General features: G+C 35.8%; 5 protein-coding genes and 1 long non-coding RNA gene across 9 annotated transcripts in view; 3 read left to right on the forward strand and 3 right to left on the reverse strand.

Moving 5' to 3' along the window:
- Positions 1-901, reverse strand: part of LOC145932886 (uncharacterized) — a 2,337-nt gene extending 1,436 nt beyond the window's left edge. The window contains exons 1-2 of the mRNA XM_083032112.1: positions 706-901; positions 292-460 (exon numbers count right to left, since the gene is read on the reverse strand). Of these exons, the coding sequence (XP_082888238.1) occupies positions 292-460; positions 706-830 (294 nt within the window). The 5' untranslated portion in view covers positions 831-901. The remainder of the gene's footprint in view (positions 1-291; positions 461-705) is intronic.
- Positions 902-5,875: 4,974 nt separating this feature from the next.
- Positions 5,876-10,164, forward strand: LOC145932887 (uncharacterized). The gene is made up of 3 exons (XM_083032113.1): positions 5,876-5,951; positions 6,038-9,834; positions 9,931-10,164. The coding sequence occupies exons 1-3, from the start codon at positions 5,876-5,878 to the stop codon at positions 10,162-10,164; spliced, it is 4,107 nt and encodes a 1,368-aa protein (XP_082888239.1).
- Positions 10,165-10,506: 342 nt separating this feature from the next.
- Positions 10,507-15,877, forward strand: LOC145932888 (uncharacterized). Its single transcript, XM_083032114.1, has 4 exons — positions 10,507-10,705; positions 14,953-15,129; positions 15,553-15,616; positions 15,714-15,877. Exons 2-4 carry the CDS (start codon positions 15,055-15,057, stop codon positions 15,875-15,877), a joined length of 303 nt encoding a protein of 100 aa, XP_082888240.1. The 5' UTR covers positions 10,507-10,705; positions 14,953-15,054.
- A 1,342-nt stretch (positions 15,878-17,219) lies between these two features.
- Positions 17,220-18,665, reverse strand: LOC145932499 (uncharacterized). 2 transcript variants are annotated; one of them, XR_014424711.1, is made up of 4 exons: positions 18,398-18,665; positions 18,024-18,201; positions 17,552-17,770; positions 17,220-17,371 (listed from the first exon to the last, which is right to left on the reverse strand). It is a non-coding gene; the product is annotated as an uncharacterized LOC145932499 (long non-coding RNA). The 2 variants fall into 2 exon arrangements; XR_014424710.1 differs by having other exon boundaries at positions 17,552-17,751; positions 18,398-18,505.
- Positions 18,666-21,023: 2,358 nt separating this feature from the next.
- Positions 21,024-29,827, forward strand: LOC145946177 (uncharacterized). Of its 3 annotated transcripts, XM_083055685.1 has the most exons (8): positions 21,024-21,199; positions 25,179-25,528; positions 25,625-26,050; positions 26,159-26,179; positions 26,757-26,980; positions 27,049-27,214; positions 27,418-27,511; positions 29,661-29,827. In XM_083055685.1, exons 2-8 carry the CDS (start codon positions 25,189-25,191, stop codon positions 29,761-29,763), a joined length of 1,374 nt encoding a protein of 457 aa, XP_082911811.1. In that variant the 5' UTR covers positions 21,024-21,199; positions 25,179-25,188; the 3' UTR covers positions 29,764-29,827. The 3 variants fall into 3 exon arrangements, 2 of the variants coding, with proteins under 2 accessions (XP_082911811.1, XP_082911805.1); XM_083055679.1 differs by having other exon boundaries at positions 25,625-26,179; XR_014427016.1 differs by lacking the exon at positions 29,661-29,827 and having other exon boundaries at positions 25,625-26,179; positions 27,068-27,214; positions 27,418-27,503.
- A 2,143-nt stretch (positions 29,828-31,970) lies between these two features.
- On the reverse strand, positions 31,971-36,656 carry LOC145932889 (uncharacterized). Its single transcript, XM_083032115.1, has 8 exons — positions 36,635-36,656; positions 36,502-36,516; positions 34,477-35,616; positions 34,012-34,257; positions 33,197-33,381; positions 32,839-32,972; positions 32,423-32,640; positions 31,971-32,260 (listed from the first exon to the last, which is right to left on the reverse strand). Exons 1-8 carry the CDS (start codon positions 36,654-36,656, stop codon positions 31,971-31,973), a joined length of 2,250 nt encoding a protein of 749 aa, XP_082888241.1.
- Between the last annotated feature and the right edge of the window lie 35,433 nt (positions 36,657-72,089).

Raw genomic sequence — 72,089 nt, forward strand, 5'->3', positions numbered from 1 at the left:
ATTCTAAGATAGCATTTAATTATATAGTATTGGCTGCGTTCAGCAGAGAAAGTTGCTTTACAATTATTGTATAGCAACTTTCTCTGCTGAACGCAACCAATTATCTAATAGGACAATTGATTGCTAATAGAGTGACATCTTTCTGCTCTAAGATAAATGACTAGTCTTAAAGAACAACTATCTTTCTTAATTTTATAAACTATTAATTTCAGCTTTATTTATTTGAATGCTTGATCCATTATGATATTTATTATAATATATGTCGTTGGATTAAAAGGATATTATAAATACCAATTCTTGCAGACGATCTGTATCAGTTTCTAGTTCCTTAAATTCTTCTACCGTTTTCAATGGAAAGCCATCTGGTCTTTTATATAAATTGTTTTGCATCGATGATATATGCTGCCCTTTTAAAGTTTTTATGTCAGATAACATTTTAGAATTTTGTTCCATCAGTTGCCTGTAACGTAGAAAATATATAATTGTACGTACATGTAATAAAATAAAAATAATACATAATACATGATTACTATAAACTTTTCACAGACATAAGATTTTTTATTGGTATAATACCATAAATAAATTTCAATAACATTTTATTTAAAAGCATGTTTGACATAAGAATTTTGAATAAACTTATATAGTCAACATTTTCAAATTATAATAAATTGAAAGAAATATAAGAAACTAATATTATTAGCATACCTCAAAAGTTTAAGAATTTCGCGTAGGTTCGCGACATCTTTCTCCAATCCATTGATACTTTCAGATGGCTCAACCGTTTTATTATTTTGACTTGATAATTTAGAATTGTTAGTATTACAAGACATACTCGAATCTCCTCCACTATATTTTTTTGATAATGAATGACTTGTATCATGTTCGATTGATCGTTTTAAGTTCTTATCATTAAATGACATATTTGAACCTGGTCTATTACAATTTTTTGATGATGAATCAGTTTTATCATATTCGACTGATTGCTTTAAATTCTGATCATTACATGACATATTTGAATCTGATCCACTATAATTTTTTGATGATGAATCAGTTTTATCATATTCGATTGATCGCTGTGAATTCTGATCGTTAAATGATGTATTTGAATCTACTTCAGTTAGATTTCTTGTCAATGCATGAGTGGCATCATATTTAATCGATTGTTTTGAATAATGATTATTGTGTAACAGATTAGTATCATCCATGCTAATACTACGAGGTAAAACGTTACTTGCGTGGGGTGTTTTTGATGTAATACGTTTTGATGTATACACTTTGTTTGATGAAGTGATATCTCTTAAGATATTTGGTTGTGATGCACATGACTGAAGATCGTTCAACTCATCATGCATATTTATAGATTTGCGTTTTAAAATCCTTTTTTTCGTTTTCAATTTTTCATCAGATGAAGTTGTAAGCAATTTCTTGGGTTTTATTATATGTCTTCCTTTTGAAGTCACTTTCAATTCTTTTATTTTACTGTTATGCTTCTTTATACGACTGTTTTCATTACCTTTAACGTTGGACATTATACTAAACAGGAAAAAGAGAAATACAATTATTTTTCATATTACACTTTATCGAACATTAATATTTTTGTAAATAAAATTTTATAAAAATGTTAATGTTAGATAAATAATAATGAACAATATTAATCTAGTAATTTTTATATTTAATTATAGATAATTATGAATACATTATATACATTATATATACATTTGTTCAAATCTCAACAAAACAGTATTATATCTACTCGTATATCTTTGATATGTCTGAAAACATTGTAGTTACTACCCATGTATTTTGAATAATATTTTCTTCTTCACCAATAATTCTAGACCATTTTGGAATTCTAAAACATTTAGTATAAACATCCGATAAAGCAATAATAAATCGTTCAGATAAATTATAACATTCAAACACTCCCATTAATTTTGATTCAATTACATAATTATAGAAATTGTTAATTTCCTTAAATTTTTTCACAATAAAATAATAATTTGTTGAGATTTGAACAATATTTTCTATAATACATATAATACCATTTTTTAAAATACAACAGTTGTCACGTTTATTACAATCATATGTAATATAACCAACTTTTAATAATTTGAATTGAGTACATGTGCAAGGAATACTACGTAAAAGAGGACTATTTTTATGAGTACAGGATGCATGTATTATATCATGAGAATTATTCGATTTTAAGGACACATCACATAAGTTTAACTCGTGCAATCTTCGTATAAATTGTTGCAATGGAAGATGAGGTTTACGTACAAAATTACGAAATTCTGGCATATAATTTTCAAAATCAAATGCGGAAAATGAATCTAATTTTCCTAAAAGTTTAACATCGTTAGCAAGATGAAGTAAACCGTGCAAATTATATGACAAAAATTCAATTCCGTATAAATTTTCGCTAAGAATTACAAATTTTCGCAATGCTTGTTCTGCAAATAAGATATCTTCGTCAGATGAAATATCAGACATAAGAATGCGAATAGCACAGGATAACAATAAAAAATGTATATAAACATTTTGTGTCACCATGTCAGGTAATACAGAAGGTCCTGTGTATATTAAAAATGTACGAAATTCAGTAACTTTAAAAGTTTTATATTCTACAATTCTACAATATCTCTACATCGACGAGAAAATTCACGTGGACGCTGCAAGAAAGCAATCTTGCTGAAAGTATGTTTATTTGTCTACCAGATAATTTTGATACAGCATACTTCCCTTCAAGCCATGCGATAATCAATTTTTTAGTCACCCCAAGCAAAACCAAATGCATATATTCGAAAGGAACATTTGAGACTAATTCCATTGGAAGTACAGATAATGGACTTTCACCATTATGATGTTCTGTATCTATACACATTTTATATTCAAAATCAGTTCGTAATGGTGAATCAAATACGTTAAATACCATTCTATTAGATGCTCTAAACCCTTCAACTTTGCATTTAGAACACGGATTTGAAGACATGTGACCTTTATGATTTAAAATAAATGCTCTTGCTGGTGCATCTGCAATAAAAGATCTAATACGTAAAGGAATTTTTTTATCATTAATAGATACTCCACCATTTTGTATCACTTGTACAATGTTACTAACAAATCGTTCCATAAATTTATGAGAATCGCATGGTTTTGATTTCCCTAAATAAACTCCAGCTATAATAGGTTTATTATTTATTATATTTGTTATTCTATATTGTATTGGCCAAAATTGAAACGATCCATTCAATGTTGCACCATCTGTGCTTATATCTATAACTATTTCAGTAGGTAATTGATTTATAGGTATGCATACTAATTTCTGTTGAATAGTTTTTTCGAAACCGATATGAACGTATTTACCTGAACCTAATGAAACAATATTGTAATTTGATTTTTGTGGTGTTTACAAAAAAGTTCTAGTTGAACGTGGTAAATACGAAAAACAATGATGTGATCTTAAAACACGTAAAATAGCATCACCTTGCACATGTTTTATATTATGTATGAGAAAAACATTACGTAAAGCTGAAGTAAATAAATGTTGATGATTAGTGATTGAACTGTCATTACAGTTGACAGCTAATTCTAGATCTGAGTCAACATTCAATTTTGATTCTTCCTCTATATTTGGATGTGTTACTTTAATACAATTAAAATTATTGTCTTCATCTGCAAAATTATTGTTTTTATTTGCAAAATTATTGTCTTTATTTACAAAATTATTGTTTTCATTTACAAAATTATTATCTTCATCTGCAAAATTGTCTTCAGATTCAAAATCGCATTGTTTATTAAATGTTTTGTATTTCTCTTTTAATCTTAAAAATAATATTTGTTTTTTCTTTTGCGATATACTTTTATGCATGAAATTTTTACTATATTTTAATTTATTACTTTTATTTTAATATGCCATATTATACTTATAAACACACTTATTGTATTCAGACTCTTCAATATTAATCTACGCAATAGAAGTTATTCATTTCTACAATTGTTTTTTTAATAACTATGAAATCTTACTATATGACCATCTTATTAACAGTACAAGTCATTCAATTCATAAATATAACTATCGACATTTAGATTCAATATGATCTCAGAGGTCTAGTTAGCACAAATCATTTTATAGCTGTAGTAAAAGCATTCTATGTTGCAGCAATCACGTATCATAGACATATCTGTATAAGCTAAGTTAGTTAATTTGATTTGTATTTCGCGCCGTACACGATACGAGTTGTTCGCGTCCGCATGACGCTCGTTGGACATTAACCGGATGGCGCTAGCGGAGACTTCCGTGCGCGTTCACGAGGCGAGACGGCCATTAACACAGAGACTCTCTCAAGACGCGGTCAACAACACGCGCGTTGTACTAGTAAAGAACGAATAAAGTGTATAAGTGATCAGATCTCCCTGTTGTGAATTTATTAAAGATAACCGAGAGAATCACAGAATTCTCGACCACGCAGCTTTCGAGCCAGAATAACCGCGAGCAAGTGTGGAGGACGGCAAAGTCCAGCGTACAAATACGCTTCAATACATTGGTCCTTCGAGCCGGATGTTCACATCCTCAAAAAAGGGGATCTGAGCACATCATCGAAAACATTCGACAGTTCCTCATCAGGGGATTCCCGGGCACGCTGGTGTTCACATCGAACACGTCGCCGAGGGCATTTGACGACTCACACTCATCAGAGGATCGCCGAGAACGTCAGTGTTCGCATCAAGGAGTTGTCGCCGAGAGCACTCGACGACACCCATCGTCAGAGGATCTCCGAGCGAACGCACCAGGGTCAACACCAGGAAGCCTACGAGGACATACGATGTTCCTCTCTCTCTCTCTTATCATCAGAGGATTACCGACCGAGCCTTTCAGCGCCCGCGCTAGGATATTATCATTAGGGCATTTCCCGCCCATTACATTCAGGTAAGGGTGACTATTCACAGTTGTTGCCAATCAAACCTCGCGTATAATTCAGACGATATTCATACAATATGTCGAACGAACAAAACGCGGTGGCGTTCAAGAGAAGGCGCACGTCCATTAAAGCGTCGTGCACACGAATTAAGACATATGTAGATTCAATACAGTCAGTAACACCCACAGTCATAGCTCAGCTTGAAGAACGTAAATTAAAACTAAACGAATATTGGTCGGAATACAGTGATGTGCAGTCGCAGATTGAAGTAATAGACGAAAACGAGAGTAATGATAGCGCGGTATTTGAGGAGGCATTTTATAACCTGTCAGCCAGAATTCGCGAAATACTACATCCAGCGTCATTAATACGTAACATAGTTTCTTCGCCATCATCTTCGCGCGCGTCCGATCAATCTCAAACTCAGCTTAACGTACGACTGCCTAAATTAAACTTGCCATCGTTTTCTGGCAAGTACGATGAATGGTTTCCGTTTTTCGATTCCTTCAATTCTATAATACATTCAAACGTAGCACTCAGTAATATTCAAAAATTGCAGTATTTAAAGGCTTCTGTGTCAGGTGATGCTAGTAAAGTAATCAGTTCATTAGAAATAGCTGATATCAATTATGAAGTTGCGTGGAATCTTCTCAAGGAACGTTATGAAAACAAACGCATCATTGTTCACACTCATATCAAGGCTATGATGGAATTACCAACGATGGTCAAGGAGAATTCCAGTGAGCTGAGACAAATTACTAATGGAGCGATCAAGCACATACAGGCTCTTCAAGCTTTGAGACGTCCTACCTCACAATGGGACGACTTACTCACATACATTTTGAGCTCAAAATTGGACGCGCTCACTCTACGAGAATGGCAGTCCTCGTTAATCGGCACGGATCCGCCCACATTCAAGCAAGTTTACTGAGTTTATCACGCGTCGTTGTCAAATGCTCGAGACCTCGGGCAAGGCCATTGAAGTCGCCTTAAGGAGTCACAACAAGCATTCGCAGCCCAACTCTAAGCGTCAATCCGCTGTGTTGCAACAGTCAAGGCCAAATGCAACTATTGCAGCGGAGATCATCCTATATATTATTGTAAGGATTTTTTAGCATTGTCGACGTCGCAAAGAATCGCCGAGGTTCGCAAACGTAAGATATGCAACAACTGTCTACGTTCTCCGACCCATCCACCAAACAAATGTACATCGAGTGGTTGCAGAGTCTGCAAGGAAAGGCACAATACATTACTACACGCAGGCGCGGACACCACGGAGGCTAACAGCGTTTCGGGTTCCGGACAAAATGTGAAAACAGAAAAACCACCGACGACAGTAGTTGCCCAGGCTTCAAATCATACTACTGGAAATCACGTCATGCTATCCACGGCTATCATCGATGTAGTAAATGGAGACGGGTCCCTAACTCCATGCCGCGCGCTTTTAGATTGCGGCGCTCAAGCAAATTTTATATCAAGGGAGTGCATGAACATTCTCAGATTAAAACCGCTACAGCGCAAGGTATCGATTAGAGGTATAAGCGATGCAGTCGTGAAATTGTCACAAGTAGTCATAATAATGCTGAAATCGCGCACAAGCGCATATTCCGCCACCATTGAGTGTGTTGTTTCAGATCAAGTCACGGGTAAGATCCCAGCATTCTCCACGAAAAAGGATGCTTATTTAATGCCACGAAACATCAAGTTGGCAGACCCGCAATTCAACGTATCGTCAAGGGTCGACATGCTCATTGGAGCGGAAATATTTTGGGACCTGCTGTGCGTAGGACAAATCAAGGCCACTAATGACCATCCTACATTGCAGAAAACACGTCTGGGATGGATCCTGGCGGGACGCATCGCTAATAATCAAAAAATAGTCCAAGGGCTACATACATTTCACGCCGCTGTCATCTGCGATCCGCTGCATGAACAAATAGCTCGTTTTTGGCAGCTTGAGGACGTTGTCACAACAACTAATCGTACAGCCGAGGAAACTTCATGCGAAGAGCACTTCTTGGAAAATGTATCTCAAACCTCCCAGGGTAGATACGTCGTCAAACTTCCAGTTAAGGAATCAATAATTTCAAAACTTGGAGAATCAAAGCAAATAGCTCTAAAACGCTTACAAGGAATGGAAAAGCGATTTATTCGGAATCCTGACTTAAGAAAGCAATACAATCAATTCATGGCGGAATATTTAAAATTAGGGCACATGAAGAAAGTGGACACATCGCACGAAGAAAGCAAGAGATCATTCTATCTACCCCATCATTCAGTCTTCAAAACCTCAGATTCATCATCAAAGATACGCGTCGTATTCGACGCATCGTGCAAAAGCAGCTCAAGAACGTCTTTAAATCAAGCCCTAAAGGTCGGACCAGTCATTCAAGAGAATTTAGTATCTATCATGATGCGCTTCCGTACATTTGCCTACGTTCTAGTCGCTAACGTAATAAAATTGTACCGGCAAGTTTTGGTACATTCTTCGCAAACCTGCTTACAGAGGATATTATGGCGCAGCGATCCTAAAGGAGAAGTCGAAACTTACGAGCTACTTACGCTCACATATGGCACAGCTTCAGCTTCATATCTCGCAACAAGATGCCTCAAACATCTAGCTGAACAATACTCTTTAAGCTATCCAGTGGGATCACTATATGTTCAAAGCGATTTCTACGTTGATGATTTGCTTACAGGTGCCGACACGGTACAAGAAGCATGCGAAATACGCGACGAATGCATTCGGCTACTGAAACTAGGGTCATTCGAGCTGAGCAAATGGGCGTCAAACTGTCCCGAGCTAGTAGATCAAGTAGACGAGGTAAAAAACGAATCAATTATCATCAAGGATGGATCAAGCTCACGCGTCTTAGGCATGCAATGGAACCGAAACCTGGACACATTTCATTTTGCATACGATCCAGACGTGGTCTGCGGCACTATAAACAAGAGGACTATATTATCAGAAGTTTCAAGACTATTCGACACCTTAGGCCTTCTAGGGCCGGCCGTCGTTATAGCCAAGCTCATCTTACAAGATCTTTGGCAGTCCAATCTCGACTGGGACGAATCCGTACCACAAGACATGCACACTCGTTGGACCAGGTTCAGATCACAGCTGCCCGAGCTGAATCAACTGGCAATCTCCAGAAGAGTCAGATTTAGTGCAGATCCTCAAGACATTCAAATACATGGATTTTGTGACGCCAGTCAACGAGCCTACGGAGCCTGCGTATACATTCGAACCAAGATCGGCCCCTGCGAATACCGTACTGAACTACTCAGCTCAAAATCACGAATAGCTCCTTTGAAGGCGGTCTCATTGCCGCGATTGGAGTTATCGGCGGCATTATTGCTAACTCGACTAATGTTGAAGGTCAGAGCAGCCATAAACACAACGAACATTCCAATATACATGTGGTCAGATTCACCCTCAACTGGATATCTTCACCCTCCCGCAAGTGGGCTACGTTCGTTGCTAATCGAGTGGGTGAAATTCAGAGATCATTCAACCCAGCCGGGCGATTGGCATCACGTGCCTTCTGCCAAAAATCCGGCAGACATGCTGTCTCGGGGAGTCGAGCCGCACGATTTAATCACCGCAAGCATGTGGTGGCATGATTCCGACTTCTTGGAATTAAGTGAAGAGCACTGGCCAAGCAATGACATCAATCAAAACCACGAGGACATGCCGGAACTACGAACGATCCATACCGCCGTTGCCGTGGTCGATCATAGCATCGTCGATGAGCTGTTAAACAAACACTCCAGTTTGGGCAAGGTATGCCGCATTATAGCCTACTGCTTGAGGGTTGGGAAGGCCAAACCCAAGCCAGCCACCGCGTTTGTGTCACACGAAGAAATCACTTCGGCGCTGCACGCTCTATGCAAGACAATACAAGCAAGCTCCTTCCCAGAAGAGTACAAGGCATTGAGCAGCGGTAGATCCATCAGTCCAACTAGCAAGATTCTCTCATTATCTACGTTTCTGGACAATCACGGCCTAATCAGAGTAGGAGGTAGGCTAAATAACTCAGATTTACCTTTCAGTGCCTGTCATCAAATTCTTTTGCCGCGGGATCACGAAATAACTAAGCGAATCATAACGCAGGAGCACGTACGAAGTATGCACGCGGGAACTCAAGCAACTATGGCAGCAGTCAGACAACAGTTTTGGCCTTTATCATTACGATCATCGACGCAAAAGGTCATTCAAAAATGCGTAAGGTGCTTCAGATGCAAACCTTCTTTGTCCGAGGCCATTATGGCACCGTTGCCTCCAGGCCGAGTCAAAATTTCGAGACCATTTACACATTGCGGAGTCGATTACGCCGGTCCGGTAATTATCCGAGAAGGAAAACGACGAAACGCGCGAAATCACAAGGCATATATCGCGATCTTTGTCTGCTTCGCCACCAAGGCAGCTCACATTGAATTAGTCAGTGATTTAACTTCGGACTCATTTATAGCCGCGTTAAAGCGTTTTGTCTCGCGGAAGGGCAAGCCATCACATATGTATTCCGACAACGGGACCACGTTCGTGGATGCCCAAAATCAGATCAAAGAATTTTACGAATTTATTCACGACAAACAAATACAAGAAAACGTAAGGCAATTCTTGCGCGATCAGGATACCTCATGGTTCTTCATTCCCCCCAACGCTCCCCACTTTGGTGGTTTGTGGGAGGCGGCCGTAAAATCCGCAAAACATTACATGAATAGAATAATCGGGAGGGCTCATTTAACCTTCGAAGAACTATCTACAGTTCTGTGCGAAATAGAAGCAATATTAAATTCGCGTCCGATTACTGCATTGAGCGAGGATCCAAATGATTTGAATTATTTAAGCCCGGGACATTTTCTGATTGGCACAACAATGAATAGTCTCCCTTGTCACGACTTAAAAGACGTGAATGAAAATCGGCTATTACGATGGCAGAGAATAGAACAGTTAAGGCAGCATTTTTGATCGCGATGGAGTTGCGAATACCTCCACTCGCTACAGTCACGATCTAAATGGAAAGTTAATAAAGGTACTCAATTAGAAACACACCAACTCGTACTTGTAAAACATCAGGATTTGCCTCCATTGTGTTGGTCGTTAGGCCGAGTCTTAGAAGTGCACACCGGAAACGATGGTGTTGGGCGAACAGCTACAATTAAAACTGCCAAGGATCAATTAGTGAGGCCGTTGTCAAAGCTTGCGATTTTACCCGTGGAAGTTGTTGCAGAACCCTAGTTTAAGTTAATATAGTGAGTACCTATCAGTTCGCGTTTAGTCATATAAGTTTTTCTCATATTAAGCTGTATTTAAGTGCATTTTATTTTATAATCAACGGTGCCAGCACATGTTTAGTTATTGGCACTAAGTTGAAAGTAAACCCTTTCAAAGGGGGCGGCTTGTATAAGCTAAGTTAGTTAATTTGATTTGTATTTCGCGCCGTACACGATACGAGTTGTTCGCGTCCGCATGGCGCTCGTTGGACATTAACCGGATGGCGCTAGCGGAGACTTCCGTGCGCGTTCACGAGGCGAGACGGCCATTAACACAGAGACTCTCTCAAGACGCGGTCAACAACACGCGCGTTGTACTAGTAAAGAACGAATAAAGTGTATAAGTGATCAGATCTCCTTGTTGTGAATTTATTAAAGATAACCGAGAGAATCACAGAATTCTCGACCACGCAGCTTTCGAGCCAGAATAACCGCGAGCAAGTGTGGAGGACGGCAAAGTCCAGCGTCAAACAAATACGCTTCAATACAATATCAGACATATAATCGTAAGAAATATATTGAATTACAAGATATATGTCAAACGACCAAAAATTATCAATACAAGTCATTCGTTTTTTCTTGTTATAACGTAACAAAAATCTGCAATGATTATAAACAAATTTAAAACTAATAATTATATATAAGTATTGATATCTAATCATTTTACATTAACCATACGTTTAATAATATTAAATTTAAAAAAGAAAAGAAAGATTACCTGTGATTAAAATGTCGTAAGCAAACAATTACGCAGAGGCGGTAGATAATAATAAGAGGCCAACGCCGACAATTACAGAAGCGGTAGAAGAGAGGCCAGCTCCAAAAATTTACGTATTGAAACTGATTTTCTTACATGGGAAAAATACTATCATCTGTGTGGCTATAAGATATAATAAAAATGAAAAAAGAATAACAGTTCATATTAAATATAAAAATCAAATATATATATAAGCTCACGATAAAATACCACAAATTTGCAATTAACAATTTTGAGGTTAATTTGCATTTCTAAATGATTCATCAAAAACTATCAAATATATGTAACAAATATTATAAAAAATGTCTTTCATGCAAAAATATCTTTAATATTTTTATGTTTTATAATATAATTTAAAAGAAAAAAAAAAGATTACCTGCGATTACAGTCACGTAAACTGTCGTAAACATATGGTGAACACACGCGCGATTACAACCGGTAGAAAAGAGGCTAGTGCCGCCAAAAATTCCGGATATTAACGTATGGCAAACGCCATATTAGATACGTAATTTCCGGCGCTATTCATATGTATCTGCTAATATATATTAGCTATACATACGCATTCTATGTATATACTCCAAAATTGAGAATATACGAGAAATATAAATACTATATATATATATACACTCACTCCAAAAAAAAAGCGGTACACTTAAAATTTGGGAAAAAATTATCAAATTTCAAATGACAATAACTTTGTAAATAATAAAGATAGAAAGGTTTATAAAAAACGAAAATGAAGCTTGAAATCTCTACTTTAAGAATCTATTCATTTTAATGTTGCGAGATAAATTTATTGAAAATGGCGGATGACAAAACGAGAGCATGCAAAATTGAAAAATAATGGTCCAAGTTCGGCACATGGCGTGAGTCAAATGTCGTAACTCAATGGGATAAAAAGCATATGATAGTACAGAGTCTCCTTTTTAAAATGCTTTTTTAATCATCTCGATACGATGATTTTTCGCTGAGATATTCAAATTTGATAATTTTTTCCCAAATTTTAAGTGTACCGCTTTTTTTTTGGAGTGAGTGAATATACATATATATATATTAGTAGACGCATATGCGTTCTCAGTATATATATATATTACATTTTCCTTTTCTACATATCGATATAAATAAAAAGTTGTGAACTTTATTATATGCAGATTATATATATATATATATATATATATATATATATATACACATGCATAGATTTTAGTACTTTTTTTTATTATATGTTTTCATATAGTAATCTAGTTTAGTAATATCTATATTTCTAATTACTAACTTTAAATGTCGAATGTAAATGCTACATTTTACTGATGTTATTATAATATCATCAATTTTGTTTCATAACATTAGCATAATAAACTAACATTTACTTGACATTTAAAATTAGTAATTATATATAAATATATACAGATATTATTAAATTAAATTACTATAAGTGAACATAATAATGAAAGCGCGTAGTAATATATTAAAATAAAAAATATTATTTAGTATTATTTAAAATATATTGCACCGTAATATTACCGTAGTATTACATTGTAATGTTACCATAGTATTACATTGTAATGTTACCATAGTATTACATTGTAATGTTACCATAGTATTACATTGTAATGTTACCAATAGTATTACATTGTAATGTTACCATAGTATTACATTGTAATGTTACCATAGTATTACATTGTAATATTTCCAAAGGCGGACATTTTCCCAAGTAGCACAATATTTTTTAAATGTATTTTTAATATTTATTTTTCATGAATTATACATTGTACAACTGATTGGAAAAAATAATGTTTATTTAATATTTATTAAATATTAATTTTACATTAAATATTTGTTTAAAATAGCAATTTATAAAAAAATATTAATATAATGATTATTTAACATTTATTTAATATTAATTTTCACATTAATTATTTATTGGCAATAATGATTTGAAAAACATTAACCTAATGAGCAGACAATATTTTTTAAATGTATTTTTAATGTTTATTTTTCATTAATTGTACATTGTACAACAGATTGTAAAAATAATATTCATTTAATATTTATTAAATATTTATTTTATATTAAATATTTATTTGAAATAGCAATTAAAGAAAATATTAACATAATGTTTATTTAACATTTATTTAATATTCATTTTTACATTAATTATTTATTGGCAATAATAATTTGAAAAACATTATACCTAATGAACAGACAATATTTTTTAAATGTATTTTTAATGCTTATTTTTCATTAATTGTACATTGTACAACAGATTGCAAAAATAATATTCATTTAATATTTATTAAATATTTATTTTATATTAAATATTTGTTTGAAATAGCAATTAAAAAAATATTAATATAATGTTTATTTAACATTTATTTAATATTCATTTTTACATTAATTATTTATTGGCAATAATAATTTGAAAAACATTTATGTAATATTTATTAAATCTCTATTTTATATTAATTGCATAAAATATAAGATTTGTTAAAATATTTATATATGTGACATATATATGCCTATATAAACTATATATATGTCTGATAAATCAACCGATTATTAGAGTATAATTCATATGGAATATTAGAATTAGAACATACATATAAATATTTTATATTTTTGATAAAGTGTAATATGAGTGAATATGATAAAGTGTAATATAAGTGAATATATGCAAAGTGTATTGATAATAATTGATTTTTAAAAATTCAAAAATATATAAAAAACTAAAAAGTAAGTATATAAAAAGCTAAAAAGTAAGTATATAATTAATACAATTTTTTGTATATAGAAAACACTTATTAACAACGTTTATTAACAACTAATTATAAAATTTATTTCCATATTAAAAATAAAATCAGTTTTCATTTCCCGCCTTTTATATAATTCGTCCGCCGTTGCGCGTTCGCCGCGTACACCACGGAGGTAAAGGAGGGAACATTAGGGCCAGCTTGGAGATGCGGGGATGAAGCACTGGTGGGGAGGGGGATTTGATCGTCGGCCATGTTTTTATGGGCCACTCATGCTGCTATCTATCGGACAATGCCAGCATTATTTGGCGCGCTAGGTGGAGGGTGAAGTATCGAAGTATTTAACATGGTAAATGACAAGCAGTCATCGCAGCATCGCACAAAAAGTCCGTTGTAAGCACGTGTTGTAATTTTGGAGCTACATATAAAAAACACAATTGAGACGCATAGAATATAAAAATGGTACATTGTATAGCGAGAGGATGTAACAACAGATCATCGAGAAAATCGAAGAAGCAGGAGGAAATAGAAAAAATACAAAAAATATCATTTTTTACGTATGTATAACAAAGGTATATGTATGTATGTCTATAATAAATAAAAATATATAGATTAAAATTTTTTTTGGAATCATTTTGATAACAAATACGAAACCTCCTCACCTTTTTATTTATTTATTTTTTTTTTTTAAATAGCTATCTGGTAAACAAAATTTATATATATATAATTACATATAAAATGAGAATATAATATATACTATATCTAAAATATGTTTATATATAATTATAGTCAACCAGTAATATATAAAATTATATGTCAAAGTCATGTATTAAAATGATATAATTATATAATAGCTTATTGTATATAATTATTTATATATTTCTATATAATTTTATATTTGTTTTATATAATAATATATAAAAGAATGTTTACCAGGATATACTTAAAAAATCTAGAATAAAATATAATCTAGAGAAAATGCGCGTATGTTATAGTTTTCCCAAAAATGAAATAAAAAGAATAAAAGCATGGTGTACAGCTATGAATATAACAGAAGCTTGCATAACATAAAATTCAACATTATGTTCTTTGCATTTCCAAAAAGAAGATTTCTATGGGTCTTTTGAAACACGCATATGTTTAAAAGAAGATGCAATTCCTTTCGTAAAACTTTTAAAAATTAGATTAATTAATTATTAAACGTAAAAGATTGTATTACAAAAACGTTGCATGTTAATATTTTTAGTTAGAGGAACCATCAACATCAACATTGTGCAAGAAACAATGCACCAGAAAATTAGAGACAGACGATGATAGCAGACCACTAAAGAAAAGTAAAAAAGATTCTATGACACCTGTACTTATGGATCAGATTGTTGATCAGACAAAAATAACAGAACAGGAAATTGTTGATGTTACACAGGTAAACATATAGGCTGAGGCAATTAAAAAAAATCATTAAAATGTCTTTTATTTAGAATACAGAAAATATTATATAAGCTTTAAAAGCCATTTATCTTACAAGCAAATAAAGCTAGCAAAAGAGTGTTATCTTAGAAAAAAATAATTTCTCTCATGATATTTGTTGATATTTGCTGCCTCTAAAACTATATATGCTTTAATTTTTCTTCTTTTTTATATATTATATATAATATATAAAATATAATATTATATATATATATATATATTATATTTTATATATATATATATATATATATATATATATATATTATATATAATATATTATATATAATATAAATTATTTTTTTCTAAGATAACTTTCTTTTGCTAGTTTTGTTTCCGTGTAAGATAAATGGTTTTTAAAACTTTAATGTATTATTTACAGTTAAAATTATCTATACCTGAAAAAACAGTAACTAAAAATACGGCAGAAAAAAGAACTCAAACACGTAAGTTTTTTTTAGATATGACATGCAATAGAAAAGAATATTTTTTGTTTACATGCGTTATACAATACACACAATAAATTTTTTTTATCTGTCATAGCACAATCTTTCAAAGTTTGTAAAGGTACTGCAGTATCTCCTCGCAGAATTCATAATTCACCGGAAAAGGTAAAATTAAGAGAAGACTTAAACAGAACGAAAAAACACTACCAATCGAAAATAAAAGTTCTAAAACAGAGAACAAGACGTTTGGAAAAAAGGTAGCAAAAATGACAACCATCTTCGCTCATTTAAAGGAAAAAAATTTTTTGCAAGAAGAAGAATTTTATAATTTAAAAGGTATTGCAGCAGGAAATGCAGATTTACTTAAACGAATAATTTATAAATCAAAAGGAATGCCACTCACTCGCAAGTTTTCACCTGCATTACGAACTTTTGCCATAACGTTGCATTACTATTCACCACGAGCGTATTCATACATTAGAGAAACTTTTGATTCATGCCTTCCGCATCCAAAAACTTTAAGCAAAGTATTGTTGTGTAGATGGTGAACCCGGTTTTAATCAGAAAGCCTTAGCATATATTAAAGAACGTGTAAAAAATTCGAATCATATATTACTTGCTGCTCTTATGTTAGACGAAATGGCAATAAGACAGCATATTGAATATGATGGCAAAAAGTTTTCCGGTTATTGTGATGTAGGCAATAACATTGCGAGTGAGGAGTGTAGTATTGCAAAAGAAGCGTTAGTATTTTTAATTGTCGGCATTAATGAATTATGGAAAATACCAGTTGGTTATTTTTTAATTAATGGCATGAGCGGTGAACGAAAAGCTAATTTAGTTAATCAATGCTTGTCAATGTTACATGATTGCGGAATACATATAAAAACTTTAACGTGTGATGGTGCAGCATGTAATTTAAGTATGATACGTCTTTTACAATGTAACTTAAATCCTAATAATTTACAGACATGGTTTGAATATCCTATATCCAAAACAAAAATATATGTATTCCTTGATCCGTGTCACATCCCACACAGCACATGTAAATTCCGAGAATGTTCTGAGAATATCACAAAAGTATATTGCGTATGTTCTAGGAACATTTGAAATACATATTGCGATATACTGAGTATGTACTAAGAATGCTACTATGTCCGATTTTTCCTGCTTCTTAGTACATACTGAAAATATCTTTTAGTATATAATAAGTATATCTATAGAATGTCTTGAGTATGACATTGGTATATACATATATGTACTAATAATGTACTAATAATATACTCAAGACATTCTATAGATTAACTTATATTTTCTATATTTTATATATAAATATAAATGATATATGTTACCGTAAACACCCCATATTTGTTTTTTCATATACTTACTAGTAAAAATATGCAAATTTTGACTACTAAGTATACGGAGAAACAGATTTCGAGTGTTTACGGTACATATATATATAATCCATTTATATTTATACTATAAATTTAACTATAAATTTTACTATAAATAAAAAAAATTTGTGTAAAATATTAACATTTTGTTCACACATAAAATCTTTTTATTCAAATTTCTTAAATATATGTTATAATTGCACATATATTATTTGAACGTATAATTGCACTTTTATATTTTTTTATATAAACATTTTACTTATTATTATTTATTATTATATATATGTATATAATTTTTCTTATTTCACAGAAAGTATTAGATCACAAAGTTGATAATAATGTTCTTTCTGTGCAAACGCTGTAACATATAATAATAATTTCACATAAGAATACATTTAATAATATCTAACATATATTTAATAAGCTATATGTTGTTACTGAAATTAACTTTTAAAATCATTTTAAAAATTAATTGCAGTAATAACTTAGCTCTTACTTAATCGCACACTATATAATTAAAATATGTTATAAAACTCACTTGATTTTTGCGAATCCAGAGTTTCATTTTTATTTTTTACATATCCCATCTATATATATATATATATATATATATATATATATATATGTGTGTATATGCGAAATACTTTTTCTTTAGAAAGATTCTGCAGAGATCACAAAGTGATAATTGATATAATAAACGACAATTGATAATGACATCCTTTTTTTGTGCAAATAACGCTGTAACATATAATGAGAACTTCATATAAGAATACATATATTAATATATATTAGTTGTTACTGCAATTAACTTTTAAAACGGTTTTAAAAGCCTAGTTAACATATTATTTTATATGTATGCAATATCTTTCATTCATTATCAATGTGTAATATACAAATATAGAGTATTGGCATACATTAGTCTTTTAAGATCGTTTTAAAAGTTAATTGCAGTAACAATTAGCTTACTTAATCGTACACACTATATAATTAAAATATGTTATAAAACTCACTTGATTTTTGAATCCAGAGTTTCACTTTTATTTTTCACATTTACATCTCATCTATATACATATGTATATATGTGTATGCGGAGAACACTTTTTCTTTAGAAAGATTCTGCAGAGATCACAAAATGATAATTGATATAATAAACGACAATTGATAATGACGTCCTTTTTTGTGCAAATGCTGTAACATAATAATAACAATTTCACATAAAAATACATATTTTTGATTGACATTATAATATTCGATTGTGAGGTTATAATTTGCATTAATGAGGTTAATTTGTGTGTTTATAATTATGAAGTATTAATAAATCATTGAATAGCTTTTATAAAATACCCTTTTTACATTTAATTTATTTGAAAATAAAAAGGATTACCTGCGATTAATCACAATCGTAATATAATTGCACCAGATTGCACATAGCACTTGCACGTGGTCAGTGAAGAAGAACAAGGAAAAGACAAATGACGGCAATAGCGGAAATTACGTATCCAAAATGGCATACATATCCGCTCATAAGTAAAAATGCGCGTAATTCAATAGTATATTATGAGAATATACGAAAAATAATATACTATAAGAGATATTAAAAGTACATTCTGAGAATATACGAGAATATACGAAAAATAATATACTACACAAGATGTTCTGATAATATCCTGAGAATATACGAAAAATAATATACTACACAAGATATTATAGAGATGTTCTCAGTATATTACGTACAGTACGTACATTAACAGAATGAATATAGAATATTCGTACGATATCATGTGCTGTGTGGGATGTTAAAATTGATACGGAACACTTTTGGAGATAAAAAAAGAATTATAAATAGGAATAACGAAAATATATTATGGAAATATATCGTATCTCTGCATGAAATACAAGAAAACGAAGGCTTACATATGGGTAACAAATTACGAATCGGACATATAGAATATCACAGAAAAAAGATGAATGTTCGCTTAACAGCCCAAATATTTAGTTTATCTGTTGCGAGTGCACTAAAAACATGCAGAAGTGTGTTGAATATAGATAAATTTGCACAATCTGAAGCAACAGAGAAATTTCTGCAGATGATCAATGATTTATTTGATATATTTAATTCTCGAAATTTGCGACAAAAATTTTATAAACGTCCAATAAATCCGGATAATTACGAACTGACTTTTAGCAAACTAGATGAATGCAAAGAATATTTCTCGAATTTAAGACTTGAAAATGGACAATTGTTAATACATTCTAATCATAAAATGGGATTTCTCGGTTTTCTAATTAATATCGAAAGTTTAAAAATGTTATATCAAGATATATGCCAAAAGGAACAAATTGTATCATACATACCTTTGTATCAAATCAGTCAAGATCATCTGGAAATATTCCTTGGCTGCATTCGAGCTTTTGGACGTCAAAATAATAATCCTACTGTTACCCAATTTAAAGCAGCATTTAAAAGATTATTGATTAGAGCAGAAATTAAAGGTGCCACAACGGGAAATTGTATATCTCTGGATTATATACCTATATTAAATGCAACTTCTGCCTTTAAACCAGACGAAATAATAAATAGAACTTCCACAATTGCGCGTATGATAGACGATTATGAAATTAATAATGAAAACTATATAAATAATTTTGCTTTGGATCATGATCATCCATATGTTATAGCTTTATCACATACTACTTATTTAACTGAATATGCTAAGGAAGTTATAACTTATATCTCTGGATTTATTGTTCGGCGTTTAAATAAAAGTATTATGTGTGACCTATGTACAAATGCCTTGATTAATAATACAAAAACAGGAAAATTAATAGAAATTAAAGATCGTGGCAGTTTAATATATCCATCTTTAAGCGTTATAAAAATATGTTTCGAAACTGAAAAAATTATAAAATTTATTATGAAAGAAAAACCTAATGTTATACTTAACTCAAAGTATACTTTGCATAATATAACTCAAAGTGTGCTTTTAAATTTACATAGACAAATTATATTTAAAGATTTGAAAGATCATTGTAACGATCAAGGTTTTTTAACATGTCACAAAACGCAATTAACAAAAAGCATTATTATTAAATATATTAATATTCGTTATTTTTATATTGCAAAGCAAACAAATACTGGCGGTGTTAGTCAAAGGCATCTTTTCAATAAGTTAATATTATTTAAAGGACAGTAAATTATATATGTACATATTATTTCTTATATTTGTTTCTTATATTTATTTGTTTCTTTTATTATATTGTATGTTCTTATATAATAAATTTCTCTGCATTATCAACATTACGCAAATAATACAACTAAATATTGATAGATAGCAGCACGAGTGGCCCATAAAAACATGGCCGACGATCAAATCCCCCTCCCCACCAGTGCTTCACCCCCGCAGCCTAATGTTCCCTCCTTTACCTCCGTGGCGTACACAGAAACCTAACTTTAGTGACAAAGCTATAACTACTACGATGAAGTCTTTTGTCTTTTGTCGTTTGTCGTTTGTCGGTTGGCTACTCATCAGAACCTTGTTGGCCACGTGTGTCGGGCATAGAAAGAAGAGAACGGAATATATGCGTAAAATCATAGATACACACGTTTATATATTTACAAAATATCAATATCAATAAGACACCACTGCTTAAGTAAAAGATAAGTCATCGGTATTCGGTTAAAAGTAAATTAATAGCAGATTATGTGATTTTTTGTAACCTATTTAGATTATACGCGTATAGGTTATGTATTTTTGATTTATCTACAAATTTTTTCTTTCAACAATTTTTACATATATTTTCTATTTATTTATAGAGCATTTACGACATAGAGTCTATTTATTAGAGTATACAATAAATTACTGTAACGGCATATGATACAATTTTTCGTGCTACCTTGTATGCAAATTAATAAATTATAAATATATAATTATAAATTATAAATGCAGCGTGCTATTTGTTCAAGTATTTCGTAAATATGTATTTTTAAATCGATTTAATTTTATAGTTTGTCGTTTGTCGGTTGTGTGTGGCCACTCATCAGAACCTCGTTCGCCACGTGTGTTGGGCAAAGAAAGAATAAGAGAACGGAATATATACATATACGGGAAATCACAGATATACACACGTGTATATATTTACATTTAAAATATCTCTCAATATCAAGACACCACTGCTTAAGTAAAAGGTAAGACATCGGTATTCGGTTAAAAGTAAGTTAACAGCAGATTATGTGATTTTTTTGTAACCTATTTAAATTATACGTATAGCTTATTAATTTTTTATTTATCTACAAATTTTTTCTTTTAACAATTTTTTACATATATTTTCTATTTATGTATAGAGTATTTACGACATAGAGTCTGTTTATTAGAGAATACACTAAATTACTGTAACGGTATATGATGCAATTTTTCATGCTACTTTGTATACAAAGTATTAAATTATAAATGCATAAATTATAAATATATAATTATAAATTATAAATGCAGTGTGCTATTTGTTCAAGTATTTCGTAAATATCTTGTATATTCAAATAGATGTTTAATTTTATGGTTTAATTTTATGATTTAATTTTATGGTTTAATTTTTATGATATTTAGGAGTATATTTGCTTAAGGAGATTAAAATAACAAACCTTATATTTATTAAATATATTTCTAGTTTTTTCAAGAATATGCCAAAAGATATACCTTTTTATAAGCTTTCCAAGAGAGCCAAAATACGGAATCTGAAGAATGCTGAGAATGTAGAATCAAATTCAACTGATTCTTCAATGGAATTTGATGAGCATATTCCGCAATCACATATTTCATTGCTTACAAGTAATAGTTCCGAAATACCAGATTTTCTTTCTCTTCAAGAAGAATTCAGACTTTCTAATGATTTTGAACCTTCTCATCATTCTCATCATTCTGAACTTTCTCAGTCTTCCGAACTTATTCATCATTCTGAATATTTTGATAATTGTGAATGCTCTGAACACTCTGAATGCTCTGAAGACTGAAGACTCTGAATGCTTTGAACACTCTCAATGCTCTGAATACTCTGATTTTGAATATTGGGATAATGAAAATTGTAGACAAGATAATACTTTAGATGACGACTCTGAAAATCTTCCACATTCACCATCTAATTCGAGCAGTTCTCAGTCTAACAACAATTAAAAAATACTAAAATTTCTTCACGGTTGGGCTTTAAAGCATAATATAACTCACAAAGCTATTTCAGATTTACTTCACGGTTTAAAAGAGAATCACGAATGTTTTGCCGATGAATCAGAATCCACATTCCCTGTCGATGCACGAACATTATTGAAAACAGAAGTAAAATTAATTAAAAAAGTTGTTGATTCTGGCTATTATATTCACATTGGATTACAAAAACAATTATTAAAAATTATTCCTAAGAATTTGAAAACCATTGATTCTTTTAAGTTATTAATAAATATTGATGGATTATCTCTGTTCAAAAGCTCGTCTGATCAAGTGTATCCTATATTATGCACTGTAGTATCCATTCCAGAATTACGTAACAAAGTGTTTCCTATAGGAATATATTACGGTCAAGAAAAACCTACAAATTTAGAAGATTATTTTAAAGATTTTATTTCAGAAATTATCAGTCTGCATGAGAATGGCCTTCATTTTGAGAATCACATTGCACAGTTAGATGGTGTATATTTTGTTTGCGATGTCCCAGCAAAAAGTTTGGTAATGGGAATAGTATCGCATACTGGTTTTTATTCCTGCACTAGGTGCACTGTTCGCGGTGTTACATCAGACAATCGACGAATCTTTATTGATTTAGAGAGTCCTGCTCGCACTTGTGAGGATTTTCTACAATGGAGAGATCCGATGTTTCGTCGTAGAGATACTCCTCTTACTAATATTGCAGGGTTAGATTTTGTACATCATTTTGTTCTTGATTATATGCATCTGGAATGTCTTGGCGTTATGCGTTCAATGATAATGAATATGTGGTGCAAAGGAGCAATTCCTCATAGATTTTCGGCTGCTCAAATTGAATTGGTATCAAATCTTCTTGTTCAATTTCAATGCTATATTCCTAGAGAGTTTGCAAGAAAACCTAGAGAGCTATACATTGTTTTACGGTGGAAAGCAACGGAATTTAGATTATTTTTTCTGTATATAGGGCATATTGTTCTGAAAAATGTTCTAAGCGATGAAAAATATATTCATTTTTTGGAATTTCATTTTGCAATGAGAATTTTATTAAATCCAAATCTTTGTAAAAAACAAGAACTTCGTCAATTTGCCAAAGCTCTTTTAAAACATTTTGTTCAATCGACTGCAATATTGTACAATCAAAATTTTATTACCCATAATTTCCATAACAACATTCATATAGTTGATGATACTGATTATTTTGTCGACAAATTAGATGATTTCTCCTTGCATACGATATCTGCATTTCCCTTTGAAAATTATATGCAGAATATCAAAAGAAAAGTCAGAGGAGTAAGCCACTTGAACAAATCGGACGACGAGTTGGAGAATTAATGTCATTTGAGTTTAATTATTCAACAGACCAAGAGAGTCAATTTCCAAAGTTCTTTAGCCCTCATTGTACCGGTCCAGTATTATCAGGTTGTACGCGTCAGTATCGTGGTATTGCTCTTGCAAAATTCAAAATAATAAACCAAAGTCCCAATAATTGCTGTGGTACTACAGCCGGAACAATTATTCAAATTGAGAATATAGCTTTTTGTAAGCATTTGCAGCTTCCAGTTGTTATTAGTAGAGAATTTATTGACAAATGTGATTTTTATACTATACCTTCGGAGAGTTCCTGCGTAGGGGTATTTAAAGTTAGCAAATTGTCTAATCTCAAGAAGTGGCCATTGTCACAAATTACCACAAAATATGTACAATTGCCATACAAAAATGGCAATGTTGTTTCGTCTATTTTACACTGTGACACGTTTTAATTAATCAACATGTATATTATAGATCTTCATATATCTTTTATTATATATATATATATATCTTATTTCGTTCTTTACTTTTCTTTATTTTCTTTTCTTATCTTTTCTTTTTTCTCTATTCTTTTCACTTTATCTGGTATTTCGTTATATATGCTTCCGTTTCATCGTTGCATGCAATAAAAAAACCTCAGGTAAAAATTCGTTATAAGAGATTCATTATCTACAAGTTGTGTAATCTTCATTTGTTTATAATAAGATTATTAAAATATGAACAAATTAAAAAGCTTTAGAAAATTTAGAGAAAATTATAAAATTTAAAAAAAGAAATTTATAAAATAAGAAATATTAGTTACTTAATTGTATTAAGCCATATTTTGATATTCTTTTTAAATATAATTGATTGAGGAAAATTGCTGCGCATATAATATATTTATGAAATTTTTATAAAGTAAATATATGTTTTATAAATTTAATTTCTAAATTTATTTAAATTTTACATGTCATTTTTGTTATTTACAAATCAACAAATATTAAAAATTATATTCTATATTTAAATTATAACTTTTAATAACCTTTAAATGGATGATTTTTAATTGCATTAATTACATAAATTTTTAGTTGTATTAAAATTGATGTAATTAATTAAATTCATGTTATTAATTAAATATGGTGTTCCATTTGGAAGCACTTTATCTAATATAAATCAGTAAATTTTGTCTATATGTTTTAGTTACTGTTGCATAAAATTGGAATATGATCAGTGAATTGTTTTATGTGTTTTATTGATATTACTTTTTGCTAAACTCAATGATGTATATCAATAATTTGTCAGTACTGCATAAGTATCCAAACAACACACGCATATGATTTAAATATATCTATGAAAATCGTCTAAAAGAAATCTGAAAAAATGATATCTTTTAGACGTCTTTCAGATGTTTTTAAAACATGCATGTTATTATATGGGTGTTTATAACAGGGCATCTGGTATATAACAATTTTTATACTTATAATTTGTACTTATAAATGACTCCTTATATAAATAATTATGTTTAACTTTTCCCATTACATAATACATATGTTAATATTATTACAAAATACTGTTCAGAATGTTATGTGTTCAATAATTAATGTAATTTATATGTAATTATACATTATATATGGTTTTTATGTCTTTAGGGCAATTACAATGGATTATATATGGTCTTTATATCTTTAGGGCAATTACAATGGACAATTCGGAGGAAACAATTACGAAAGAAAATGTAGATATTGCAAACGATAATATTATTATTAATGAAAAATTAATCCATACCGCAAGAAAGCATACTGAGAATAGTAGTGATGATGAGGCAGAGTGGTCTATAGTTTATTTTGAAACTGATATCGAAGAAGAAATTGATGAAGGTTTCCACGACCTTATTCCATCTTCGTGGATTACGAGAGGAACATCATGTTTCTATCCTATGCATGAAAGTCGTGCAATAATATGTAAATTAGCAAAACATTGCGCAAAACCTGATTTTAAGTGGAATTGTTTTTCCATCAAAAAGATAGAAGAAAATATAGGTAAATTTTATAACGCGCGAGATAATTTTTTGTATATAATTTTTCTTCTAATATTTTATTCTTGATATTATAACTGAAATTCATGATTTTTTTCAGAAAACTATAATCAGAGGATGAAAATGTTAGTAAAAATAAACAAGAATCCTAATGCCACATTATACTCAGATATTGAAGAAAAAGGGAAGGGAAAACGATTAAAAAGACCAATTAAATATTTTGAGGAATCTGATAAAGAAAATATGATAGAGAAAAGATATAAGGTGCAAACGTTACCACCCATTCCAAAATTAACAAATGTAATAAGCAAATCCGCACGTCAGCCATTACCTGATATAATGAATGAAAAAGTCAAACGTCAAACATTATCTTGTATTAATGAACAACGGTGTTCGAAAAGTGTTCCTCATGAAATAAAAAAGTACACACATAAAAGTTATAAAGAATGTAAGAGAATACCTTTACAAGAGAGTTCTCATCTTTTGACGGAAATGCCAAAATCAACGTCTACAATTGCTTCAGAAAGTAATGAAAAAAATTGTTTAAGTGGATGTAAAATAGATTCCAAGATAAATCATAAATGTGCTTACAACTCACAGTCAGAAGGAGAAGTCACATTAGAATCTCTTGCAGATGCAATTTGTTATCTCCATGGTATGTTGAAAATATCATTTACATATATATTATGTAAGATTTTATTATTTTTGTTATAATATATTATTATACTCATTAAAATATATCTCCAATTTAAAAAAGTTACTCTTAATGCAGATCAAAATTTAATATATTGCAACCAAAATTTATTTTCTTTACAATATTGTTAATAAACAAATTAGAATCAAATGTAAAACTCTAGAAGATGAATTAAATATATAAAAATCGACGTTTTTAATGTTTGTTATAATTATAGCTTCTTTTAACAATTACTCAAAATTGACAAACGTTAATATTTTAAATCCTATTTTAATACTATTAAATATTATAATTTTAAAAATAGGTCCTATAAGAGAATCGTTAATATTATAACAATGAAATTATTATTATTAAAGCAAATGTTTTAATATACCGTTATAACAAATTCAGCTCACACACACACACACACGCACGCACGCACACACACACACACACACACAACCAATAGAATTAATGCTGAAGATGTTATACAATTAAATCTACATTTAATTTATATTTAAGACATAAATAACAACATTCTGTTTTTTATCATTTTCAGCTGAAATATTATCAAGTAAATTGATTTTGCGCAAGACGGACAAGAATATTGAAAGTTTTTTGGAAACACAGAGAATAGTCACACCTGCTATTGAAAATTCTTCCAAAACTGAAAATCCTATTATCACATCATCAGTTTTGGACGAATTTCCAATAGCAAGTCTGGATGATTTAAAGAAAATAGAGCGTAAACTAAAGAAAGATGAAACTTTTTATTTGAAAGTGGTAAAATATTCTTGCTTTTTTTAAATTAAAAAAAATTTACATAAACTATAATATTATACAATTTATAGGTTGATGTTCTACGTTTAGGAATTATGGGAGAATCAATTCAAAAAAAAATAAATTCCGTACTTCGAATGGTTCTAGACGATAAGTTAGCAAGTTTTTTTAATTGGAAAGGTCAACGAGGCAACAAACTTAAATTGTCAGGACGTCGAATTACCAAAATAATGATCGGTAAGATATTATTTCACAATTAAATTTATTATAATAATTAAGTATAATTCTGCCTATATATGGATGGTAAATAATTTAAGTCAACTTGAGTTTCAGAGAAAAAAGCTAAATTAAAATCAATTTTATAAATCTGAGTTCTTTTTGAATTTATTCATAGATGTAATTGTGTGCTTATGTATGTTTTTATTTATTCTTTTGTATAGAAGCAGTAGCTAAAGAAATCCCAACAATAAATGAAGTTACATTTGGAAGAAAAGCGGGACCCTGGCTGGCTCAGGCCACCTTTCGCATAAAAAAGTAGATATTATCATATATAAATAAATATGATGTTTTTTAAAGTCGGCCAATAGAGCCAAGCGCGAAAATTAATTTTAATTTTTCGGAACTGTATCTCTTGGTTTGAGATTACTGAATTCCATTGATTAATTAACCTCAAACTTACAACGGAAAAATAGGCGAAAAAAATAGGCTTCAACGAAGCGACTTTTCGGACCAATATTTTTCTCTCCTATTTTTCCGTTGTAAGTTCGAGATTAATTAATCAATGGAACTCAGTAATCTCAAACCAAGAGACACAGTTCCGAAAAATTAAAATTAATTTTCGCGCTTGGCTCTATTGGCCGACTTTAAAAAACATCATATTTATTTATTAATATTGAGAGCCGATAAAAATATTTCTTAATTATCATATATACTAGCGTTTCGGACCACGCTTCGCGCGGTCCTCAAAGCTTTTATAATTCGGACCGCGCTTCGCGCGGTTCTCATAAAGCCTTTATAAAACCTGATTTAACACAAAAGATTAATTGTTCTGTCTGTTTTACCGCGAACTACTTCCATATTTTTGGACCGATTTTCACGAAATTTATATCAAATGTTGCAAATTTTTCGAAGATGACTACTATTATTTTTTTTTCACTCCCTGATATTGTATTTTGCGTCTTGTTTTGCATAAACTTAAATATTTATAATTAAAATTTTGTTTGCTTATATTAATTTTTTTTGTTATTTTAATTTCCACACAATTTAATATGTTTTAAATCTGAAACATTAGTTTAGTAAATATATATACATACAAATTTTAATTTTTTTTTATTATTTAATTATTATACCCATTTTTTTTCTTACTCAAATATTTTTTGATTACGTCTAATGTACCCACCGCTAACCCGCTATTATTAGCTCTCATACAATTTCATAATTCTTCAATTTACAAAATTTCTCTGTATATTACATTTTTTGTAAAACATTTTTCACTTCCTTCAATTAGATGTCCTTGATTGCTAAATTCATCAATCTTAATTTTTACACTTTAGTAGCCATCCTCGAAAAAATTGGAAAATTTTCTTAACAATTTCTATAAAATCAGTAAATATATTTTTGAATGCGTGGGTAGATGCGTGGGTGGGTTGATCGTAGTATAAAAATTTAAAAAAAAGTAGTCAGCCCCAAAAATTTTAAAAAAATTTAATATCTATTTTGATAAAATCGGTCAACAAATATATGAATTGATGGATTGCTGCGTGGATGGATGAGTGGGGATATAAAACTTAAAAAAACACCACAAAGGTACTTTTATATATATATATATATATATATATATATATATATATATAGATTATATAAAAATCTGTCAATGAACATGTGAATACACCAATTTCGAGAAAATCGGTCAACAAATATATGAATTAATGAATTGCTGCGTGGGTGGATGAGTGGGGAAAAACCACAAACGTACTTTATATATAGATTATATAAAAATCTGTCAATGAATATACGAATATGTGGGTGGGTGCGTGAGTGGGCAAAAGTTAAAAAAAACAACATAGTAGCCATCCCCGAAAAATTTGCGAAATTTTGGTACCAATTCCGAGAAAATCGGTCAATAAATGCGTGAATGCGTGGGTGGGTGTGCGTGGGTGGGTGTAAACTTAAAAAAACCTTTAAAAAACCACAAATTAACGATCCCCGAAAAATTTGCAAAATTATAGTACCAATTTCGTGAAAATCTGTCAATGAATATGTGAATATACGTGGGTGGGTCCGTGGGTGGGGGTATAAAACTAAAAAAAACACATCGTCGTCATCTACGAAAAATTTGCGAAATTTTGGTACCAATTTCGTGAAAATCGGTCAATAAATGCGTGAATGCGTGGGTGGGTGTGCGTGGGTGGGTAGAAACTTAAAAAAAACCACATTAGTAGCAATCCCCGAAAAATTTGCAACACTTTGGTACCAATTTCGAGAAAATCGGTCCATAAATGTGGAAGTAGTTCGCGGTCAAACAGACAGACAGACGGCACTTATATATAGAGATTTTGTTATATAAAATTTTTGTAAAAAATTCGGCTACGGCATGCGTATATATAAATTAAAAATTTATAAAAGTAATTACATTATACTGTATTAACGTTTATTAATATTGATATATTTTTAACATTAACAGACCAAACAAGAATGAGTCTAATGTGGATGACTTAAGTTCTGACAGCCAAGACGAAATCGATGAGGAACACAATAATGAGAACGATGCAGAACAAAACATATAATATAAACATAAAATATAAACAAAATATAATATAAACAAAATATATATATATATATGTACGTATACCTATGTAAGATTTAATTTTTTTAAATATTAAAAATACATTTTTTAACATTAAATGTTTTTATTATTAAAAAAACCTATTTTCAAATATAAAATAAATAATTTTTTAATAAAAAATACTTATATCTCAAACATTTAAAAAACATTTTTTTAAATATAAAACAAATATTTTTTTAAATAAATAATTAATTATTTCTTAAATATTTAATAACATTTTTTAAAATATAAAACAAATATTTTTTAAATTAATAATTAATAATTTCTCAAATATTTAAAAAACATTCTTCAAATGTTAAAATTAATGTTTTTTTAATGAATAAAAGGGGACTTAACCCATTATTTAAATGTTTTTTACAATGTTTTAAAAAATATTTTTTTAATGTTTTCTAAAAACATTTTAGAAATATTTGTCTGCTACTTGGGTTACTGTTGCTGCAATCTTGCAGTAACATTGCAGAAACATTTCGCAACTTCCATGCAATATTACAATGTTTCAATGTTACATCTATGCAATGTTTCTGCAATTATTCGGTGCTGTATGGGATGCGTTTACACAATATTTTAACATTGCTTTTACATTAAAAATTCATTATGCAAGTATCTTACACATAACCTCAAACTAGTCTGCGTCAATTCAACTTTTTTTTAAAATTTGTTAATTATATATGTCACACTCTTTTGCATTTAAAATAACAAATTTAAAATATTTATATTTACAATATTTACGCGGAAAAATATAAAAGTAATAAAAAATAGAGGAGAAATATCAAATTGTATTAGACCTTTATATCATATAAAATTCTTTACAAGGAAACAATAATTTTTGTTAAATATCTTTTTAATGCATGTGCAATTCTAAATTGTCAAGTGTTTAAACCAAATATTACGACAAATATTGTCTCAATGTAATTAATGCAATAAATAATTTGATAATTTGTTTGAAAATATTCGATCAACGTCTGGTACTTTTAATTATTAGAAGCAGCACTGCAATATAGATTTGCCGACAAACGTGACTGCAAACGTATCGTTAAAATATAATATTAATTAATTTCAAAGCATATTATTTAATTCCGAAATGTATTATTTGTATTAATAAATGATAAATGTAGCAAATTTTACGCAGCAAGAAATAAATAAAATTTATCTTGATACTTAATAATTATAATTTATATTTATAAATAATATAAATTAGTGTTTTTTATCATTTGATTGTTTTTCTACATAAACATTTTCAATAATTACGAAACTAGATGGACTACGCGTTTGTATTACTGTTTTTGATATAATTAAATCTACTAGACGCATTACTTTGCAATTGGTTCACTTTCATAATTTCATCATAAAACATGTGTGTCAACACGATTATTTTGCATTAGGTGTAATTGACGAAAATATATTAGTTATTCATTTACCAACAGTTTTGTAATTTGACGATAAAATATCATTATAATCGATAATGAGAAAAAGTAACATTCAAAAATAAAAATTTGTAAATTACACACGCCCGCACACTTACACACATAAACTCGACGTATTAGAGCCATCACACACAAATTGACATAGCTGCATATGCATAACATAAGACTGTCTGGACCAATGAGTATCGAACATAAAGTTGCATAAAATTATTAGATTGAACGAATTTACCTGTAAAGTTCGATCCTAATTATGCCCTTTGTCTCGTCCGGATGGAAAAACTATGTAGTCGTGCTCCTGCACGCTCCACGACAACAGAATTCAAAGCCTCGTTTAAAGCGAAAAGAGGGCGCTGCGCGTGCCCCCGATCTTCATAAGTTCAAAAGATTAAGAAGCAAATCGCTATGTTATAGGGAGGGAAAGAAGAGAAAAAGAATGGTGGGCGTCCATCCGGACGAGACAAAGGGCATAATTAGGATCGAACTTCACAGGTTAGTTCGTTCAATCTAATAATTATGCCCGATTTTCTTGTCCGGATGGAAAAACTATGTAGTTGTTCATAGATGCGATTTGCTACGGAGAATCATATAATATGAAAAGAAAATAACATACATTTTTTACAAAGTTGTTAACATAAAGTATGTGATAAATAAAAATTTAACGTGGCGCAGAAAAAACGCCGTCATAATAACTATAAGAAAATTCATCTTTTCTTTCTCTTTTTTTTTATGGTAGCAGAATCGCGTTACTAAATTCCTCTGGGTTAATGATAGGCCTGTTATAGAAATTCGTAAAGACGCGGGATTCACCGGTCCAACCTGCCGCACGCTTAATTAGGTCAAGCGCAACTCTTTTCTTCGCGGCACATGAAGTTGATGCGTGTCGGGTACTATGCGCTGTAAACTTAGTAGTATCTATACCGCATTGCTCTAACCCCTGACGAATGCAACGGCTCACGGTTTGCGCTGTAACTACTTTATAAGGCTTGATACAAGAAATAAAGAGGGAATCGCATCCTGAAGGCCGCAGGTCTTTCGTTTTATCTATATAATATTCTGCTATACTAACAATACAAAGTTCCTTGTGATCTTTAAACCGGGAAAAATAGAAAGAACGATGGGTACGGCCTGGAGCTGTGGTTTTAATACGGTCAGGGACTCGCATAATTAATTTCTCACCTATGACTGTCTGCGATATTCTCAGGGACGCGAGCGTCTGAGCACGCTGACCCGTTGCAAGGGCGAGAAGAAGAACCATTTTCCTGGCGATGGCATTTAGAGGGTACGAGTCGTACGGGTAAATGAGAGCTAACTTCGCGATTACGGGCGCCGGATCCCAGACCCAATCACATCTCGGGTGCAGTGGTTTGAGTGCTGCCACGCCCCTGCAGAAGCGTCTGACCGCGGGATGCTGTCCTATTTTGTTTTCAGAGATTAGCGATATTGCCGATCTCATCGTGTTTAGAGATAAATACGATGAAGTAGATTCTAGTTCCTGTGCTAGAAACTATAGTGTTTGAGGAACTGACGGAGAAAAAAGGGGTAACCGTCTGCGTTGACAGAAACTCCACCAAAGGCGAAGAGGGCGAGCATACTGCTTAATAGTCGACTCAGACAACGAAGCCAGCATTGTAGGAATGGCTGGAGGTGGTATTAGGCGGTCTTTAAACGCCTCGCTGATACTCTCCCGACAGCCAGGGAAAGCGACCTCCACGTTGGATGGTGGTTCCTGAAAGGCGAAGAGAGCAAGGATTGACTAGGCAAAAAAATTATCGGATCCGATATTAGCAGACGTTGGAACAAGGGGAACCAGGCCTGAGAGGGCCACCAAGGAACTACAAGAGTTCCCGTTGCCCCCTCGTCCACTATTTTTCTTAATACGCGAGGCAGCAGGATAAAGGGGGGAAAAGCGTAAAAATTCAATTCTTTTCATGAGAGGGTAAATGCGTCTACCGTAAATGAGCCCGGGTCTGGGAACCATGAAACGTATATACTGCACTTGGCATTGAGTAGGGACGCAAAAAGATCTATATCAAATGGGCCAAAGGCTCTAACCACTCGCTGGAAAGCTCTGTGCGACAGGGACCATTCGGTATCGGGATCTGCGATGCGAGATTCGGCATCGGCAATATAGTTTTCTAAAGATGATATTACGATGCGAAAACAAAGATATTACGTTCTTCACACCAGCGCCAAATCTGCCTTGAGATCTCTGAAAGATGAGGATACTGAATAGATCCGAACTTGTTAATGTAGGCTATCGCGGTTGTGTTATCGATACGAAGGAGGACATCACAGTCCTGCAGGTCGGCTGCGAAGCAGCGAAGGGCTTTAAAGACTGTCTTCCTCTTACCACCCGCCGTGTGTGCGCGACTCGCCGCAAGCCGCTCCCCAACTGTTCAAAGACGCATCAGAAAAAATTTCTCGAACAAATCTGCCAGAGCGGATTCGATTGGACTGGTCGGAATTCGACAGAATATTAATCCACCACGTGAAGTCTGATTGAAGATAGGAGGGGATTTCCATGAAAGCTGAGAAGTCTTCGTTGCACCTGACCAGCGCTAGAAATTTTTCACGTTCAAAATTCTTAGTATATAGGAGACCATATTGAACGGTTGGGCAAACTGAGATGAGCGATCCTATCATGCTAGCGAATTCTCTTATGGAACATCTGGACTTGTGGGCCATGTCCGATATTAAGTTTAACAATTTTTCTCGGCGGTGCAGAGGAATTGAAATAGATTACTCGTTGGAATAAAAAACAAAACCTAAGTATTTGCAAGTATTCGATGGTTGTAATTGTGATTTCGAATAGTTTATCCTGAAGCCCAATGATAGAAGTAGATTAAGGGAAGCGTTTACGTTAGCTCGACATTCTTCAGGGGATGAGCCGAGGAAAAGAAAGTCGTCCAAATAAATGACCGATTGAAAACCTTTTTGACGAAAATAAGAGACGACAGGACGCATGACCTTCGTAAAGACATATGGAGCTATCGACAAGCCAAAAGGTAACGCTGTGTATTCGTAGGTTATATTACGCCATTGAAAACGGAGATATTTTCTATGCTGTTCTTCTATGGGGACAAGCAAATAGGCATCCTTCAGATCTAGAGTAGCCATCTGGGATCCCGGTAACATAAGGCGAATGACCGTACGCCAGTCCTTCAATTTAAAATGCGGCGGCTTAAGGTAAGTATTTAACTCTCGTAGGTTTAGAATAAAGCGTTATTTACCACCTGATGGTTTGTCAACTAGAAAAAATGATGATAGAAACTGATCCGCACGGGGTTCGACCGGTTCTATCGCTCCTTTGTGCAAAAGTCGTTCTATTTCCGATTGACAAAATTCCCTAGTAGATCTCGAAAATTCCATCTCTTTCAGAGAGGCTCTTGGCGGGGGTGAAGATATAAAAGGGAGGCGATAGCCCTGTATAGCTTCCAAAATCGATCGGTCGGCGGTAATATCTGCCCACTGTGCCACAAATTTATGGAGGCGACCTGCGGTATTTACGTCACTTATCGATGATATCGTGGCCGGGATCGAGAGCGAATGTGACGGCTCCTGGTAGGCTCCTGTCTTGCGAGCCGTCGATGGACGAGCAGGAGCCTTCCGGTTTCCCGGGACGTGCGTTTTAGGCGTTGGTGCCTGAGAACGTCTTTGAGGGATTTGCTGGCGTATGTGCTGCATGGTCTTCTTTTCTATCAGAGATGCCGCCTTGGACATATCACGTCCGGCCTTCTCACATACCTGTGCTGCGTTGAGGGTCTCCGCAAAGTTTTGACCAAATAAGAATTCGTCAATGGTTGCTGCCTCCGCGGCATTTTTGCCAATAATATTAAAGGAGAGCCGAAAGTGATGATCCGCGAGTAAATGCATGCCCTCTGAGAGGAATAACAAGGCGGAGCCCGCCTCGTCGTTGAGCTCGTGTAAGATTTCTGGTTTTAATAAAATTGATATGCCTGAGCCGAAAGCATTAAGGCAAGCTCCCACCTGAGCTTGTGACCGCGCCTGGTACTCGTCACGTTTAATAACTGAGGGAGCTAAGGCGACGACTAATTCCTTGTTGAGTTTAGGCGGGGCCAGTGCCGCCAGGTCTGCCTTTACTTCGTATTTGGAAAGCAGGCCGGATTGTATGTCCTCGCTCAGACCAACTCGAGCCTTAGTTTGAATCGAGTTTAACATGACAGGATTCCAGGCGGATGAAGTAGTAAGTGATTGGTCTCCTTCGAACAATTCTCTGGCTACGGCCTGTGAGTTTGAAAAGGTCTCGGGATCCTGGGAATCCGGGACTATAACGACGGGCGGATCGGCGAAGGATACTGTACCCAGGCTCGGCGGACGGTTGACCTCCCCATTGGTGGGTTCTAGTACTACTGAAAAGAATAACCAAAGCAGAAAGAATATAACAGTCGGTTATGTCCACTCATTGCCACGAAAACAGCCAATAAGAGGGTCGACAAGTGGACATACCTGATACAAGCCCCGGTCAGCTTGTGCGACCGTCTGTTTTTCTGCTGTTGGCTTTATGGCCGGTATCATGGACGGTGCCGTATTTTCATCGCTGGGCGAAACGGATGCCCTAGGCGACCTAACCTCTGAAAAATGTCCTTGAAGGTTATGAGTGACAACTTCGGACCTGCTCGAGAATCCGAGTGCAGCTATCTCTAGAGTAAGTGTCCCGAACTGATGACTCCCTCGACGACACACCTCTGTCCGAAGAAAGAGCACTGTGTGATCTTTTCCTACGTCGCGAACACTTTCGAGATTTTCTGTCACGGGAATGAGCGCGCGAACGGTGTCTGTATAACCTTTCCCTTCTTCTGAATGTTTCGAGGATCTTCGCTTACTGCTCTTATACTTCGGCATCCTAATCGATAATGATCTTATCGATTAGGATGCCGAAGTATAAGAGCAGTAAGCGAAGATCACATATTTTATATCTTATCGGATAAAATAGAATAAATAAACAAATAATAACAGGAATGAGGCGAACACGTGTTGTACGGGTTAACGAACAGAACACAATAAAGATCGGGGGCGAGCGCAGCGTACGGGCGCGTAGAGTCCCTATATAAGAGTCTGGACAGACTTTTAAAATGCAACAATATGGCGTGGATGTCACGTATATAGAGACTCTACTCCAAACTGGAGTCTGGACAGCTAGACAGATTGAAATAAAACAGTATGGCGTCACGTTTACAAATACACATTTAAAATACAATATTGTAATAATTTTACAATGGCCGGTTGTTGCATACCTGGATGTGCTAACACTAATAAAAAAGGGTATTCTATGAGAAGATTTCCAACAAAATTAAAAAGAAAAATAAAATGGATAAAAAATATAAATCAAATGTGGCCTAATTGGAAGCCTCCTGAATATGGACTTACCCAGGTAGCAAGGTATCGTCATTATGACGTCATTTTAAGGTCATTCCTCGTCATATAACGTCAGTCGACTAAATAATGACGTATTATATACGTGATATTTTTGACGACATATTGTCGTCATAGAAATAACGTCATTTAATCGTCTTTTTAAGGTTACTTATTTATCAATTAATTAATATTGTTAATTAATACATCAATATTAATATTAACGTACTTAGATAGTGAAAATAATAAATATTTTATGATACTTATAAAGTTTATATTTTCTGTTCAAAATCCTTGAAAATATATATTTTGTAATCAATACTTCTTTCATTTACCGCTATGCGACGCGCAATGCGCTATTTATCTCGTATTTAAGTTTCAGTCATGAGAATTATATAAAGCAAGCAAAAAGTGAACATTAAGATGTCATAATAATGACTACATTTTGACAAGTACAATATATATATATATATATATATCCATTGAATTTTGAACTCCTTATCAAATAAAATAATAAAAATAAAAAATATATATATATGTATTATAGAACATATATTAAAATAAAACTACAAATGTAATATAATTTTTATATACACATATTTTATATATACATATATACATATATACATATATATATATGTATATATATAATATATGTGTGTATATAAAAATTATATTACATTTGTAGTTTTATTTTAATATATGTTCTTTAAAAGTGGCTAAATTCCACCAATTGTATATGTTGTATGTACGTCATTTTATATTCGAGAAATGTCGTCATTTTGTCGTCATAAATATGACGTCAATGGTCTGTGACTTAGGACCGTCATTTTCCCCCCCGTTGTCCACCACCTTGGCGTGGTGGGGGGGCTCACCCTTCGCAAGGGGATAGCCTTGCGAGGGGTGCCAAGAGTGGACAGTGCCTCATATCTTGAGGCACACTTGCCCCCGGTTTCTGGGGGCTCCCCCTAGTTTCTGGGGGTTCCTCCTTGACTGTGGGAGTCTTCCCGCAGTCTTCGGGGACGGGGCCCACTTCCCCGTAAGAGCCTCGGCTCGTAGATGGTAAGGGATGGCGACCCGGAATTCAAACGCCCGGTGGCATGGCACCGCTAGGAGAGGACACTGCACGGCGCTTCGGCGCTTGTCCTCCCGCCATGCAGTTTGCGGCCTCGACCGCTGGGGTTCCGTTTCGTGTCTCCGGGGGGGTGTTTTTCGGGGTCTTTCCCGGGGGATGTCCCCCCGGGGTCTCGGGGTGGGATTATTGGCGGCGGTGACCGCAGGGGGAGGGGACCAGCCGTGACTACCCGAGGGGCTTTGCCCGGAAGGTTTACCCAAGGGGCATCGCCCGGAGGGAGTCACGGCGGTCAGTCGCCGGGGCCACTCGGACGTTTCCGAGGCGGGGCCCGGCGACGAGAGAAGGACCTCAGGGTGCTGGTTGGGGGTCTCCAGGCTGGGTAGCCTGGGTCCCCGTCACAGTGTCCCTGGGATCAGCCGTTCCTGGGCCACTCGGGCGTATTCCGAGCTCGGGCCGGGACGGCGGAGTAGGCCACGCGTGGTTACCCGGGGGGCTGTGCCCGGAGGGGTGACCCAAGGGGCATTGCCCGGAGGGTGCCACGCGGGTCTGCCGCTGGGGCCGCTCGGACGTTTCCGAGGCGGGGCCCAGCGGCGAGAGTAGGTACTCCTGGCCGGTCGGGACCGTTTCCCCTTCCGAACCGGCCGGCCAGGAGAAGGTGTGTCCCTCTCGCCGGCAATGATTCACCGGCGGGGGGACGGCTGGTCGCCACGGCGTGTAGGACAGGGCCGGGGAGCGGCGACCCTGTCCGAAGCGTCCGTGGGGCCCCCCGAGTGGCGTCACCTGCGGAGGTGCCCCCGTTGTCGGAGGCGGGGGACCCCCGAAACCCCATGGGGGAGTCAAACCCCTCATGGGGGAGTAAGGGGCTCGGAGTCCTGTGCCGGGGGTGCGGTATCCCCCCGGCCCGCGACATAAGCCGGCCCTCCGGGAGTCCCCGGGGCACCGGTTTGGGGGGCGATTCCGGTCATGTTTCGGGTCGTCCCCTGGCCGGTGGGAGATACGCCGGCCGGTCGAGCCTCCGCAGGGAGTGGGAATAAGAAAGAATGAGCAGCACAAAAACCAAACTAAATACTACTAAGGGGGAGGCGGAGATCGAAAGCCCCAAGCCGGGTCCAAGATCTTCGAAGATAAAGATCAAGGATATGAAACAGATATCTGTTTCAATCGAGCGGGTAGGTATTATACCCTGGATAGATCCTGCGCAGAAGCCTCTACCGGAGGTAAATGACGCGGAGCCAGAAGGGGAAAGGATGGAGGTCACTTCCATTGGGGACAGCGCGAACGTCTCTGACTCTGAGGAGGAACCCCTTCCAAAGAGGAGGAAACGGGGACGCCCCGAATCGACCGGGGATTATAGGAGACTCCTGGTCAGGAAGGAAGTAAAGTTGGCCGAAAAAGAAGCCCAGGAAGGGAGGGCCATGTTGGACCCCACCACGCCACTGACCGAAAGGCAGGCGTGGCAGAGGATGGATCTCATGACTGCCGAGATCTCTGAGGAGATCTCGCAAGCGCTGCCACTTGATATTGCAGCAAAGGGGATGGAGAGTGCCACGGTCCTGAAGAAGTGTGCTCTAATGAGCAAAAATCTCAAAGGGACCGTGCAAAGAGAGATGAAGGAAGCGGCCTGTTATCTACAGGCCGCAATAGCCGCTCTGGCCGCGCTGTCTGCGACGGCCACGACGAACAGCAATCAAGAGGGTGGAAAGGAAATGGAGGCACTCCAATGCCGGAACAAGGCACTCCAGGTTAAAGTGCTTAACCTGGAAAATGAGATGAAGCGCCTCAGGGAAGGAGGAGAAAGAACCAAAGGGAGAAAACCCCAAGGTCCGCCTCCGGGGGTAGTTAGTGGCGAGGAAAACCTCAACAGGACAGGGGAGACCATTCCCCTACCCCCACCGGCTCCGACAGTGATGGATATGGAAGTGGATGAGGCGGTGGTAGTTACACCGTGCCCAATGCCACCACCAGTTAACAGACCCCCCGTAAAGGGGGCTGTTAAAAAACTCGAAGAGTATCCTCCTGGTATTAGACAGGAGAACATGAGTGAGTACGACGAGCTCACAGCCAGGATACAGGAGCTGCTCGATGAAAGAGAAGGTCTAAAAAAGGGGGCCAAGGCTCCCTCAGTAAGACCTCCCCCGAGAAAAGCAGCCCCCCCGACATCGACCGGCAGTACGCCGTGCCCCCTAAGGGACCGGTCCCTGCCAAGACCAATGCCGGGAAGAAGAAGAATAAGGGTAACTCCCAAAAGGGCGCCAACCCACAGGGAGCCCCACAGAAGGATGGGCCTAAACCTGTTAAGGCAAAGGCCCAAACTAGGGATCCTCCCTCTAATAATCCTCCCCAGCTCCCGCGACCTTCGGGAGCCCAGGATAACTTGGTGAAGGTCGTCGGGAGGAAGGAAGCGAGGAAGAATCGGGCGCCACCACCAGCGCCCGCAAAGACCTCCTCTGGAGGCAGCAGCGGGGCCAAAAATGCCTCCCCCCCTCTCAACAAGGAGAGGGCTGAAGGCAAGGCTGCCCCAAAGGCTGCTGCAAGGAGATCCGGGAGGATCCCCCGAACTGCGGCGGTCACAATTTCCTGTCCCGAGGGACAGTACGGTGAAACCATCGCGCTGGCCCGCCAGAAGGTGGACATCGCGAAACTGGGCATTGAGGACGTAAGGGCCCGCCGAACAGCCACCGGGGCTATTTTATATGAAATCCCCGGGGAGAACAATAGGCAAAAAGCCGACATCTTTGCCGAAAGGCTGAGAGAGGCGCTAAGCGAGAAGGAGGGGTCCGTGTGACCCGCCCCTGCAAGAGGGGCGATTTAAGGGTCCACGGACTCGATGAGTCTGTAACCACCGAGGAGGTAAAAGTGGCGGTTGCCAAGATTGGAGGGTGCCAGGCCTCCGAAATTGGAGCGGGTCAGATCCGCTTCAATAAGGGGCCATGGGCACCCTCTGGATACAGTGCCCTGTTGCGGCCACAGTCAAAGTGGCCGCAGTGGGTAAAATTAAGGTGGGATGGATTGTGGCTAGGGTCGAGCCGCTTAAAACGGGCCCCCTGCAGTGTTTTCGCTGCATGGAAAGGGGGCACGTGAAAGAACAGTGCAGCAGCCCGATAGATCGAAGCGGCTGCTGTTACAACTGCGGCTCCCCTGGCCACAAGGCCAGAGAATGTAAGGGAAAAACGCGTTGCATTCTATGCGTTGAGGCCGGCTTGCCGGCGAACCACCGCGTTGGAGGAGAAACATGCAACGCGAAAAAGAAGGGCAGGAAGGCCACTAAAGGGGGCGGCAAGAAGGAGGAGAGAGGAGGAGCCAGGGGGGGTTCCGGGGATGGCTCTGCCTCCCCCGGGCCTTCCCAAGGCGTAAACGGAAAGGAGAGAGGAGGGGCCGGAGAGAGCTCCGGGGATGGCCTAGCCTTCCCCGGGCTCGCCCACAGCCAGACAACGGAGGCGCCCAAACCCCAACGCCCGCGTAGGGGAAGGGGCGCCGCCAAGAAACAAGAGAAGGAGACGGGAGCCAGCACTCCCGCAGCTCAAGTTGAGCTGCAGGAGGTGGTCATGGAGGGGGCCTAAACAGCGTCTATTATGACGCAAATAGGCCTCCTCCAGGCTAATCTAAATCACTGCGCCAGGGCCCAGGACCTGTTCCTACACATCCTGGCGCAGTGTAAATGCGGACTTGGGATCGCGGCCGAGCCGTATCGCGTTCCGGCGGACAATCCATGCTGGGCCGCGAACGACAGCGGCTCGGTCGCGATCACCTGGAGAATGGAGGTGGGCTTTTCTCCGTGCACGAGGATCGGAGGAGGGCGAGGACATATAGCCGTCGAATGGGGCCCACTGTGGGTAATAGGGTGTTACATCCCCCCCAGCGTAGACCCTGCCACATTCGGGGATATCCTTGACGAGATATCGCTCGTCGTCCAGAGGAGACTCCCCGAACCAATTGTGGTCGCCGGGGACTTCAATGCCCATTCGGCGCATTGGGGTTCCCGGCGAACGAACCGCAAAGGCAGGGTCTTGGAGGATTGGGCAGCGGTTCTCGGCCTCTGTATCATAAATCAGGGGTCGAGCAGCACCCTCGTCCGGCCGCAGGGGGAGTCCATCATCGATTTGACGTGGGCATCTCCCTCTGCGGCGGACAGGATTAGGAACTGGCGGGTGATGGATGAGGAGACCCTCTCTGACCATTTTTACATTCAGATGAGGGTCGACATTACCCGCCAGGGGGTGCTGAACCGCGCCCAAGGGGGGGACCTACCCAGAAGGTGGGCCCTAGCCAAGTTGGATCCTGACAGGTTGGTGGCAGCCATGCTCTCTGCCACCTGGCCCGGTGCAGAAGCACCACTAGGGATTATGGACCAGGTGGCATGGCTCGGGGAGACCATGAGAGATGCTTGTGACATCTCCATGCCCCGAGCCAAGCCGAGGCCGCAAAGAGCGGCGTACTGGTGGACGGAGGAGATTGCAGAATTAAGACGCACCTCCGTCCAGGCCAGACGCCGCTTTAAGCGGATGAGAAGGAAAGGCCTCAGCGACGATGACGAGGGCGTGGCAGAGGCGCTCGAGCGTTACAGGGCAGCTCGTAACGCATTGAGCGCCGCCATCAGAGCGTCTAAGGCGAGGTCCTGGGATGAACAGCTCCAGGGCCTCAATGCGGACCCTTGGGGGCGTCCATATATGGCAGTGATGAAGAAACTGCGGAGATGGACGCCCCCGTGACGGAGGCATTGGACACCGAAGTGTTGGAAAATATTCTATCGACCCTCTTCCCACAATGCGATAGGGTTCCTGAGCTACACGTTAGGGAACCCGTCGCGTGGGAAGAGGAATATGAGATGTCCAGTGCTGAGTTGGCCGGGATTGCCAAAAGGCTTAAGGTTCGGGGAAATAAAGCCCCGGGGCCTGATGGCATTCCTGGAAGGGTCTGGCTATATGCCATGACGCACCTGTCAGGACCAATGAGACGGCTATACACCGACTGCCTCAAGTCGAGAGAGTTCCCCCCAGTCTGGGGTAAGGCCAACTTGGTCCTTATCCCAAAAGGGAGCAGAACAGACGGAGCGCCTTACGCGTATAGGCCCATCTGCCTGCTCGACGAGGTCGGCAAAATATTCGAACGAATCATAGCCGACCGACTCGTCAGGCAGATGAAGGAAGTGGGGCCGGACCTCCACGAGGACCAGTTCGGATTTCGCGAACACAGATCGACGACGGACGCAATTTTTCGCGTTCGTCGGTTCGCGGAATCCGAAGCTGAAGAGGGCAGGGTGGTTGTCGGCGTTGCATTGGATATAACCAACGCCTTCAACACCCTGCCCTGAGGAAAGGTGAGGGGCGCCCTTGAAGAACATGGTGCCCCTCAATATCTCGTGGAGGTCGTAAAGGCCTACTTCCGGGAAAGAAGCCTAGAGTACCGGGATAAAACCGGTACTCAACGCGGAAGGAAAGTGTCATGTGGTGTCCCACAGGGGTCAGTTATAGGCCCGCTGCTGTGGGACATCACCTATGACAAAGTGCTCCGTTCTGCCCTCCCCCCGGCTGCCGTGTCGTCTGTTACGCAGACGACACAATAGTCCTGGCCGGGGGGAACGACTGGGGGGCCGCGAAGGGGAGGGCGAATCTCGCGGTAGTCTGCGTGGTGCGCGCTATAAAGGAACTGGGCCTTAAGGTGGCTCCCCACAAAACGGAGGCCATCTATTTTCATGATGGCTCCCAGGGGAAGCCACCAGAGGCCCAAGTCATCGTGGACGGCATCCCCGTCCGGCTGGGGCCAAGTATTAAGTACTTGGGGCTCTGGCTGGACGGCACTTGGCGCTTTGGCGAACACGTCTGACTGAGAAAGCCAACGGGGTAGCGGCGGCACTCAGCCGCCTGCTGCCCAATCTTGGCGGGCCGGACGACCGGGTTAGGAAGCTGTATGCGGCAGTGGTGAATTCGGTGACCCTATATGGGTCACCGGTGTGGGCGGACGGGGCGGTGGCCACTCGACGTATCAGAGACATTCTACGTCAGATACAGCGGAGGGTGGCCATCCGCGTCGTCCGCGGATATCGTACCGTGTCGCATGCAGCGGCCTCGGTCCTGGCGGAACTACCACCCATGGAGCTCCTGGCGTGCGCCTACAAGAGGGCGTACGAAAGGACCAGGGAGCTCCGTGGAATGGGTTACAAACTTACCGAGAGGGACCGAGGCATCGTCAAGGCGCAAGCCCGACGACACATGATGGAAGAATGGGGGGACTGGCTGAGAAACATCCCCCCATCCAAGTCGGGCAGAAGAGTCGTCGGGGCCGTGGGACCTGTGTTAGAAGAATGGGTGGACAGGTCCCACAGCTGGATGTCGTATCACCTTACACAGGTATTCGCCGGACATGGCTGTTTCGGCGAGTATCTGTGTAGGATAGGTAAGGAGCGCACCACGCAGTGCTATCACTGTGACGGGGACGAGGACATGGCGCAGCACACGCTGGAATTCTGTCCAGCGTGGGCAGAAGAGCGCCATGTAATTGTCCAGAAAACGGGAGAGGATCTGTCACTCCCGGCCATCGCCGCAAAGATGGCCGGGAGCGAGGAAGTATGGGAGGCGGTCTCCTCTTTCTGCTTCAAAGTTATGACGCAGAAGGAGGAGGCCGAAAGAGAGCGGGAGAGACGGGGAAGAAGGGGGAGACTCCCTCTCTCCCCTGAATCCCGGGAGGAGAGGGACGACCCCTCCTGGCTGCCTGGGCGAAGAAACCGCCGTGGTGGTGGCAGGGGGCAGGTCGGGCCTGGGGGACCGTGGCCGGGAGAGCGCGAGGGAGAGAGGCGGAAAGGCAACGGGAAAGAACCCGCGACAACGAGGAGGGAGATGGCGACGGGGTTCAGAGAAGAGGAAGAATTAGGAGACCCCGTCACCAACAACACCGAGCCCGGTGACAACAAAGGGGAACTTAGGTTCCCCCAATTGTCGCCGGGAGGGGCCGCCTCTTAGAGAGAGGCGGTCAAACAAACTTAGCGAAAGGCGCGGTGCCCCCCTCGCCTGGTGAAGTAGAAAGAAGTGGCCCGTGAGGGCGGAGTGGTTGGGCGAGGGGCGCTATGCCCCCCTCGCCCGACGCCAGGGAGAAAGGGCCCACAAGGGCGAGATAGTAGTAGTCCCAGGAGGAGGATGGGGGCGGGTGTCGCCCGGCCGGCGGTCGCACGGCATAGGCCTTGCGGCCGGGGGTCGGGCGGCATCCGTCCCCGCCCATGCCGAGTTCCTCCCTTTGGGGAGGGCCTCGGCGATGCCCACGGGCCGATGGTCGAATCCCGCAGAGGGAAGGAACCGCGGCCCGGGGGCACGGGGACCACAGGCGCTCTGTAGAAGTCCCATTGCACGTGGTCCCCCGGGTAGGGACGCGGCAGGGCGGCCCTCTCACCGGTGCCTTAGAGCGCCGATGGGAGGGCACCACTGCCTGCGGCGAGGGCTCCTCCCCTTCTGGGGGGAGCCCCCGGGAGAAGGGCTCCCGGAGCGTCGGCCGAATCTCCTTTCCCTTCTGGGAGCGAGAGGGAGCCCCGTTCCGGGAGCGGGGGGTGGCGGCTCGAGCGGGATACTCGAGCCGTGACCCCGCCCCCCAAACTTTTTGGGAGGGCGCGGCGTGGGGGTGGTGCCCCCCTGCGCCGCAATCGGGTAGGTTCCGCACGATGCGCGGGGGAGAGTATCTTCCTCTCGGGGAAGATGCTCTCCCGGGAAAGGTAGGGCCAGAGGATGGCGGGAGGTGATGCAACGGTTAGTTCCCCGCCATCCTCGTAAGTGCCAGCGTAGGCACCCGCTGTGCTTTTAGTGCGGTAGGTCTGGGACCCCATCGCCGACCCATACGTGGATCGGCGATGGGGGACAAGGAGTCCCACATAACCCTTATCCCCTACCCGTGGGGTGAGTGGTACCATGAGGTTTCCACAGCGCAAAAAAAAAAAAAAAAAAAAAAAAAGGACCGTCATTTTAACGTCACTCTTACGTCATTGCAAAGGTGAATTTAACGTAACCAATGACTAAAAAATGACGTCAAAATGACGATACCTTGCTACCTGGGAAGTTTTACTAGTCATGTAAATATAAAAATGTATTTTCATAATAAATATAAAATACATTAAAATATACAGTATAATATATTTACAGTCACATTTTTCTGATACGATGTGGGAAAAACCTCGCGTGGATGGAAAATGTAAATTAAAAGATGATGCTGAGCCAACTATTTTTCATCCTCTTAAAAAAAACCCCCAAAAATTTATATTAAATTGTCGAAGCACATATGAAAATAACTGCGATCCGGTATGTATTAAAAATAAAAATATTATTTGACATTAAGGAGCCTATTCTGTAACTTTTAACGATGTTATTATGCATCACTGCGCAGATTTTTTGTATCATGTAATAGCTGCGCAATGACACATAACGACATCATTAAAGGTTACAGAATAGGCCCCTAAATTACTAAAAATTTTTTAATATTTTTGTGTTCTTCTTGCCAGATAAAACCTGTAATTTCTTCAGTTCCTTCACTGTCTGACTATCATCAATTATCACCAGAACATAATACCAATAATGCAACACATGATGATCAACAAATAAATTCAATTGAAGTTCTTACTAGTAAATTATCGAGTACTGAAACTAATGAGATTTGTGAAGAAACCAATTTTATGGATAACGAAAATCCATATACAACAGATTCTAGAACTACATCAACAACATTAGATGAGGCATTGAAAATTGCTGTTCTAAAAGCTGAAAATTTGGATAAACAATTAAAAGAAGCAAATGCTAAACTTCAAGCTGCAGATGTAAACACTTTCGCAAAGTATTAAGATCAAATAATACTTTATTGAGACGTATTAGACAGCTGAGAAGTAAAAACAGAATACGTGTTGAAAAAAGTTTATTAAAATCTTCAGAAATTTTGCACAAAGTATTCAATGATGACCAAATCAAATGGCTTCAACGTGATTCTACTTCCAAACGCTTACATAAATGGTCTGAACAAACCATAAAGAAGCACTTCGATTAAAAGTATCATGTTCTGAGAGCGGTTACAAAGAACTTATGAAACAGAATATTCCTTTGCCATCTTCCAGAACACTTCGTAGAAGATTAGAAACAATTAAATTCGAGCCTGGAATTTGTGATGATATTTTTTAGCTTTAAAAGAAAAAGTTGAACAATTTGAAGATGATAGACAAGGAGATTGCATGCTTGCATTAGACGAAATGGGTATTGAGAGTTGGAATCAAGTTGATTTATCAACAAACTCACGCTTTGGTAATGCTACTATTTGTAACACTGCTGGTAACTTGAATGCATGTTTTCTCAAACAATAAAAGTTTTATTTATTTCTTAACATTTTTTCATTTATGTTAATATCCTTTCTTTTTTTTTCTATTTTTTTCTTAAATTTTATGGTGCATGAAATTAAATATAAATATATATGTACATTTTTCATATTTCATAATTCATTTTTGCATTGTTTTAACTTATTTGCACATTTACATTTCAAAGGAAACAAAGTAGAGGCAACGCATGGTTTGATTTTAATGCTTGGTGGCATTTTTACTAGATGGGAATAACTTGTAGGCTATTATCTTACTCCAAATGGATTTAATGGCGCCAAATTAAAACCTATAATTGAAAAAATTATTAGAAAAACAGAATCAATTGGTCTTTATATGCACAGTATTACATCAGATATGGGTGGAGTCAACCAAGCAATGTGGAGATCTTTTGAAAATATATCTGCTAGTAGGTATGGTGAAATTATAAATTCAATATCTCATCCAGTTGACATTTCACGTAGATTAATTTTTTTTGCTGACGGTTCACATCTATTAAAAAATCTCAGAGTCTGTCTAATTAATAATAAAATTTTAATATTACCTGAAAAATTTATAGAAACTTTAGAATTATCGTCTGATATTGTACAATTTGAACATCTTAAAGAATTAGTAGCTGAACAAAAAGATTATCACTTAAAACTTGCACCAAAATTAAATGAAAATGTTATTAAAACAACAACGTTTAATAAAATGAAAGTCAACTTGGCAACGAATATGTTAAATAGAAATGTAAGTGATGCATTAAATTATTTGGACCAAGAAAATAATAATAAAAACTATGAAACAACAGCAAAATTTATTGAAATAATTTCTAAATGATTTGGGTTAATAAGTGCACGAAGTCCTATGATGGCTTTAGGTAAAAAAGAAAACGATGAAAGAACACAAAATAAATTTAATGAAAGCATTGAATTCCTAAATTCGGTAATTGAGTTATTTCGTGATATAAAAATTAGTTCAGATAAGCGTTTTAAACCAGTCGAAAGAGGTATTATGATAACTACAAAATCTGTAATTGAACTTACTAAATATTTAATTAATGAACGAGGATACTTTTACGTTCTTGCTGGTCGATTTTCTCAAGATTGTGTAGAAAATGTTTTCTCAAATATTAGAAAAAAATATCCAGTTCCAAACGCTTTACAGTTCAAACAAAGTTTAAAAATTCTCATGGTATCTCAGTACTTACAAACATTACAAAATACAAATTATGAACAAGATGAAGGTTCTTTTATTGCTGACTTTTTACGACGGCCAGTCAAAACTAATAATCCTGATCAATTTGAAGAAATTTTTCCTGTTCTTCCTCCTGGAATAAAAAATAAAATCATAAATATATAAAAAAAAAAAAAATTAAATTCATTGTATGGCATATGTGGGTACATTATTACTAGAGTTTCAAAATTAACAAAAGATTGTAAACAATGTATAGATTCTGCGGGATCCACAACATATAATGCTAGTTCACGATATTCTAGATTACTTCGCCTTAGATGTTATAAACCAAATATATTATTTTTTGTGTATGATGAAATTTTTACATTTTTTTATCGTATGGAAGTTGAAATAAGACATTATTTACCTTATTTAAAATATGCAAAAGTTGATTTCGTTAAATTTTATGCAATTAAAATGAAACACATTAAATGTGATATATTGTTAAATTGCCACAATATTTTTGATAAAATAATGAAACGTTTTATTTTATATAGAGTTAAAATTGAATGCAACAAAGGAAATTGAAATACTCACAATAGCAAAACTATGACTATGCATGCACTCATTAAGTAGTTATATTAATATATTGTAATACATATATAGTTATATTGTAATAAAGAGATTTTAACATCAATGTAATTTTTTATTAATTTTGTATTTCTTTATTTTCAATTCTACCGCTCGCTATTCTATCGCTTGCGATTGGTTCCGCCATTTTGTTGCACATCCAATAAAAAATAGGACCAGTCTGTCCAGACTCTTAAGCCTAGTCTACAATGGCAGTAAGCAGTATAGAGTAAGCAGTAAGCAGTAAGCAGTATGAAATGGGAATTGCCCATTTCGTTACTTCCGGTCTTTACATCCACTAAAAACAGTATACAATGGCAATAACAAGGCTGTAGGAATAGAGAGTATACTGTTTTTAGTGGATGTAAAGACGGGAGTAACGAAATGGGCAATTCCCATTTCATACTGCTTACTGCTTACTGCTTACTCTATACTGCTTACTGCCATTGTAGACTAGGCTTTACATAGGGACTCTAACGGGCGCGCAGCGAGCAGCGCCCTCTTTTCGCTTTAAACGAGGCTTTGAATTCTGTTGTCGTGGAGCGTGCAGGAGCACGACTACATAGTTTTTCCATTCGGACGAGACAATCGGGCATAATCGCCATATTGATTTACATAATATATTCATTGGTCCAGATAGTCTTATGTTAATACATATGCAGCTATGTCAATTTGTGTGTGATGGCCATGAAGTAAGAGAGAAGAAGATTGAACTCCGTAAATAAAAGTGGTCCTGATTTGTGCCCCCTAATTGAGAGAAAGTCCGCTGAAGGGAATAGTTTCTGATGGATGGACGCCATTTACAATATCAACCTTACCCGGCCAGTCCGGCTTTACCTCAGTTGTTTACCTGTGGTTTATGCATATAAAATGGCATGTTGGATATATGGATGCATCGCCAAAGCAGGAAAAAAGATACTTCAAGACAGAAAAGCTTTTTTACAACTCGCACGGAAGAAAATGTTCAATAATTAGCGTGACAGTGGAATTGCTGCAAGAGGCATCAATTGCTGCAAGAGGCACGAATTCAGCAAAAAATTTATTATTAATTTTTACTTATAATCAAGTTTACAAAGAAACTTTTTATAATGCTCTCTCCGTTTATTTAGCTTTATAATCTCACATCAGAGCAACAAACATGTGCAGCGACGCAGCGTGTACAGCTGACACACGGCTGCGTTCGCTTTGACGCTTTCAGCATCTTCTGTCTTCGTTGCACATCAAATATCAAACGAAGACAGAAGATGCTTATAAATGGCGCCCATCCATGAGAAACTATTCCCTTCAGCGGATTCCCTCTCAATTAGGGGGCACGAATCAGGACCACTTTTTCCACTTCCGCGCTATCAAGTTCGGTCTCCTTATCTCTTACTTCATGGTGATGGCCTTTACAATGAATCTGCAGCGGGACATAAAGACACATCGACACCATTCTATATCGTTGTGGAACACTGATAGCTGTTGGTCACTCATTGTCAGTCGAGAATTACCTAAAAGCGGTTCAAGTACAAATATCTACAAGAGCAAAAAGTTATTATGTTAAGGACGTTAAAAATAAAAAAAAATAAAAATATTATGTATTTTACTAAAAGTGTTAATGCTAACGAGAGCAACTATCGAGTTCTCTTCGAAAAATCAGAATAATCGTAAAGCTTAGATCAGTCTCCAGGAAAAGTATTTTTATGTGCTTCAATTTACTTCGTGTAGATGAGATTTTTTCATAAGAAATGTAAATGTTATATTACATAACTAAGGAATTAATTTTTGCACTTAAAACTGTATAATACACATTTTCATAAACATGAAAAATATAAATTTTATTCGAAAAGATAGAGAAAGAGAAGGAGAAATGCAAGCACTACACGCAAAACAATTTTAAATAAAATCAATTTCATTCTTTTGCTAGCTATGTCATTTCCAAGTAGTTGCAAATTTTACATTTTTATATTTTTAACCAATAGAAAATTTCAAGAAATAGTAAACACGCTCTGTAATTGTTAAAAGATTTTTAGATAAGATATTTGCGTTTTATTTGAATTTCAATGAACCAATAAAACTCAAATATGAATGGTAGTGCTTCAGTTTCAAGGAAGAATTAATTTTCCTAGAAACTATGATATACCGGGAGGCAATAATTATTAGCACCTAAAATATCTTTATAAATATTGATTTTAGACAAAAATGTTTCAAACAAAAGTTGTAGGGTTTCGAGAAGGACATAACATCGTAATCAAGAATTGCCCTTGAGTGGTGTTTTTCAAGGTCATTTGAAGGTCATTTATGTTTTTTTAAATGGAATTATCTAAATTTTTTTATATAAATCGATTCCCCGCAATATTCACTATAAAAAGTTATAATGGCAACATGGCCAAAAAATGAATAGTTTACGAGATATTTTATAAATTAATGCAAGCATGTCAAACACGCGGCCCGCGGGCCGCATGCAGTTCGCCAACAAAAAGACTGCGACCCGTCGAGACTTTTTGAAAATCTTTCGAAAAAAATATTAATTAATTATTTTTAAGTAAATAATATATTAAATTGTAATTTTTTTTATTTTTTATTACAGTTTCTATTTTTATTTTTTATAAAAAAAGTCGTAAAATATTTTTAACTTGTAAAGGAACATAAGATGTAAAAAAGACTATGTAGGTATAATATTGAAACATTAAATATAATATGTTTTTTATTTTTTATATATCGCTAGTAAATTAATCAACAGGGTAGTTAAATATAATATTAAATATAATAATTTTAAAAATCGTATTTTATTTATTTTTGAACATTGAAAACATGTGGCTCTCAGTTTAACATAAAATAGATCATGTGGTCCGTAATGCAAAACGAGTTTGACATGTCTCCCAATAAGCACAAGTACGTCCTATGTACATACAACGGATGTCCATGCTGGACATTGTGTACATCCACCGGACGTCCATTTTAACTGCAACGGACGTACAAAGGATATCCACTGTACGTCCGTTTGCAACTGGGCAGGACATCCATAAGACGTCCATTATTGGGCATTTGTGGACAAATAATGGATCTTAAATGGCTAAAATAAGAATGTAATGGGTGAATTTTGGACCTTTAATGGATCAATTATGTACCTAATGGATCAATTTTGGACTTTTTATGGACGAATTATGGATGTTAAAGGGATAAATTATGAATCTACTGGACGAATTTATGGACCTTTTATGGATAAATTATGGATCTGAAATGGATAAATAGTAAATCTAGTGGACAAATTTTGGACCTTTTACGGACGAAATTCAAACATTCACTGGACATATTTTGGCTCATTATATATATGTATAATTTATAATTAATTAGGTAATAATTAATAACAATTTTGTAAAAAACATTTTTATTTTATATGTATATATAATATATATAATTATATATATATATATATATTATCACAGTACATAATTATCACTGCAGTATTTATTATATTGCACTACATATTTATTACTACGATTAATTACGAATTTCTCAGGTACGTTGCTGCTAATGGAGGTTTTTTAATTGCTGAGCTTCAGAATCCAGCTGATTTTTAACATTTGATGCAGTTTCTGCACCATTTCTCCCACAGTAACTTGTGTGTATAATTAAAGATTATTTTGTTCCATATCATCAATATTATTCTCTCCACGTTTTTTATTATTATTGCTGCGTTCTTTAGCTCTTCTTAGCCATTTTTGAACTGCTTCTTCACACTCTTTGTTTGTAGAATTCGGGATGCTTCTTTGAACGGAACCTGTAATATAAAAACAAGATAAAAATATTTAAAAAATTGTAAATAGATTGTACATTTATCTAAAATAATATGCACTTTGTTAAAGATTTTTTATATTTATTTTTTTACATCTATTTATTATATTATTTATTATATATTTTTTATATTTATTACATATTATATATTTTTGTTTTATTTTATATTTTATTTTTATATTTTATACTTATTTCTCGATTCTTTATTTTATATATAATTATACCAATGTTTTGATCAATTCTTCGTATAATATTTATTTTATAATTGTAATTAATTCAAATTTAATTATTAAATAAGTTAAATAAAAATTGTTAAATAAGTTACATAAAAATAAAAAGCCTGATATTTTTAAAAATATTAAGATTGAAAAAATGCAAATTTTTTAAAAGTTTTTTTAAATATAATTAAATATATATAAATATACGTAATTATATATAATTAAATTAAATATATACATATATATATACTATTAACTCTCTAATGAATCATTTATTATATTAAAAACCAAATAAAAGTGACCAATCGAAAAAAATCTATTACAAGTGATTTGATAATCTACGAAGGAAGAATATGAATAAGAACGTAAAGTAAAAGATAATCTAAAAAGTTATTTACCAATTATCAAATCCGCTAATTCAAGAGTCCTAGAGGCAACGTATCAGTGTACTCTTGAAGTAGAATAATCTGTACCAGTAACTTTCACCAGTGGATCTTGCGTAACCTTCACCTCTTCCAGAGCTATATAAAATAAAAAATGTTTTAATTTATAGATTTAAGAGCATTTATTCTAAAGAAGATATAAAATAAGAATGAGTTTAAATATTCTATGGAGATTTAGAGTTAATGCGCTAAGTCAAACACATATAATTAAGGCTACGATTAAAGCTATATGGTACACTACGATACAAATGCTTCAAAACATCATTCTATTTTTCTTCTCTATTCCAGGAAAATAAAGATAGAATGTTTTAAAGAATTTGTAGCGTAGCTTATTTGACCGCAGCTTAACAGAGAATTATAGTACATACAATATGTAAAAATCTTAAAATGTGTATTATGCATGGGATATTGTTAACTTTGTTAGTTTATTAAAAAGTTAATTTATTAAAAATATCATCTAAAACTATAAATTAATTTTAAAGCTGTAGCAATAATATATCTATATCTTTTATGAACATATACAGTTTATATTCTAGCTATTTTCGAACAGATTCTCAATATCGACCACATTTTCATAACAAAATATATTGATATATTTTATTTTTAAAAAAATTAATAATTGTAATAAGTAAATAAATTAATATGTAATGCTTATATATGTTCTATTCTCGCCTAATAATAAAAAAAATGTATCGTTATATAAATGAAATGACTTTTTAGGTTATGAAAATAATATCTGCTAAATTTATATATATTAAATACATATAAAACTATATATATACTTACATTGTCAATTCTCCGTATCCGTATTTTGCAGTTGAGACTGAGTAGCCCAGAAATGGGTTGTTTTATATAAATATTGAGATCACTCGAACGAGAGAACACACGTGTCTTGAGACTTCCAAGGAGAGTCGCCGGTACACGAGTAGGCTCGTGCGCGCTGCTTATCGCTGCACGAACCCGCCAAATCAGATCACGTGATCGCGCTTGACCAATCCGCGTGACTCGTACATAGCAGTCTTTTTTTTTATCGCGTGATATATGCGTAATACCATGGCCCAAGTGTGTGGTATTACGCATGTATGGCGCCATAAAAAAATTTTAATTGCTATACACGATTAGAATTTTATAAACATAACGACGGAAAATATGAAGCTATACCTTACGTGACGGAAAAGTAACAAGTAATGCTATGCTTTACATAAAACCCTTTTTTGATGACAAAAAAAATGAATAATGATAAGTCCAAAATAAGTCCATGTACAAACGTCCATTGGATGTACAGTATATATTCATAAATTATATATAATTATATAAAAGGGACGCCCAATGGATATCCAATGGACGTCCGTTTATACAGCCAATATATATCTTTGTATGGATGTACATTGGACGACCTTATTATGTCCACGGACGTATGGTAGTAAAATGGACGTAAAACGGACGTCCATAAGATGTACGGTGCTATTTGGGTGCTTTAATGTTACTGATATATATATATTCGGTATCTTCGAATTACTATAGATAAATATAGAGAGATATTTACCACATTTGGTTTACCGCAAGTCTTAGTTTCGGATAATGGCAGAACATTTGTATCCGCTGAATTAAAAAAATTTTTGGAAAATAATGGTATTATAAATGCACGGCCCCGTACCATCCAGCCACAAATGATTTAGCAGAACGTTTCGTCCAGACTTTTAAACAAGCGTTACGTAAATCAAATGTAACTTGTAAGAACATCAAAACTAATCTGCAAAAAGTTATTTTTCAATATAGATTAACCCCACATCCGGAGTTAAATAAATCACCGGCGGAAGCAATGAACGGAAGAAAATTGAAAAGCAGATTGGATTTGATGTTCCCGGTAGCGAATAAAAATGAAAATACGTTGGAAAATGTTAGAGTAACAAGAAACTTTAAAGAGGGCGAAAGGGTTGCAGCACGTGAATACTTAGACAAAAAGGCAAAATCGCGTTTTGGAAGCGTAATTAGAAAATTAGGTAAAATTCATTATGAAATTAAATTAGATAATGGTAAAATTTGGAAACGCCACGTAAATCAAATAAAGAAAATAGGAAATAGGGTTAACGATAAAACGCAATTCCGCGATGTTGACCATAATGGTCCGGTAGAAATAAGTGATGAGATGAGCGATACGATGGAGGAAAATAACGTTAGCAATAAGATAAAACCGACACCCAAAAACTTCAACTCTGGCTCGAGAGATTGCTCCGCAGCAATAAAAACAAAAGAATCCGAGGAAGGGCAGACTGCTGAAGCCAATGTTCCACATGAAAGCGTCCCACCAAATACTAATACAATTGTTAGCGAGCGGCAGAATGCGAACACGGGGAGCCGACCCCAGAGAAATAGAAAACCTCCGACAAGATACGGAAATTACTTAACATTATTTTAAGATTACTCATTATTAGTATTATTTTTTCTTTCTTTTCTTATTTGTTTGTTTACGTTAGATTTACAGGGGGAAGAGTGATATATATATTCGGTATCTTCGAATTACGCGCGCGGTAGAATTCGCGAGCGAAATAATTTCCGACACGGAATTATGAAGCGATGTCGCTTTTATCAACGCAAGCCCCGATTGTACCTAATCATGGCCCCCTCTCCTGGCCTACGTGCCCAGGACTAGCGAAACGGAGCAGACTCGCTCTTTTCCTTGTAAGGACCTCAGACCGAGCACACGTGTCAATATACGCATATATCTATTCTTCACAATATACTACTTTCTCTTCACTTAAGTACAGTGTTAGTTATTACAATCCCCTTATATTCCAAAAGAGGAAAAATACAACAGTTACATAATTTTACATATACTATAAAATATCTTATAAAATATTCATTTTTCGTCGATCTTATCTCAATTCTTTTATGCACAAAATAAGAAAAAAATCAATTGGTGTCAAGAAAATACATTGTTGTATTTAAGAAAAAATATGTATGTAACTGCTAGTTGCAAATTACATACATACATCTTTATTGTATATTTTTACCCATAATACTCATACATACAAATGATAGAGGAGTTCAAAAGCAAGTTCAGAACTTATAACACAAGTTCTTTGAACAAAATTAAAAGCAAAAAAAACGATAAAAAGTACATATTCATATCAACTGATAAAAAATACAAATTCATATCAAATAAAATGATAAAAAGTACAAATTCATATTAAATGGAATGAAAAAAAGTACAAATTCATATTAAATGAAATATTTATAAAAGATGTTCGAAGTGATGACCATCATTATCAATACAACGCTGGATTCTTCCAATCACTGATTGGTTTGTTTTTTTAATAATGTCAGGATTTATTGACGCACAGGCTGCAATAATCCGTTGTTGCATGTCTTGAAGTGTAGTTGGTTCTTTTTTGTAGACCATGTCCTTTAGAGTTCCCCATAGAAAAAAATCCAATGATGTCAAGTCGAGTGAACGAGCTGGCCGCACTACACAACCTCCACGTCCAATCCAGCGATTTCCAAATTTTTCATTGAGTTTATTTCTCACAACCAATGAAAAATGAGCTGGACATCCATCGTGCTGATACCACATTATTTGCCGTGTGATTAAAGGCAAGTCTTCTCGAGATTGTAGCTTTACCAGTATATTTTTACAAAATGTCATATTCGCGCACATCTCTCTCTCTCTCTCTCTCTCTCTCTCTCTCTCTCTCTCTCTCTCGCTCTCTCTCTCTCTCTCTCTCTCTCTCTCTCTCTCTCTCTCTCTCTCTCTCTCTCTCTCTCTCTCTCTCACACACACACACACACACACACACACACACACACACACACACGCACGCACTTTTTCTGATTCTTAATGAAATACATTTTTTTATGTCTTAGCTCACGCCTTCTAAAAAATCCGGATACTTTCAAATCAGATCTTGACTGATACACAGCCAACCACACTTCTGAATGTTTAACCGTCATTGATGTTTTCGCAAATGATGCCATGGGCTTATGTAATTGCTTTTTTGACCGAACAATTTTTGAAATCTTTGATCGGCATTAATACTCAATTTTATCGTCGTAATTTCCATCTAATTTTTTGTTTAATCGAATAAAATCATGTCGTAAATTTTCTCACTTAATGAGTAGTGCTCGATCAAGATCGAGCATACCTTCTCACCGATGATTCAGGAAAAGGCAATAGAAAAAAAGTAACAAAAAAAAAGTAGGATCTATAAAATACACATTTTACGAAAATTTTATTTGCATTATAATGTGTGTGTAATATGAATGTAATATGGATGATCGTTTTTATATTCATCGTTTTATATTTGCGTGATTAAAATTTTTTTAATGCTTAAAGTATTCACATTTTATTTATTTAATTATTATAAAATAACAACTTGATTGAATAAATATTGTTTGTGTTTTTTAACTTGTTAATGTTAATTGTTTGTGTTATAATATTTTATCTGTGCCATTTTCCTGTTCTATTTTTATTAAGATTTAGAAGAGCGAAATAGCATACATGTGACATTAGATCAAGGTTGTACCGTTTACAATCTCGTTCCGATAAAGAAATATTTATTGTTAGTTAATTATAAGAGTCACAATCATGAACTATTATACCTGGTCCGGCCGCCGCGAAGTAACTCTTATAAAAATATACACACATAAGCATAAGCAGTATAATTAATGTATTTATGAATAAACCCGGACAAGCAACAGAATGTTGTACACAGTGCCAATCGTTGAGCTCCTCGTCGCAGAATCAATGGCGATTATACACTTAAACCTTGTTCAGATTCATGTAAAACGTTAATTGGATTTTAATTATTTTAAGATATTATATATCATGAATGTCTTTTAATAACACTGTGCAAATTTCTGATTCGAAAGGGCAGAATCAGAAAATATTCAATGAAATAGAATTTTGTCGAGTAAAGAAGATAAAAATAAAAAATCAAGTGCGCGAGAAACACAAAGAAAGAAATCAATATTTATGTACAAATTAAATATGGATTGTGGAAATAATCCTGCAGAAGAAAGTAAATTGCGTAAATTATTTATATTGGATATAATTTTGCCAATAGTTTCAAAATAGTAATATCTTTTAGACTATTCAACATTTATTATTAAAAAAAAAAAAGAAATAAGCTTTGATTAGATGCTTTCAAAAAGAATCTAGAAAAAATAACCAGAAGTTTTAATTGTTATGAAATATATCTACTAGTTGTGTATGTGTATGTAACGAGTGAATCTCTATTGATATTGAATTGATATTCAATGATTATATACAATACATTTCATTGTAGAAGAAAGAAAAATAATGGATTCGTTTTATATTTTGTTGGTTTAATTATACTTTACTTTTATGTAACAAATATAAAATTATAAATAGATAATTTATATTCACTGTATCGTAACACAATTTTTTCTTTGTTAATAAAAAATCTGCTTTTGCAATATAATTGCTTTTACAATATATAATTAAGACTTATATTTTTATTAAATTATTTTTATATGTAATATAAGAATATTGTTCATAAGAATTTATTTATATAAATGCACATGCAATACTTATTACATAAAAAGTAAATAGTAAATTAAAATTAAATCTCTCCAAAATATTAAGTTTTGTCTTGGACAACATAATTATATTTTATGTTTGGTTTTGAATAGATTCTTTATTTAATAAAAATTGATGGATCGACGCGCGTAGATTACACTATGTAATAAAGATTTTACAGTATATAATAAAGATTATGCAATAACAAACATATGGTTATTTCTTATTTCTTAGGTTAAAAAATTAGAGTAAGTTTGATTGGACAACTGACTATAGTTATTCTCGACAAAGTTACAAGACAGCCGAAAAGCACAGTAATATAATCATTTCGATCCAAACTAAAAATTCAATTCATCTTCGTCGAAGATCCAAACAATATCGTCTTTCTTGCATAATATTGGTAACGATCAATCAATTGAACCGTCTTACATAAATACATTTCGCAAAATGCTTTAGAGAAAATCAAAAAGTGATAAGCAGAAAGACGAAAATACGAAGTACGAAGATCCTTTAAGACAGACGAGCGCGAGTTGCATGAAAAAAAGTAAGTGCATCCCGACGAAATGTATTGGGAAGGTGAATGAATTTAATACTGCTCTCGAAGAGAATGTCAAACAACCGAGAACCGAGAGGGTTGTATTGATCAATTATAAGGAGTGGACAACATTGAAAAATCATAAACACGCGGGATGTAATGGGGTATAATTCTTTCTTTAAGAGCAGACACATATGTATTTCGATTAGTTTGGTTGTGTTCATCTGTCACTATAATTATATATTATTTTATATTATTTTTTCGTAAGTGGGTATTAGTATCTCGTCACTATTTTTGTTATGGGGAGACAAAATATTTAACAAGGATATGCTATAAAGTTTAGTGTTAAATTGAAAGAGAACGTCATGGATTGCTATAAAAAGTTAAAACTATTAGTGTTTGGTGTAATTTGGTTTAATCACATGTTTAGACGCAAGTTTTTTCCAGCGCAAGGTTCATCTTCAACCGCGTTTAGCTGTTTGCTGAAAATATTTATTTCCACCAAAAAATTTAATCACGTGATAAAACATGATCATTGAATGCTCTTTCTAACTTTTATTGAATATTTTTTAAATTTTATTGAATATTTTTGTACAACATTTTATTGCTCTATAACAATCACGAATACGGTGACGTCTACTAGTAAAATTTACGAAAAACTTTGTGACTCAAAAACGCAATCAAACCGTATCGTATTGTAAATCAAGCCTGCGTATAATAAATTTTCATTATTACACAACGCATTTCTTCTTATCTCTTTTAACTACTTTTTTTGAACTTAAATCCGTAATAGCGGATACAATGTATATTAATAATAATAATTATAAAAATAATTGCACAATTCTTTAAACATATATCTATTATTAATAATAAATAATAATACATTATTAATTACAGAATTTTATGTACATAATATGTGTATACGTACACATACAAATATTTAATATTTATAATTGTTATTTTTATAATTAACGATTGTACAATTTAATTATTGACACCTTTAATTCTAAAATCAAATTTTTCGAGAATAAAAGCTTATATAAAAGAAACTTTTAGTGTATATTTAAATCTTTTGTTTAATTGCCTTTCAAAATGATGGTTTTTCTAATACACATTATTTAGTTGTGCACTAATAATATAATGTGACGGAAGATTCAATTACAACGACAATAATTTTGAAAACTTGATCAGAGCGTTGTGACTACAGAACAAAAATGTTATTATCGTAAAACATGAAAGCGTTGATAATGTACTGGCAGTATAACACATTATTGAAAATTGACATTTTATGTAACACTAAAAATATATGTTCATTTATTTGTATTAATGCTAAGTTTTTTTTGACATAGTAGTTTTTTTGTATTATGAAATAAAAATTTAGGACATGTGTTATTTTTAAGCTAAAAGAATATGTTTTTTATTTATTACTATTAGATAATAAATTAATATTAATAATATTAACTGTTCCCTATTCTCTGATCCTGTTTTCTATCTTCTATTCCCTGTTCTTTATTTCGTTTAATGTGCGCAGCTCTTTTATTTGTGTTATCAATGATAAATATAATAGTTTTTAGGCGGCACAATAAAAATAAAATTTATCTTCATACTTAAAAAATATAATTTATTATTCTAAATAATATATTACTCGGTTTTTTAAGTTTTAATTGTTTTTCTACTTAAAAGGGATACACACGAAGTGATAAAAGCCTTTTGGAAAAAACAATGATCAAGTTAAGTATCATTCGATTCAAAACTATAGTCATGTTAGGTATCATTTGATTCAGTTTCATGAGCAGAATTCAAATATACCATTGTTTTAGCTCTAGCTCAATTTATACACGTGTAAACAGATAAAAAGTAAATTTTGAATTCTCCAATTTTTGACTTTTGACTCATTTTAGCAGCAATGATATTGTTGCGCCCCCTCGGATCTGCATCCTCATCCTCGGGATCATCCCGTTTCCGTTACTCGGAGATCGTCGTCAAGGGGAGTTGTTGATAAACAACCTGGGACTTTCGTTTGTTTTCCGGCTCCATCTGGAGTCTTGGTCTAGCTGTCAAACCGATTTGACGTGTTACGAGACCTCAGACTATTTTTCCGGATTGATTGTATTTCTTCTTCTGTGTCTCAAAGGGTTGTCACTTCATTAAATAACATTCTGTGCATAACCGTGTCTTGATTTATTTCGCGCGCGAGTGAGAGTGCTTGTGCGAGTGAGATATCTCTTGAGATATCGCAAGAGGCGTCCGGGGGACGTAACATTTTGGGGGCCCCTCCGGGATACTCCGAAGAATCCCAACGGCAAAATGGCAACGCAGAATTCTCCAAAAGCGACACGATCTCGAGCGGCTGTGAAAGACACCGAGACGGATGCTCTACAAGCCGTACTTCGAGAGATGAGCGACGAGCGAGACCGACAACAAGCTCACTTCGAGACTCTTCTTCGAGAGAAGGACGAACAGCTGCGTCAACTCGAACAAAGAATTTCTTCACAGCAAAACCAGCTAAGTCCTTCTAGTAATAGTGCTTGCGGGGACACGCAAAATTATTTGGGGGCTTGCGCGAGTACCGCGAGAGCCGCGACAAACGCGAGTGCCGCGACGAACGCGTGTGATATGACCGGCGACTTTCGTGCGAAAACGGGCTTAAAATTGAAGCCCGATACTTACGACGGGAAGGTTCCGCTGCGGGAGTTCCTCTCCCAATTTCTTTTGATCGCGATCGCGAACAATTGGGACGACAAGACAAAAACCATCTCTCTTGCCGCGAACCTTAGAGGAAGAGCGCGTACTGTTTTAGAAAACGTAGAAAATTTTGAAGAATTGACATTCGCGGAGTTAAAGTCGAAATTAGAATTGCTTTTCGGGGATGGGAGTTCAACACAAAACTATTATTCTCTTTTTTCAAACAGAAAGCAAAAATACGGGGAAGATTTTGCTTCATTTGGGGCTGAACTAGAGAGACTTTCGCGATTAGCTTACCCCGAATGTCCTTTCACAGTCCGCGATAAAATTGCATGCGCGCAATTCGTTTCCGCATTATCAGACAATTTTGTAAGAAGAACCCTCCAATTGGAAGGGATAACTTCTCTGAATTTAGCAATTGAAAGGGGAAAAGCCATAAAAATTATTCGAGATGAAAATTTTGAAAGAAAGAGATTTCGGAAATAATGGAAATAAGAAAGATTTCGGGAATAATGGAGATAACGGGAGATTTAATAAGAATTTCGGAAAACAAAATTTTCAAAAGGGAGAGAGGAGCGACGCGCGAACTAATTCCGAGAAAAAGAAGGAATATTTTAAAGACTCGAAAGGGAAAGCGCAAGCGAACAATTTTTCCTCCAAAGATAAAGAATGCTGGTCTTGCGGAAAGACCGGACATTTGCGGTTTCAGTGCCCTGACGCAAAGGGAAACTAGAATTAGTTGAACTTTTCGGGGAAAGTTCGACTTTCTCAAATAACACCTCGATTTCCAATTTTGTTGAATGTAGTGTTAGAAGGATTCAAAAGAAAGATTATTTTTCGTATTTCGGTAAATTGAATGGAAAAGGTTGTCTTTTTAAAATTGATACGGGCTCTGACGTCTCTTTATTGAATAGTAGATTAGTAGGAGATAATCTTGAAAAGATTTCAGTCAAAAACATTAATTTAAAGTATCCAACCGGAGAGAAAATTTTAATTGAATTTTTAGTAAAAGTAAAGATTGAAATCGGGAATTATTCAATTGAAACTTCTTTATTTGTCGCTGAAATTAGTGATCAATGTATTCTCGGAATCGACTTCCTTAAAATGATTAATTTAGATAATGTTTTCAATAAAGCTTTTAATGAATTCACATTTAAAAATGAAAAGTTAGAAAATTTTCAATGTTCAAGAATAACAAATTTTTCGAAGAAAATCCCGTCTATTTTAAATGAACTTTTTGAAAAGAGCTCAATTCATTTACAAAAAACTCAGAAAGAAACTTTTATCAACTTTTTAAATAAATTTCAAGATCTATTCTCCTGCGATATTGTTGCCGGGAATTGCAATGTTATTGAACATATCATAAATGTGAAAGACTCTCTCCCCATAAAACAGGCACCCCGTAGGATTCCTTTACAGATGAGAGATGAAGTCGATAAAATAATGGAGGAAATGAGAACTGAAGGAATCATCGAAGAATCTCAAAGCCCTTGGGTTTCGCCAGCCGTTATGGTTAAAAAGAAAGATGGAACCCTCAGATTCTGTATAGATTACCGGAGACTTAACGCTATCACGGTAAAAGATTCCTATCCCCTCCCTCGAATCGACGACATATTAGACCAGCTATCAGGTAATTCTTGGTTTTCTACGCTTGCTTTGAAGAGTGGTTATTGGCAATTGAAAGTGCGTCCTTCCGACAAAGAAAAAACAGCCTTTTCTATCGGTAAGGGATTTTGGCAATTCACAGTAATGCCTTTTGGATTGTGTAATGCCCCCGCGACATTTGAAAGATTAATGGAAAAAGTTTTACATGGAATTATTTCGAAAAAATGTTTAGTTTATTTAGACGATATTATTATTTTTGGAAAAGATTTTATTGAAATGTTTAAAAACCTTGAGGAAGTATTTTTACGATTACAAAAGGCAAATCTTAAAATTAATCCGAAAAAATGTTTACTTTTGCAAAGAAATGTTAAATATCTTGGACATGTAGTTTCCAAAAAGGGCATTACCACAGATCCAGAAAAAATAACAGCTGTTAAAGATTGGCCAGTACCACATACTAAAAAACAATTGCGTAGTTTCCTAGGGTTTTGCTCGTACTATAGAAAATTCGTTAGAGGTTTTTCTTCGATAGCCAAGCCTCTTTTCGCCTTAACAGAAAATCAAATTAAATTTGTTTGGAACGACGAGTGTAATAATGCTTTTGAAAACTTGAAGTTAATGTTATCTTCTTCCCCAGTGTTATCTTTTCCCAAAGGGGAAGGTCAATTTATTTTAGATACCGATGCTTCAAATATCGGAATTGGTGCAGTGTTATCACAAATACAAGGCGAAAAAGAAATGGTCATCGCGTATTTCAGTCGAGTTCTTAGTAAAACTGAAAGGAATTATTGTGTAACTCGTCGCGAGTTATTAGCGATTATTGACGCTATCAAATTTTTTCGACATTATCTTTTAGGTCGAAAATTCTTAATTCGAACCGATCACATTTCATTAAAATGGCTTATGTCTTTTAAGGATCTTTAGGGGCAACTGGCTCGTTGGTTGGAAAGACTCCAAGAATTCGACTTTGAAGTACAACACCGTAAGGGGGAGTCTCACAAGAATGCCGATGGATTATCCAGACGACTTTGTGAGACTTTTGGCTGCGAATATTGTGCTAAAATCGAAGGAAAAAACAATTCAGAAAGCGAGAAAATAGTTGCCCGACTCATACTCCAAGGAGAGGATCTGGAAGTATGGCAAAAGGATCAAGAGGAAGATCCTAATATTGCCATTATCATTCAAGGAAAAAGAGAAGGAAGACGTCCACCTCGTTCTGAATTGGTGACTCACGATATTTCCGCTCAAATTTATTGGGCATATTGGGATGCGTTAGTTCTTCAGAATGGAATCCTTTACAAGAAGTGGGAAGCCCCAAACTTGAAGTCTAGTTTTCTTCAGTTGATTGTTCCTCGGAAACGAGTGAAGGAAATCCTTGAAGAGGTACATGATTCTCCATCTGGGGGTCATTTCGGAATTAACAAAACCTTGGGAAAGGTTCGAAAACGCTTTTATTGGGCAACTTATAAACAAGACATAGAAGACTGGTGCAAGTCTTGCAAAGTTTGTGTCTCGAAAAAGGGCCCCACAGGAAAAGGAAAATCTCCTATACAGATTTATAATGTCGGAAATCCTTTTGAAAGAATTCAAATAGATATTTTAGGTCCTCTTCCAATAACTTCTTCCGGGAATAAATATTTGATTGTCATCATTGACTGCTTCATCAAATGGGTAGAAGCTTTTCCCAGAAGAATATTAGAGCAAAGACGGTTGCAGAAATCTTCATCAATGAATTTGTCTCAAGACATGAAGTACCTTTAGAGGTACATACCGATCAAGGGAAGAATTTCGAATCGAAACTGTTCGCTGAATTAATGAAACTTCTTGGGATTAGGAAAACGCGGACTACCCCGTTACATCCTCAGTCTGATGGTCAAGTTGAACGACAACATCGAACTATAATCAATTACTTAGCGAAGTATATTTCTCAAAATCAAAAGGATTGGGATCGGTGGATTCCCATGTTTCTTCTAGCCTACAGATCTTCGAAGCACGAAACTACTGGAATGACTCCTGCGGAATTATATTTCGCTCGAGATTTAAGACTTCCAGTAGATTTATTACGAGGGAACTTTCCTAAATCGAAGGAAGAAGAATCTTCTTCAATTGAGAATTTCGCTAGTACTCTTAGAAAAAAACTAGACGAAATTCATTCCGAAGTCAGGGAAAAGATGAATATAAAATCTTCTCAAGTAAAGAGTTGGTACGATAGGGGAGTTAGAAAGATTCTATTTCAAGAAGGGGAGAGAGTCTGGTTCAACAACCCCCGAAGAGTTAAAGGAAAAGCTCCTAAGTTGCAAAGCAATTGGGAGGGACCTTTCTCTATAGTGAAGAAATTCAACGATGTGGTGTATGGTATTCAGAAAACACCCAGACATCGGAAAAAAGTGGTTCACGCGGATAGATTAGCTCCATTTATAGAAAGAAATGTTGTTAATTATTAATTAAAAATAAGTCAGAGTCCGAATAAAATTATTGGGGATTGGGGAAATGGGTATGTGTGTGTGTGTGTGTGCACATTTTTCATTCTTGAATTTCTACTGTGTGAGGAACGTTTTCTTTTCCAGTTGAAGATCTTCAAAAAGAAGGTTTGCCTGAGTTTTCGGTACAAGAAAGTTCTCCAAGAAAGTTCCTGTGGCCGAGACTCATCAAAAACAGCTGACACCTTCCAGAAGGAGACTTCCCATTTATTTTGTTCCAAGGGTCGTTTGAATCTTCAATTAAGAAGACTGCCTCGCCCACGGTTTTTTTTGATCCGTGGTTTTCCCGTGGGACGTAGGGCAAATGCCGAGGCAAGGACTTGGGGAGTCCACGAGGGACGATGGATCCACGGATGATACCCCCCCCCCCTTGTCTGAAGATTCGACGTTTCTTCGTCGATGTTTCTCCGGAAGACGGTTTGGCGTGAGTAGCAAAACAACAGCGAGGACAACAACAGGGATTTTCTATCACCTCGGCGGGTGTAGGGAAGAGTCTGGCCAACTTTTCTCAGAAGACACCGTTCGAGTACGGAGAGGAAGAGGGCGAAGCCCGGTAACCTGTAGCAGCAGCTCAGGGAGGGCAGGATTCGTCCGGATAAAGAAGACGCAAAGATTGGGACCAGGCGTTTCGCTCGACCACCCATAGCAGCAGCTTGGGAAGAGCAGGAGAATCGTCGGTACCCTGAAATCAGTCAGTGTCCTCGGTCTTCAGCAGTCTCCGTGTTGGATTGTCGGGACGACAATTTTGAAGAAGGGGGGCAGTGTTGCGCCCCCTCGGATCTGCATCCTCATCCTCGGGATCATCCCGTTTACGTTACTCGGAGATCGTCGTCAAGGGGGGTTGTTGATAAACAACCTGGGACTTTCGTTTGTTTTCCGGCTCCATCTGGAGTCTTGGTCTAGCTGTCAAACGATTGACGTGTTACGAGACCTCAGACTATTTTTCCGGATTGATTGTATTTATTCTTCTGTGTCTCAAAGGGTTGTCACTTCATTAAATAACATTCTGTGCATAACCGTGTCTTGATTTATTTCGCGCGCGAGTGAGAGTGCTTGTGCGAGTGAGATATCTCTTGAGATATCGCAAGAGGCGTCTGGGGGACGTAACAATATATACCGTTGAATATACATATACGTTGAATTTGTCTCGGTGAGTACTTTTCAAAAATATATACATTTTCCCAAAAAACTTTTGTCACTTTGTGAGTATCTCTTGTTAGACGTTTTGAGACATAAAATAAATAAATAAATAAATATGTAGGTGAATATTACTGTCTTAGAATAATGGAACTTTCAAATGTACTATACGCATTATTTTGCATTATGTTTAATCGAGTAAAATATTTCTAATTATTCATTCATCTTTAGGTTGATAATTTGTTTAAAAAATAATTAAATAAGTCATTCTTTCGTGTTAACTGACGCTCTACCATTTGCGGTTTGGTTCTTACTAGTCCGTTGAAACTCTAATATTACATATTTTCATATTTAGAGCCTTGCTGAAGTCTTAGGAATATTTGTTTTTTTGAAATATTTTATAAAAAAATATTTCTTTTTGATCAGGAATAGTAATTATGTTTTCAAGTTTTCAAAAACACAAATACACTATTTTATATTATTTTATTATTTTGAAAATCAATACTACGTTAATTTTCAAAGTTTGTAATTTATGGTTATTTTTATTTAGAAATATCTGTCATCAGAACTTATTTATCATATACTTATACTATATTTATTGGTAACAAATTAAGAAGTTATTATAAATTCTATAAATATAAGGCTCGTTTGTAATCACATATGAAAATGAAGTGTAGGATATTTGGAGCCGTGCCGGAATTAATGGCAATTTATTTAACTTCTTCAATGTCACATCAAATAAAATAGATATACATATACAAAGACGTTTCGATCGCGTTTAGATTATCTTCAGTATTGAATTAAGAAGTCAAATGATAGCTAAAAGTGTAACATACTAGATATACTACAAGGACTAATATTAATATGTTTCTGTAAATAAACGGAACGGTTTTTACATACCCTTGAAATTGTGAAAGAGATATAATTTTTTGTACAGAACAGATTAATAAATTAGTTCATGTGTTTTTTGAAAATAAAACAGTCATTTTGAAGCCGTCATATAGGATTTTTCTAAAATACTACATGGCATTATAAAATAGATATATTAAAGTAATTTTTCCGGCCAAGAGAGATTTTTTAGCTAGTCCTCAATTTTGGTCGTAAAACTGTTCCGGTTGAGGCGGAACGTGCCATATATATAGAAAATTTCTGAAAAGTTAATTTATTTGTTGAAAATGATTTAAATTTCGCAATGTATAATACAATACGCTTTTTCATTGTAGGCAATTATATTTTATATTAATGCGGGCCACGCGTGTCCTGACTGCGATGCGCGAGATTGTTTGCGCATGATCGATCAATTTAGTTTCGCGACGACAAGTCGATATCAAACCGTCGCAGAGTCGTGAAGGATCAGCCGACATCTCCGATTAACTCTCGTTTAACCTTTCAATATACAAGGAATATTGCTGCATGTTTGCAATTGTCTATATAACTGTCACATCGTATTGTAAGTCATCTGATGATTTTTGTTGTACTCTCGAACTACGTAGCCGTGTAAAAAGTTTTTATCGTGCATCGCCTCTACTACTATCTCATAAAATATATCTTGTCTTTTTGTTTCTTCTCTCTCATCATCACATTCATCTTAATCTTTCTTCTTTTCTCTCTACTCCACGCTTTTAAACTTTTCTGTACTGTAAACGCCTCAACTAACATTTACGAAAAAAAGCTGTAAGACTCCTATGTGTTCTTTCCAACTACGTCTGATGGAGCTTCGCAATTCTATATAGAATACGATTATCGTATATTATTGAAAAATTATTCAGCTAACAAATGTAAGCTCGAGATTGTAGCTTTACAAGTATATTTTTATAGAATGTCATATTCGCGCACATAACACACACACACACACACACACACACAGAAGCACGCACGCAGGTAAGCACGCACGCAGGTAAGCACGCACGCACACACGCACACACAAACACACACACACTTTTTCAGATTTTTAATGAAATGCATTTTTTTATTTCTTAGCTCCCGCCTTCTAAAAAATCAGGATACCTTCAAATAGCAGATTTTGACTGATGCACAACCAACCATATTTCTGAACGTTTAATCGTGGTGAACATTGATGTTTTCACAAATGTGATGCCATAATATGTAATTGCTTTTTTGCCCGAACAATTTTTGAAACTTTTTATCGACATTAATAATCAATTTTATCATCGTTTGTCGAAACATCGATATACATATACTATTACCAATAATTTCCATTAAATTTTTTGTTTAATCCAATAAAATTATGTAAATTATCTCACTTAATGAGTAGTGCTCGATCAAGATCGAGCATACCTTCTAATCGACGATTAGATTAAAAGGCAATAGAAAAAAGTAGCAAGAGAAGTAGGATCTATAAAATACACATTTTACGAAAATTTTATTTGCATTATAATGTGTGTGTAATATGAATGTAATATGAATGATGGCTTTCATGTTCATCGTTTTATATTTGCATGATTTAAATTTTTTTAATGCTTAAAGTCTTCACATTTTTTACTTTAATTTTTATAAAATAACAACTTGATTGAATAAATATTGTTTGTGTTTTTTAATTTGTTAATGTTAAATGTGTTATAATATTTTACTTGTGCCATTTTCCTGTTCTATTTTTATTAAGATTTAGAAGAGCGAAATAGTATACATGTGACATCAGATCAAGGTTGTACCGTTTTTACAATATTGTTCCAATAAGAAAATATTTATTGTTATAGTTAATTATAAGAGACACAATCATGAACTATTATACCAGGTCCGGCCGCCGCGAAGTAACTCTCATAAAAATATACACACATATGCATAAATAGTAATTAATGTTTATTTATGAATAAATCCGGACAAGCGACAGAATGTTGTACACAGTGCCAATCGTTGAGCTCCTCATCGCAGAATCAATGGCGATTATACACTTAAACATTATTCAGATTCATGTAAAACGTTAATTGGATTTTAATTATTTTAAGATATTATATATTGTTACGTCCTGTGGACTCCACGATTCTTTTCTTTCAGAGAATGCAAGGCGATATTCGAAATATTGCAGCTGCACTAATAAACTGCGATCTGATAAGCGAGGAAAACATATGCTGAGATAGTTGAATAATAATAGTAAAAAATCGTTACGTCCTGTGGACTCCACGATTCTTTTCTTTCGGAGAACGCAAGGCGATATTTTAAATACCACAGTCGCGCAGATAAACCGACGATCTGACAGGCGATGCAAACATATTTCGAGACAGCTTCATCGTAAAAATAAAAGAACACATACAGATCAACTCATAAAATTCAAGCTGTAACTTATCATATTCTAAGAAGTTAAACTAGTCGACAGTTCTCTAAACAAAACCAACAGTGGGGAAGACTAATAAAATTTTAGAAGAAAGACTAACCACGATAAGCGATTCTAAACAATTCTCGGCTGGCAGATCGTCTTAACGCGATATCTGCATAAGATAAGATCGAGAGGGTAATAAACATATCAACCACACTTGATAGCAACAAATTCTCCATTGGTCGAAACATAAGGGCCTAAACAAAGCCCTGACCAGTCACGACAATTGTAAAATTAAAAGAGACGCCTCCGGGACCTAAAGGGCGTCATTGAAAAATTTCCTATTCGTCAGGAAATGTTAATAAACCAATGGAGAGGAGGAGCAAGAAGGTTTATATACCCGCGACATCCCTCGGGAGAGCAGATTTTTACTCCGGACTCTTGAACATAAATTTCCGCACACGACTTATCCGGCCTCATACTTAGACCTTTTCGACCTTTTCGAACACTATCATTTCAAATTCGGCCTCACTCGAACTTAAGTTTCGACGTTTTGTGTGTGAATGAGAACAGAGTTAAGTGCGACAGCGAGAGGCAGTGAACAATAGCGAGTTCACAAAACCGGAAATACAACTACCGGATACACTGCAAGTGAGACCTCCACCTTGAAGCGCTTGACTCGACGCAACTCTGTTCTGGATATTTTTATCGATGCACGCCATAAGTAGTAAGTCCCCTTATATGCATATACAATCTCACTCTACTAAAAAGAGTTCTTGAATAAATTAATTTCTTTTATTCAAAGCTGTTACCTAATATTCGAAGAAGTTCGTATTAATTATTCCTGAACCCTTCCTTCCCCCGCTGAAGGCTTCTTGCATAATTGCAGCGCGAGCCCCGGTTTCACGGTTTCCTGCATAATTGCAGTGCGAGCCCTAGTTTCACGGTTTCCTGCATAATTGCAGTGCGAGCCCTGGTTCCACGGTTTCCTGTATAACTGCAGCGCAAGCCGCGACCTTCCCTTGTATCCGTCGGGTTTCCTGCATAACTGCAGTGAGAGCCCTCGCAAAGTTCCCTCACCCTAAACAAAATTGCAAAGGTGCAAATTTCTTCGGAATAAATATTAAAATTTTACTTCTTAAATAAATATTGAATTCAAGGACTCTTTCTCGAAGAACAGCTCTCATATATCGCTGTTGTTAGTGGAGACTACGCGCCATTCCCAACGGGTCATAAAGCGGTCCCGAAATCGTCGCAATCGTCGTCTAAGGCGAGTTGGCTCGGGCTACGGCGGACTTATTTTCTACAACCGATGACCATAAACTACTCCGCGAAAAACTCGAAATATTAGCTAGAGAACACATTAACACTATTAATAGTTACACCAAAGAAAAAATTTGTAATACACCTAACCGCGACCCACCTCATTATTCTCCGATTTCATCCCCCGAATACACAGGAACCCCGCGAATTCCTTCTCCCTTTGAACCCACCGAACAGGAGCGAACTCCTCCCTTCCCTCTCCCTGATTCACCTGAATCACCTGCCGAATCTCAGCGGAACCTTTCTCCTCCACCTCCCCT

This window comes from Prenolepis imparis, unplaced genomic scaffold (assembly GCF_030444845.1).
Source record: "Prenolepis imparis isolate NDT839.2.m4 unplaced genomic scaffold, iyPreImpa1.0 SCAF_2, whole genome shotgun sequence".
Taxonomy (NCBI): Eukaryota; Metazoa; Arthropoda; class Insecta; order Hymenoptera; family Formicidae; genus Prenolepis; species Prenolepis imparis.

What these genes read in the sequence shown, in the direction of transcription:
- LOC145932887 (XM_083032113.1), top strand. Translation starts at nt 5,876, where the DNA reads ATGCTCGAGACCTCGGGCAAGGCCATTGAAGTCGCCTTAAGGAGTCAC. An exon ending in TTCGCAGCCCAACTCTAAGC is followed by an intron (nt 5,952 to 6,037) that starts GTCAATCCGCTG and finishes AGGATTTTTTAG; the next exon opens with CATTGTCGACGTCGCAAAGA. An exon ending in CTTGTCACGACTTAAAAGAC is followed by an intron (nt 9,835 to 9,930) that starts GTGAATGAAAAT and finishes CACTCGCTACAG; the next exon opens with TCACGATCTAAATGGAAAGT.
- LOC145932888 (XM_083032114.1), top strand. Translation starts at nt 15,055, where the DNA reads ATGACACCTGTACTTATGGATCAGATTGTTGATCAGACAAAAATAACA. An exon ending in AAATTGTTGATGTTACACAG is followed by an intron (nt 15,130 to 15,552) that starts GTAAACATATAG and finishes TATTATTTACAG; the next exon opens with TTAAAATTATCTATACCTGA. An exon ending in AGAAAAAAGAACTCAAACAC is followed by an intron (nt 15,617 to 15,713) that starts GTAAGTTTTTTT and finishes TATCTGTCATAG; the next exon opens with CACAATCTTTCAAAGTTTGT.
- LOC145946177 (XM_083055679.1), top strand. Translation starts at nt 25,189, where the DNA reads ATGGACAATTCGGAGGAAACAATTACGAAAGAAAATGTAGATATTGCA. An exon ending in AATTACCAAAATAATGATCG is followed by an intron (nt 27,215 to 27,417) that starts GTAAGATATTAT and finishes TCTTTTGTATAG; the next exon opens with AAGCAGTAGCTAAAGAAATC. An exon ending in GCCACCTTTCGCATAAAAAA is followed by an intron (nt 27,512 to 29,660) that starts GTAGATATTATC and finishes TAACATTAACAG; the next exon opens with ACCAAACAAGAATGAGTCTA.
- LOC145932889 (XM_083032115.1), bottom strand. Translation starts at nt 36,656, where the DNA reads ATGACGATACCTTGCTACCTGG. An exon ending in GAATACTTGCAAATACTTAG is followed by an intron (nt 33,382 to 34,011) that starts GTTTTGTTTTTT and finishes TATCATCTTTAG; the next exon opens with AAAACTATATTGCCGATGCC. An exon ending in TCTGAGTCGACTATTAAGCA is followed by an intron (nt 32,641 to 32,838) that starts GTATGCTCGCCC and finishes TCCCGCGGTCAG; the next exon opens with ACGCTTCTGCAGGGGCGTGG.